This window comes from Tachyglossus aculeatus, chromosome 27 (assembly GCF_015852505.1).
Source record: "Tachyglossus aculeatus isolate mTacAcu1 chromosome 27, mTacAcu1.pri, whole genome shotgun sequence".
NCBI classification, from domain to species: domain Eukaryota; kingdom Metazoa; phylum Chordata; class Mammalia; order Monotremata; family Tachyglossidae; genus Tachyglossus; species Tachyglossus aculeatus.
In genome coordinates, this window is record NC_052092.1 from 4,273,007 (window position 1) to 4,330,878 (window position 57,872).

The 57,872-nt window shown below is 51.8% G+C and overlaps 4 protein-coding genes across 6 annotated transcripts; 3 read left to right on the forward strand and 1 right to left on the reverse strand.

The window, feature by feature from the left end:
- Positions 1-557: 557 nt before the first annotated feature.
- Positions 558-2,011, forward strand: APOLD1 (apolipoprotein L domain containing 1; the record flags this gene model as incomplete). Its single annotated transcript, XM_038767743.1, has 1 exon — positions 558-2,011. A coding segment is annotated over one exon (786 nt), but the record flags the coding sequence as incomplete, so codon positions are not given.
- Positions 2,012-15,222: 13,211 nt separating this feature from the next.
- DDX47 (DEAD-box helicase 47) lies at positions 15,223-23,160 on the forward strand. Of its 2 annotated transcripts, XM_038767864.1 has the most exons (12): positions 15,223-15,334; positions 17,160-17,253; positions 17,698-17,886; positions 17,985-18,056; positions 18,643-18,761; positions 18,948-19,019; positions 20,228-20,344; positions 20,451-20,597; positions 21,166-21,303; positions 21,539-21,609; positions 21,896-22,025; positions 22,421-23,160. In XM_038767864.1, exons 1-12 carry the CDS (start codon positions 15,251-15,253, stop codon positions 22,550-22,552), a joined length of 1,365 nt encoding a protein of 454 aa, XP_038623792.1. In that variant the 5' UTR covers positions 15,223-15,250; the 3' UTR covers positions 22,553-23,160. The 2 variants fall into 2 exon arrangements, with proteins under 2 accessions (XP_038623792.1, XP_038623793.1); XM_038767865.1 differs by lacking the exon at positions 17,698-17,886.
- A 20,717-nt stretch (positions 23,161-43,877) lies between these two features.
- On the forward strand, positions 43,878-47,594 carry GPRC5A (G protein-coupled receptor class C group 5 member A). Its single transcript, XM_038767906.1, has 3 exons — positions 43,878-44,940; positions 46,464-46,522; positions 46,808-47,594. Exons 1-3 carry the CDS (start codon positions 43,995-43,997, stop codon positions 46,898-46,900), a joined length of 1,098 nt encoding a protein of 365 aa, XP_038623834.1. The 5' UTR covers positions 43,878-43,994; the 3' UTR covers positions 46,901-47,594.
- A 6,500-nt stretch (positions 47,595-54,094) lies between these two features.
- On the reverse strand, positions 54,095-57,648 carry LOC119946559 (G-protein coupled receptor family C group 5 member D-like). 2 transcript variants are annotated; one of them, XM_038767950.1, is made up of 2 exons: positions 56,496-57,648; positions 54,095-54,424 (listed from the first exon to the last, which is right to left on the reverse strand). In XM_038767950.1, the coding sequence occupies exons 1-2, from the start codon at positions 57,454-57,456 to the stop codon at positions 54,405-54,407; spliced, it is 981 nt and encodes a 326-aa protein (XP_038623878.1). In that variant the 5' UTR covers positions 57,457-57,648; the 3' UTR covers positions 54,095-54,404. The 2 variants fall into 2 exon arrangements, with proteins under 2 accessions (XP_038623878.1, XP_038623877.1); XM_038767949.1 differs by having other exon boundaries at positions 54,095-54,561.
- Between the last annotated feature and the right edge of the window lie 224 nt (positions 57,649-57,872).

The following is a 57,872-nucleotide window of genomic DNA, read 5'->3' on the forward strand; positions in this document are numbered from 1 at the left end:
GTGCCAGGTACTGTACTAAGCACTGGGAAGGATACAAGCAAATGGGTTGGACAGAGTCTCTGCCCCAGATAGGGCTCACAGTCTCAGTCCCTAATTTCCAGATGAGGTAACTGAGGCCCAAAGAAGTAATAATAATAATAATAATAATGGTATTTGTTAAACGCTTACTATGTGCCAAGCACTGTTCTAAGCACTGGGGGAGATGCAAGGTAATCAGATTGTCCCACGTGGGACTCACAGTCTTAATCCCCATTTTCCAGATGAGGTAATTGAGGCACAGAGAAGTGAAATGACTTGTCCAAAGTCACCCAGCTACCAAGTGGCAAAGGCGGGATTAGAACACACGATCTCTGACTCCCAAGCCCGTGCTCTTTCCACTGAGCCACACTGCTTCTCACCAGAAGTGAAGTGACTTGCCCAAGGTCCCACAGCACAGACGTGTCAGACCTTCTGACTCGCAGGCCTGTGCTCTATCCCTCACGACATTCAGTGCCCGCGCGGAGGAAGCGCTTAAGAAATTCCCTAATTGGTGGCGGTGGTGGTATTTATTTGCTATTATTGGTGAAGATGATGATGACAAGGAGTGTGGTTATTGTGATTGCAGAGGGATGGAGGGACGAGGCGCGGAGACGAGGCGCCGCTCCCAGCTGCTGCTGCTGGCCGGCCGGGGCGGGCTGCGCGCCCAGATCGGCGGGCTCCGGAAGCTGGCCCGCCGGCTGGAGCGGCTCGCCCGGCGCTCGCTGATGGCCCAGCTGGCCGGGACGTCGCTGAGCGCGGCCGGGGCCTTGGCGGCCATCGTGGGCCTGGGCCTGGGCCTGGGCCCCGCCACGCTGGGCGCCTCCCTCGTGGCCGCCGGACTGTGCGTGGCCACGGCCGGGGGCGCCGTCGCCGTGACCTCAGACTTCGCGCTGCTGCGGCGGCGCCGCCGGGCCCTGCGGCACGTGTGCGAGATCGCCGCCCGCTGCCAGGACCAGCTGAGGGAGGTGCTGGGCGGACTGGTGGCCCTGGCCGGAGGGGACCCCGCTACGCGGCCGCCCGGACGGCTCGCCCTGGACCGCACCGTCTACGTGCTCGTCCTGCTCGGCTCCCAGGGCCCTCTGGTCCCCAGGCCCGCCAAGGGGGCCGCCAACATCAGCCAGGCCGTGCTCCGGGCCAAGGTCCAGAAGATGGCCGATGCCCTCGAGGCCTGCGCCGGGGCCCTGGACGCCTTCAACCAGTACCTGGAGGACAGGACTCGCCACGGGAAGTGGCCCTTCACCCACCAAGACGGACCCACCCCACAGGAATGGGAAGAACGCCAGGCACCCTGGTGTCTCCATGGTGACGGCGAGTCACCATGGTGACCCCCTGGCTGGGTACTGCCCGGGAGACTGCATCCTACAGGCCACCAGAGGGTAGCGGGACCCACGTTACTCCCTATTTATATGTGATTCCTATTTTTGTATTGTCGTTGAGGTTATCTTTTGGGAAAAATCAGGGAAATGTTTTTAATAGGCACACAGGGAGGGGTTTGGGGGACGGACCCCCGAGAAATAGCAAGCTTCACTCTTCCCGTTAGATCTTTCGGGGGAGGATGGCGCTTAGTAGTGACTCGCCCAAGCACTTAATCCGATGCTTGTGCGTTATAAACTCTCGATCGATACGATTGATTGATTGGGAAGTGGCTGTAGGAAGGCTGGATTGAGTTGCTGGCGGGGGGTTGAGGGGTGTGGCAGAGGTTCCCCATCCTAAACGGGAGGATTCGTCCCGGAATAGGTACTAGGATCTGGGGGGGATGCTGCAACCAAGCCCCTCGGTCACCAAATAAAGCATCTTCCAGCCGGAAGGCTCGACCCCAGGGAGGAGGGAGTCGGAGGAACCAAAGCCCGGGAAGCTCCTTACACCCTAAAACGTCTTTCAGGTACTCGGGACAACGGTTCAAACTCAATCTGCAGGGAGAATGGTGTCTCCAAACCGTAAGCTCGTTAAATGAATGAATAAATAAATGATGATGGTATTCGTTAAACATTTACCATGTGCCAGGCACTGTATTAACTGCTGGGGTGGATGCATGCAAATGGAGTCAGACACGGTCCCTGTCCCACGTGAGTCTCCATCCCCATTTTACAGAGGCACAGAGAAGCGACTTGTCCACGGTCAGATGGCACACTTAGTCGTTGCTGGCAGGGAATGTGTCTACCGAATCTGTTGTACGCTCCCAAGCACTGCACGCAGAAAGCGCTCAGTACTTATCATTCGTTGATCAATGCGTGTCAGCGGGTGGACGAGGGAGGTTGCTGGCCTCTTACAAGGGGAAGAAAACATTCTTTCTTCGTTTGTATTTACCGAGCACTCGCAGTGTGCAGAGCAAAATACTGGACACTTGAGAGCAGAAGATAAAAGTCACAGTCCCCGCCCTCAAATAGCTTAAGGGGTAATGGGGAATAGCACATATTGTACAATATGCTTAGAGTGGAATTGTATAATACAGTGTACAAAGTATACATGAAGTGGGACAGTGTACAGAACAAATTGTGAGGTTGCGTTGAAGGATGGCTGTTCTTTTGCAACCCTCCACACGCCCCAGCTTTCTTCCTGGGGGCGGGGGCTACCACCTGAAGATGAGTTCATCATCTTCTGGAATCACAGCTTTGAAAACAGATTTTCCCAGAATCCTCCACCGATGGCTGATAACCTGGGGCATCGGCGCTGGAAAGAAGAGGACATCGAGGCCATGGACTTGTAACTGATCTGCAAAAACCCTTGTTACCTCCCCCTCCCCCCACACCAATCAATCAATCAATCATCATCATCATCAATCGTATTTATTGAGTGCTTACTGTGTGCAGAGCACTGTATTAAGCGCTTGGGAAGTACAAGTTGGCCCGCACCATCCCAACTTTATTTCAGTCTTCAGGGAAAAGCAGGAAAGATGGAAGTCATGGGTTAGAGGGAGAGTAAAAGCCAAACAAAGGGAGAATTCAGGGGCTGTTTCGTCATTTCAACAAATAAAGATTCTTTTTAAATGCCAAAACAGTTGAGGGCCTAGGGGGTACTTTGGGCTACTTTTGTGGCCAGTCTCCAGTTTGTTTTCTTTCGGACGGTGGGAAAATCAGGGGTTCCTGGGGCTCACGGTCTAAAATACTTAATCCCCTTATTTGACAGATGAGGAAACCGAGGTTCAATCAATCAATCAATCAGCCGTATTTATTGAGCGCTTACTGTGTGCAGAGCACTGTACTAAGCGCTTGGGAAGTACAAGTTGGCAACACATAGAGACGGTCCCTACCCAACAGCGGGCTCACAGTCTAGAAGGGGGTGACAGAGAACAAAACAAAACATATTAACAAAATAAAATAAATAGAATAGATATGTACAAGTAAAATAAATAGAGTATTAAATATGTACAAACATATATACATATATACAGGTGCTGTGGGGAAGGGAAGGAGGTAAGGTGGGAGGGATGGAGGGGGGAGGAGGGGCTCAGTCTGGGAAGGCCTCCTGGAGGAGGTGAGCTCTCAGTAGGGCCTCGAAGGGAGGAAGAGAGCTAGCTTGGCGGATGTGGGGAGGGGGGGCATTCCAGGCCAGGGGGTGTATGGGGGATGTGTAGCGGGCCAAAAGCGAGTAAAATTGAGGAGCTGGATGGTCCCCAATACTGCAGGTGCGAGATCCAATTTTTCGTCATCAAACCGAGTAACTAAGCAGAAGCCATCATGAGGCCAAAATGAAAGGGTTCTGCTGAAGCGGTAGCAAGCCGAGACTAGATGGCTCCATCTTCACGCCTCCTAAAGATGATTTCTTCCTTTGTCATTGGCAGGCATTGACTGAAAACGTTTGTCTGTGGGGTGTGATGAAACCAATCCAATAATCTGTTTTGAACGCCCAACTCCTCCTCTAAACTCCTTGTGGACAGGGGTCCCATCTACCTACTCTGTTGGAGTGTACCCTCCTGAGCGTTTTGCGTGGAGCTCTCCACAAAGCAAGCGAGCGCTCAGTACATACCAGAAATCAATTGATAACCTTTGATAGATAAGCAGTATGGCATGGGGATAGGGCACGGGCCTGGGAGTCACAAGGTTTGCTGCCATTTGTCTGCTGCATAGGGACAAAGCACGGGCCTGGGAGTCAGAAGGTTCGCTGCCATTTGTCTGCTGCATGACCCCAGGTGAGTCACTCAACTCCTCTGTGCCTCAGTTCCCTCATCTGCAAAATGGGGATGGAGACTGTGAGCCCCACGTGGGATAGGGAGAGGGTCCAACCCAATTTGCTGGTTTCCACCCCAGCTCTTAGAATGGTGCCTGGCACGTGGTAAGTGCCTAGCAAACAAACAATAATAATAGTAATAATAATATAATAATAATAATAATAGCATTTATTAAGTACTTACTATGTGCAAAGAGAATTACTATGTTTTATTTTGTTCTCTGTCTCCCCCTTCTAGACTGCTGAGCCCGCTGTTGGGTAGGGACTGTCTCCAAATGTTGCCAACTTGTACTTCCCAAGTGCTTAGTACAGTGCTCTGCACACAGTAAGCGCTCAATAAATACGATTGAATGAATGAATGAATGCATGAATGAATGAATGAATGAATGAATGAATAAATGAATGAAAATCCTCAGCCGAGGGGACATGCCCAGCATGCCAGGGAGTTGCAAATAACTTCACCTAGGCCCTGTTTTATTCAGTCAGTCAATCATACTTATTGAGCACTTACCGTGTGCACAGCACTGTACTAAGCATTTGGAAGAGGACATTGCAACAATAAACAGACACATTCCCTACCCACAGCAAGCTTAAAGTCTGGCGGTGGGCTGGGTAGCAAGCCGAGACTAGATGGCTCCATCTTCACGCCTCCTAAAGATGATTTCTTACTTTGTCATTGGCAGACACTGACTTCAAACGTTTGTCTGTGGGGTGTGATGAAACCAATCCAATAATCTGTTTTAACGCCCAACTCCTCCTCTAAACTCCTTGTGGACAGGGGTCCCATCTACCGACTCTGTTGGAGTGTACCCTCCCGAGCGTTTTGCGCAGGGCTCACCACAAAGCAAGCGAGTGCTCAGTACATACCAGAGATCAATCGATAACTGTCGATAGATAAGCAGTATGGCATGGGGATAGGGCACGGGCCTGGGAGTCACAAGGTTTGCTGCCATTTGTCTGCTGCATAGGGTTAGGGCACGGGCCTGGGAGTCACAAGGTTTGCTGCCATTTGTCTGCTGCATGACCCCGGGCGAGTCACTCAACTCCTCTGTGCCTCAGTTCCCTCATCTGCAAAATGGGAATGGAGACTGTGAGCCCCATGTGGGATAGGGAGAGGATCCAGCCCAGTTTGCTGGTTTCCACCCCAGCTCTTAGAATGGTGCCTGGCATGTGGTAAGTGCCTAGCAAACAAATAATAATAATAATAATGATAGCATTTATTAAGCACTTACTATGTGCAAAGAGAATTACTATGTTTTATTTTGTTCTCTGTCTCCCCCTTCTAGACTGTGAGCCAACTGTTGGGTAGGGACCGTCTCTAGATGTTGCCAACTTGTACTTCCCAAGTGCTTAGTACAGTGCTCTGCACACAGTAAGTGCTCAATAAATACGATTAAATGAATGAATGAATGAATGAATGAATGAATGAATGAAAATCCTCAGCCGAGGGCACATGCCCAGCATGCCAGGGAGTTGCAAGTAACTTCACCTAGGCCCTGTTCTATTCTGTCAGTCAATCATATTTATTGAGCACTTACTGTGTGCACAGCACTGTACTAAGCACTTGGAAGAGGACATTGCAACAATAAACAGACATATTCCCTACCCACAGCAAGCTTAAAGTCTGGCGGTGGGCTGGGTAGCAAGCCGAGACTAGATGGCTCCATCTTCACGCCTCCTAAAGATGATTTCTTACTTTGTCATTGGCAGACACTGACTTGAAACGTTTGTCTGTGGGGTGTGATGAAACCAATCCAATAATCTGTTTTGAACGCCCAACTCCTCCTCTAAACTCCTTGTTGGCAGGGGTCCCATCTACCGACTCTGTTGGAGTGTACCCTCCTGAGCGTTTTGCGTGGAGCTCTCCACAAAGCAAGCGAGCGCTCAGTACATACCAGAAATCAATCGATAACCTTTGATAGATAAGCAGTATGGCATGGGGATAGGGCACGGGCCTGGGAGTCACAAGGTTTGCTGCCATTTGTCTGCTGCATAGGGACAAAGCACGGGCCTGGGAGTCAGAAGGTTTGCTGCCATTTGTCTGCTGCATGACCCCAGGTGAGTCACTCAACTCCTCTGTGCCTCAGTTCCCTCATCTGCAAAATGGGGATGGAGACTGTGAGCCCCACGTGGGATAGGGACAGGGTCCAACCCAATTTGCTGGTTTCCACCCCAGCTCTTAGAATGCTGCCTGGCACGTGGTAAGTGCCTAGCAAACTAATAATAATAATAACAATAATAATAATGATAGCATTTATTAAGCGCTTACTATGTGCAAAGAGAATTACTATGTTTTATTTTGTTCTCTGTCTCCCACTTCTAGACTGTGAGCTCACTGTTCGGTAGGGACCGTCTCTAGATGTTGCCAATTTGTACTTCCCAAGTGCTTAGTACAGTGCTCTGCACACAGTAAGCGCTCAATAAATATGATTGAATGAATGAATGAATGAATGAATGAATGAATGAATGAAAGAATGAATGAAAATCCTCAGCCGAGGGGACATGCCCAGCATGCCAGGGAGTTGCAAATAACTTCACCTAGGCCCTGTTTTATTCAGTCAGTCAATCATATTTATGGAGTACTTACTGTGTGCACAGCACTGTACTAAGCACTTGGAAGAGGACATTGCAACAATAAACAGACACGTTCCCTACCCACAGCAAGCTTAAAGTCTGGCGGTGGGCTGGGTAGCAAGCCGAGACTAGATGGCTCCATCTTCACGCCTCCTAAAGATGATTTCTTACTTTGTCATTGGCAGACACTGACTTAAAACGTTTGTCTGTGGGATGTGATGAAACCAATCCAATTATCTGATTTTAACGCCCAACTCCTCCTCTAAAGTCCTTGTGGGCAGGGGTCCTATCTACCAACTCTGTTGGAGTGTACCCTCCCGAGCGTTTTGCGTGGAGCTCTCCACAAAGCAAGCGAGCACTCAGTACATACCAGAGATCAATCGATAACTGTCGATAGATAAGCAGTATGGCATGGGGATAGGGCACGGGCCTGGGAGTCAGAAGGTTTGCTGCCATTTGTCTGCTGCATAGGGTTAGGGCACGGGCCTGGGAGTCAGAAGGTTTGCTGCCATTTGTCTGCTGCATGACCCCAGGTGAGTCACTCAACTCCTCTGTGCCTCAGCTCCCTCATCTGCAAAATGGGGATGGAGACTGTGAGCCCCACGTAGGATAGGGACAGGGTCCAACCCAATTTGCTGGTTTCCACCCCAGCTCTTAGAATGCTGCCTGGCACGTGGTAAGTGCCTAGAAAACTAATAATAATAATAATAATAGCATTTATTAATCACTTACTATGTGCAAAGAGAATTACTATGTTTTATTTTGTTCTCTGTCTCCCCCTTCTAGACTGTGAGCCCGCTGTTGGGTAGGGACCGTCTCTAGATGTTGCCAACTTGTACTTCCCAATCGCTTAGTACAGGGCTCTGCACACAGTAAGCGCTCAATAAATGCGATTGAATGACTGACTGACTGACTGAATGAATGAATGAATGTATGCATGAATGAATGAATGAATGAAAATCCTCAGCCGAGGGGACATGCCCTGCATGCCAGGGAGTTGTAAATAACTTCACCTAGACCTTGTTTTATTCTGTCAGTCAATTGTATTTATTGAGCACTTACTGTGTGCACAGCACTGTACTAAGCACTTGGAAGAGGACATTGCAACAATAAACAGACACATTCCCTACCCACAGCAAGCTTAAAGTCTGGCGGTGGGCTGGGTAGCAAGTCGAGACTAGATGGCTCCATCTTCACACCTCCTAAAGATGATTTCTTACTTTGTTATTGGCAGACACTGACTTAAAACGTTTGTCTGTGGGGTGTGATGAAACCAGTCCAATAATCTGTTTATAAAGCCCAACTCCTCCTCTAAACTCCTTGTGGGCAGGGGTCCCATCTACCGACTCTGTTGGAGTGTACCCCCCCCCCGGAGCGTTTTGCGTGGGGCTCTCCACAAAGCAAGCGAGCGCTCAGTACATACCAGAAATCAATTGATAACCTTTGATAGATAAGCAGTATGGCATGGGGATAGGGCACGGGCCTGGGAGTCACAAGGTTTGCTGCCATTTGTCTGCTGCATAGGGTTAGGGCACGGGCCTGGGAGTCAGAAGGTTTGCTGTATTTGTCTGCTAAATGACCCCGGGCGAGTCACTCAACTCCTCTGTGCCTCAGTTCCCTCATCTGCAAAATGGGGATGGAGACTGTGAGCCCCACGTGGGATAGGGAGAGGGTCCAACCCAATTTGCTGGTTTCCACCCCAGCTCTTAGAATGGTGCCTGGCACATGGTAAGTGCCTAGCAAACAAATAATAATAATAATAATAATAATAATAGCATTTATTAAGCGCTTACTATGTGCAAAGAGAATTACTATGTTTTATTTTGTTCTCTGTCTCCCCCTTCTAGACTGTTGAGCCCGCTGTTGCTTAGGAACTGTCTCTAGATGTTGCCAACTTGTACTTCCCAAGTGCTTAGTACAGTGCTCTGCACACAGTAAGCGCTCAATAAATACGATTGAATGAATGAATGAATGAATGAATGAATGAAAATCCTCAGCCAAGGGAACATGCCCAGCATGCCAGGGAGTTGCAAATAACTTCACCAAGGCCCTGTTTTATTCTGTCAGTCAATCGTATTTATTGAGCACTTACTGTGTGCACAGCACTGTACTAAGCACTTGGAAGAGGACATTGCAACAATAAACAGACATATTCCCTACCCACAGCAAGCTTAAAGTCTGGCGGTGGGCTGGGTAGCAAGCCGAGACTAGATGGCTCCATCTTCACGCCTCCTAAAGATGATTTCTTACTTTGTCATTGGCAGACACTGACTTGAAACGTTTGTCTGTGGGGTGTGATGAAACCAATCCAATAATCTGTTTTGAACGCCCAACTCCTCCTCTAAACTCCTTGTGGGCAGGGGTCCCATCTACCGACTCTGTTGGAGTGTACCCCCCCGGCCCCCCCAGCGTTTTGCGTGGAGCTCTCCACAAAGCAAGCGAGTGCTCAGTACATACCAGAGATCAATCGATAACCGTCGATAGATAAGCAGTATGGCATGGGGATAGGGCACGGGCCTGGGAGTCAGAAGGTTTGCTGCCATTTGTCTGCTGCATAGGGTTAGGGCACGGGCATGGGAGTCACAAGGTTTGCTGCCATTTGTCTGCTGCGTGACCTTGGGCCAGTCACTTAACTCCTCTGTGCCTCAGTTCAGAAACGTGAAGCAACTTACCCTAGGTCATAAAGCGGGCATGTGGTGGAACCGGGACTAGAACCCAGGCCCCCGACTCTCCCTGCAAAAAGAAGCCCTGATGATAGTACCTATAATATTAATACTGTTTCTAGACTGTGAGCCGACTGTTGGGTAGGGATCGTCTCTATATGTCGCCAATTTGGACTTCCCAAGCGCTTAGTACAGTGCTCTGCACACAGTAAGCACTCAATAAATATGACTGAATGAATGAATAATGTTAATAATGTATTAGACTTGTACAGCACTTGATTTTACTTCGTTTCCAACGCGCTTTCACCCCAGCTATCCCCACAACATCCTGGGGTTGGGGGGAACAGTAGGGCGGGGCAAATATCCCTATTTTATAGATATAGAGACAGTCCCAGAGAGATTCAATGTCTCCCTGAGATCACACAGCAGGCCAAGGTCGCGGCAGCCCCTTGGGAAAGGGGGTGAACGAACCGCTCGGAGCCGGGAACCGGGAGGGACAAGGGGTCTTGGGATCGGTTTTTTTTCCCCACAGAGTGACCGGGGTCGTTCACTTTCAGCCCACAGTCTCCCAGCCTGGGCTATTTTTTCAGCCTCCCCTCATATTTACGTGGACTTCCTCTTCACTTTCCCGTTGATCAGGGAGGGCGGGATGTGACGCATCGGAAAATGAATGACCTCCGACGGAGAGGCGAAGCTCAATGTCACCTCTGGCCCCAGGGACACCCAGGCCTTGCCTGCCTGCACGTTTCAAAGCAGCAGCGTCAGAGAGGGGTGGGGGGCCCCCTCAAATCCCACTGCCATCCAGCCAGTCGGACCCTCAAGCCAGCGGTGGGGTGGGGCCTTCCCACACGATCCTTCGTCGGATAATAACTGAGGTATTTGTTAAGTGCTTACGGCGTGCCAGGCACTGAACTAAGTTGTGTGGCCTTCGTTTTCTGTGCCTCAGTCTCCTCCACTGTCAACTGGGGATTCAACACCTGTTTTGGGAGTTTTTTTATGGTATCTGTTTAGTGCTCACTATGTGCCAGCGCTGTACTAAGCACTGGGATACATGGAAGCAAATCAGATTGATCACAATCCATGCCCCACATAGGGCTCACGGTTTTAATCTCCATTTTACAGATCAGAGAAACGAAATGACTTGCCCAAGGTCACAGAGCAGACAAGTGGTGGAGCGGGAATTAGGGTGTAAGATTGTGAGTCCCACATGGGACAACCTGATCACCTTGTATCCTCCCCAGCGCTTAGAACAGTGCTTTGCACATAGTAAGTGCTTAGCAAATACCAAAATTATTATTATTATTATTATTAGAACCCAGGTACTTTTGACACCCAGCCTCGGGCTCTTTCCACTGATCCAAGCTGCTTCTTCTACTCCCACTGTGATTCTCAAGCGGAACAGCGATTGTGTCTGACCTAATTAATATGTATCTACCCCAGTGCTTAGAACAGTGTATGACACACAGTATGCATTTAACATACCATTTAAAAAAAAGGAAGGGAAGGCTTATTCTATTTATTTTGTTAATGATGTGCATCTAGCTTTATTTCCATTTGTTCTGACGACTTGACACCTGTCCACTTGTTTTGTTTTGTTGTCTGTCTCCCCCTTCTAGACTTTGAAACCGTTCATTCATTCACTCATTCATTCAATCGTATTTATTGAGCGCTTACTGTGTGCAGAGCACTGGACTAAGCACTTGGGAAGTACAAGTTGGCAACATATAGAGCCCAACAGCGGGCTCACAGTCTAGAAGGGGAAGACAGACAACAAAATAACAAAATAAAATAAATAGAATAAATATGTACAAATGAAATAAATAAATAGAGTAATAAATACGTACAAACATAGATACATATATACAGGTGCTGTGGGGAGGGGAAGGAGGTAAGGCGGGGGGGGGGATGGGAAGGGGGAGGTTGGGTAGGGACCCTCTCTCGATGTTGCCAACTTGTACTTCCCAAGCGCTTAGTACAGTGCTCTGCCCACAGTAAGCGCTCAATAAATACGATTGAATGAATGAATGAAAGTCAAGTACCCAGAAACCAAAATGTTGTTGAGGAGGGTAGTTCTGAGATCAAGGGCTTTGAACTTTCTTGGAAACCCTCCTGGAGAATCTTGGGCACTTAGGCTTGGGTGAGGCAAATTCTTTCAATAATTGTGTGTCAGCAGCAGGCGAGGAAGGCAAAAACTCAACAAAAGAACAAGGCTTCCCTCCCCAGAGACGAAGTGGGGGTGGGAAGGGACACAGCCCCCCTACCCCCCTTTCCACTTCCCCATTCAGCTGCTAAGGCCTGGTTAAGGTAGAACCATTTTAAGGAGGCACTGGACTCCGGGCAGAGAGGAGAGGTCATCCAGTTAGTTACCTTCTGCCCCAGAAGATGAAGGTTCTTAATTTCCTGTCTTCCTCTTACTCATCAGCTCTCTACTCCCACTACACCCCAGCTCGCACTCTCCTCCCCTGCTAACCTGTAGCTATCCTTAGCTGTTAGCCCGGGGCTCACAAGGAGAAGCAGCATGGCCTAATGGATAGAGCATGGGCCTGGGAATCAGAAGGACCTGGGTTCTAATTTGTTAAATACTTCCTTTGTGCCAAGCACTGTTTTAAGCACTGGGGTAAATTCAAGGTGATGAGGTTGGCCCACATGGGGCTCACAGTCTTCATCCCCATTTTACAGATGAGGGACCTGAGGCCCAGAGAAGGGAAGTGACTTGCCCGAAGTAACACAGCTGACAAGTGGCGGAAGGGAGATTAGAACCCACGACCTTGGGCTCCCAAGCCCAGGCTCTTTCCACTGAGCCACGCTGCTTCTCTCCGGGTGACAACTATAGGTCTGCATCCCAAATCACCATGGTGATGCATCACATGGAGGGGATTGGTAGTCCAGAAAGAGAGAGAGAGATTACATTGTATCTACCCCAGCGTTAAGAACAGTGCTTGGCATATAGTAAGCGCTTAACAAATACCATCATTATTCATTTATTTTGTTGAGAGAGAGATTACCTTGTATCTACTCCAGTGCCCAGAAGAGTGCTTGGCACATTATTATTATTGAAGCATAATAATAATAATAATAATCATTAGGGATGCATCGTGGCTCAGTGGAAAGAGCTCGGGCTTGGGAGTCAGAGGTCATGAATCCCGGCTCCACCACTTGTCGGCTGTGTGACTTTGAGCAAGTCACTTAACTTCTCTGTGCCTCAGTTCCCTCATCTGTAAAACGAGGATTAAGATTGTGAGCCCCATGTGGGACAACCTGATCACCTTGTATCCCCCCAGCGCTTAGAACAGTGCTTTGCACATAGTAAGTGCTTAATAAATACCATTATTATTATTATCATATAGTAAGCACTCAACAAATATAATTGTTTATTTTATTGAGAGAGAGAGATTACCTCGTATCTACCCCAGTGCTTAGAACAGTGCTTGGCTTTTAGTAAGTGCTTAACAAATACCATCATTATTTATTTATTTTATTGAGAGAGAGAGATTACCTTGTATCTACCCCATCACTTAGAAGAGTGCTTGGCACATAGTAAGTGCTTAACAAATGCCATTATTCCCAACTTGTACTTCCCAGGCGCTTAGTACAGTGCTCTGCACACACTAAGCACTCAATAAATATGATTGAATGAATGCATTATCATTATTATTATCATTATATAGTAAGCACTTAACAAATGCCATAATTGTCTATTTTATTGAGAGAGAAAGAGATTACCTTGTATCTACCCTGGCGCTTAGAACAGTGCTTGGCATATAATAAGTGCTTTACCAATACCATCATTATTTATTTATTTGAGAGAGAGAGAGTGAGAGAGAGAGAGAGAGAGAGAGATTACCTGGTATCTCCCCCAGCGCTTAGAAGAGTTCTTGGCACATAGTAAGCGCTTAGCCACTGCCATTATTATTATTATTATTATTATTATATAGTAAGCGGTTAACAAAATACCATAATTGTTTATTTTATTGAGAGAGAGAGATTACCTTATATATACCCCAGCACTTAGAACAGTGCTTGGCATATAGAAAGTGCTTAACAAATGCCATTATTATTATTGTTATTATATAGTAAACACTTGAGAAGCAGCGTGGCTCAATGGAAAGAGCATGGGCTTTGGAGTCAGAGGTCATGGGTTCAAATTCTGACTCTGCCAACTGTCAGCTGTGTGACTTTGAGTAAGTCACTTCACTTCTCTGTGCCTCAGTTACCTCATCTGTAAAATGGGAATTGAAAGAAACTGTGAGCCCCCTGTGGGACAGACTGATAACCTTGTAACCTCCCCAGCGCTTAGAACAATGCTTTGCACTTAGTAAGCGCTTAACAGATGCCATTATCATTATTATTATTATTAACAAATGCCATAATTGTTTGTTTATTTTATTGAGAGATTACCTTGTATCTACCCCAGCGCTCAGAACAGTGCTTGGCATATAATAATAATAATAATATTGATGGCATTTGTTAAGCGCTTACTATGTGCAAAGCACTGTTCTAAGCGCTGGGCGGGGATACAAGGTGATCAGGTTGTCCCACGGGGGGCTCACAGTCTTAATCCCCATTTTACAGATGAGGTTACTGAGGCTCAGAGAATAATAATAATAATGGTATTTGTTAAGTGCTTACTATGTGCAAAGCACTGTTCTAAGCACGGGGGGATACAAGGTGTTATCGACAAGTAGGGTGCAAAATAGGTTAACCGGTGTAAATCGGCCGCAGGGTTCTTGTAACCAAGGTGGTGAGGCAGATAGGAAAAATGACTCGGAGACACGAGTTCAGATAGAGCAGTAACGAAGGAAAGTGGCTACCTGCCCGTTCACCTCCCGGGAGAGGTACGAGTGACAAGCAGCCCCATCCCAGCCGCTTCTTCCTCTTTTATTGGGTTTCAAATCCGAGCTACACAAAGGATTCCCGAGAGTAGTGCCGGAAGTGAGGCCTTGGCATTCCTAGATCCCAAGTTAAAGTACAACTGCTTGTTTGTCATGGTTTGGTTAGTGTTAAAATCCCTGTCTACAAGCTGTTATCAGGAGATAACGGTCAACACAGGATGGGGACATTCCAGACAGAGAAGAGCCACTTTGGTCAATGTTACTTTACAAACACTGGAGTCCTTTCGGTCTGCACAAAATAAAGGGTTACTGTTGCTACGCACAAGATGGAGTCAGTCATGCCAAGTTCGCTGGTGGACAACACTGCCCAAGGTCACACAGCAGGCATGTGGCGGAGCTGGGATTCGAACCCAAAGCCCGGCTCTTTCCCCTGAGCCACGCTGCAGCATGCAGTAAGCGCTTAACAAATACCATCATTATTTATTTATTTTATCTGTGAGCCCACTGTTGGGTGGGGACCGTCTCTATATGTTGCCAACTTGTACTTCCCAAGCGCTTAGTATAGTGCTGTGCACCCAGTAAGCGCTCAATAAATACGATTGATTGATTGATTGATTGCTTCCCTTCCCCACAGCACCTGTATATATGTATATATGTTTGTACATATTTTTTTAACTCTATTTATTTATTTATTTTATTTGTACATATCTATTCTATTTATTTTATTTTGTTAGTATGTTTGGTTTTGTTCTCCGTCTCCCCCTTTTAGACTGTGAGCCCACTGTTGGGTAGGGACCGTCTCTAGATGTTGCCAATTTGTACTTCCCAAGCGCTTAGTACAGTGCTCTGCACATAGTAAGCGCTCAATAAATACGATTGGTGATGATGATGATTGAGAGAATGGGGGTGGACTACAAATCCCAAGCTCCTTTGCGGCGGCGGGCGGAGAAAACTACATTTCCCAGAATCCCTGGCGGCTCCGGCGGGGCGAGCAAGATGGCGGAGGGCGAGGCCTGCGTTGGTCCAGTGGAGCCTCCCAAGGATGGGGAGGAGGAGGCGGCCAAGACGTTCAAAGATCTGGTGAGAAAATCGTCCCCGCCGCCGCCTCCAGGATGCCTTCCTGGACCCCACTCCGGGGCCAATGGCTCCTCACAATCAACCCGCCCGATTTATTCAGGCTACAGGAGCACTGTGGCCTAGTAGCCAGAGCCCGGGCTTGGGGGTCAAAGGTCGTGGGTTCTACTCCTGCCTCCGCCACTTGCCAGCTGGGTGACCCTGGGCAAGCCACTTCACTCCTCTGGGCCTCAGTGACCTCAGCTGGAAAATGGGGATGAAGACTGGGAGCCCCACGTGGGACTGATTCCCTGGTATCCATCCCAGCGCTTGGAACAGTGCTTGGCACATAGTAAGCGCTTAACAGATACCAGCAGCAACAGCAAGTCACTTCACTTTTCTGGGCCTCAGTGACCTCATCTGGAAAATGGGGATTAGCATTGTGAGCCCCATGTGGGACAACTTGATTACCTTGTATCTATCCAGCGCTTAGAACACTGCTTGGCACATAGTAAGCGCTTAACAAATACCAACATTATTATTATTATTATTACCAGCAGCATGGCTCAGTGGAAAGAGCCCGGGCTTTGGAGTCAGAGGTCGTGGGTTCAAATTACTGCTCTGCCACTTGTCAGCCGGGTGACTTTGGGTAAATCACTTCAATCAGTCAATCGTATTTGTTGAGCGCTTACTGTGTGCAGAGCACAGTACTAAGCGCTTGGGAAGTACAAGTTGGCAACATCTAGAGACGGTCCCTACCCAACAGTGGGCTCACAGTCACTTCCCTGGGCCTCAGTTACCTCATCTGTAAAATGGGGATTAAGACTGTGAGCCCCCCATGGGACAACCTGATCACCTTGTAACCTCCCCAGCGCTTAGAACGGTGCTTTGCACGTAGTAAGCGCTTAACAAATACTATCATTACCCCAGCGCATAGAACAGTGCTTGGTACATAGTAAGCGCCCACCAAATACCACTATTATTATTGATCGATTACTATGTGCAGAGCACTGTATTATGCGCCTGGGAAAGGACAGTAAAACAGTAATAACGATAATAATGGTATTTGTTAAGCGCTGACTATGTGCCAAACGCTGTACTGAGCACTGGGTTAGACGCACGATAATCAGGAAGCACATGTTTGTTGTAGTGTTTGTTCCATGCTTACTATATACCAGGCACTGTACTAAACGCTGGGGTAGATACAAGATAATCAGGGCCCACATGTTTGTTGTGATGCTTGTTATTATTAATAATAATAATTGTTGTGTTTGTTATGTGCTTACTATGTGCTAAGCACTGTTCTGAGCATTGAGATGGGTACAAGTAAATCAGGTTGGACACAGTTAAGCACTTATGGTGTGCCAAGCAACTGTACTAAGCGCCTAGGGATGATACAGCATAATCAGATTGTACACAGTCCCTTGCCCCACAAGAGGTTCACCGTCCAAGAAGGGGGGAGAGCAGGTATCGAATCCCCAATTTACAGATGAGGAAATAGGCTCAGAGAAGTGGAGTGACTTGTCCAAGGTCACACAGCAGACAAGTGGCAGAGTGCCATTTCACTTCTCTATGCCTCAGTTCGCCCGCCTGAAGACTGAGGCCCGTATGGGACAGGTTCTGTGTCCAACCCGATTATCTGGCTTATACCCCTACGTTTAGTACAGTGTCTGACACATAGTAAGCGCTTAATACCATAAAAAAAAATACAGGCAGTTGGTAGGGTGCCGGGGAAGGGAAGGGGTTTGTTGTCACTGTTGAGAGGATGTCCAGTGCTTAGAACAGTGCTTTGCACATAGTAAGCGCTTAATAAATGCCATTATTATTATGTGTGTGCCCTCTGACCTCACAGGGCGTGACAGACGTGCTGTGTGAAGCCTGCGACCTGTTAGGATGGAAGAAGCCAACCAAGATCCAGATCGAAGCCATTCCAGTAGCCCTTCAAGGTGAGTGTCCCCAGTGCTCTGCACACAGTAGATTGGAAGCTCCTCGAAGGCAGGGACCATGTCTAATAACTACTGGACTCTCCCAAGCACTCAGTCCAGGGCTCTGCACACCGCAGACCGTCATCTCCTTCAGGCCGGGAAATGGGTCTATTAATTCTGTTGGACTTTCTCAGGCGCTCGGTCCCAGTGCTTGGCACACAGTGAGCACTCAATACTGTTGATTGGTCGATCGCTGCCTCCCCATAGCCTGGCTGGATGGGTTTGGGGCAGGGCGGTTAACCCCAAGGCCCGGACTCCAATTTATCAGTCATATTTATGAAGCGCTTATTGTGTGCAGAGCACTGTACTGAACGCTTGGGAGAGTACAATCTAGCAGAGTCAGTAGGCACATTCCCTGCCCACAACGAGCTTACACCGAGCTTCGCGTCCGCTGCTGTCCTGCAGGCCGGGACATCATCGGCCTAGCGGAGACGGGCTCGGGCAAAACGGGGGCGTTCGCCCTGCCCATCCTGAACGCGCTCCTGGAGACCCCCCAGCGCTGCTTCGCCCTGGTTCTTACGCCCACCCGGGAGCTGGCGTTCCAGATTTCCGAGCAGTTCGAGGCCCTGGGATCGTCCATCGGTGTACAGAGCGGTCAGTTGGGGTGAGGGGATGGTTGGGGAGCTGGGGTGGAGTCCTCCTATGTGTACTGATTTGCATCCGGTCCCTGGTTCTCCGCCCCCCTCCTCCAGCGGTCATCGTGGGCGGCATCGACTCCATGTCTCAGTCTCTGGCCTTGGCTAAGAAGCCTCACGTCATCATCGGTAAGTCACACCCCAGCCCAGGTGGCGACGTCCATCCATCCGCCCGCAAAAGCCGGGGAGCCCTGTCCCCCCGAAATCCTTCCCGGGCTGGAATCGACTCTCCCGTTTGTGAGGCTGGGATGGGCCGGGCCCCTACCCTTTTGGAGGTTTCCAGTTTCCTCTCATCTAATGCCATCTGTCTCACCCTTCCCACTCGCTCCATTTTCATTATGGGTGTTTTGTCCTGGCCTTTCCGTAATAATAATAATGGTGGTATCGAGTTAAGCGCTTACTATATGCTAAGCATTGACATCGGTCCAAGGTAATCAGGTCAGACACATCCCCTTCCCACCCGGGGCTCATTTCATTGCTCCTCGTGTCTGTTGCTAGTCCCCCTTGTATTCTTAAATGTCAAGTCCCCTGAGGGCCAGGGACCCCGTCTGGTTGTTTTCATTGCCAGGGCTTAGCACAGTGCTTGGCACCCAGTAAGTGCTTAATCAGTGGGATGTATTGAACACTTACATGGTGTGAAGCACTATGCTAATGAACTGTATTACTACTGCTGTGTCTACTCTTTCTGTTTCTCCCCACTTCCCTGACCGGGCAGCCACTCCGGGCCGTCTGATCGACCACTTAGAGAACACCAAGGGTTTCAACCTGCGAGCCCTCAAGTACCTGGTCATGGATGAGGCTGACCGTATCCTCAACATGGACTTCGAGACTGAGGTGAGGGGCCCGGACCCCATCGTTCGTCCTCCCGGACGATGTCCGTCCTCCCGTCCATCCTGCCCGGATGGTGGGCAGAGGGAGGGGCCTTTGAGACCCTCTGCCCTGGCGGGGGCCGCCGGACCCGGCTCCTTGTCCACCATCCACCACGCCCTCCGCTCACCCGACCACCCCTCCGTCCCTCAGGTGGACAAGATTCTCAAAGTGATACCTCGAGACCGGAAGACCTTCCTCTTCTCCGCCACCATGACCAAAAAGGTGAGGCGGGTACACTGGAGCCACAGCATTAACAAGAAAAATGATAACGTTGGCATCTGTTAAATGCTTGTATGGTAACTGTGGTATTTGTTAAGCGCTTACTATGTGCCAAGCACAGTTCTAAGCTCTAGGGTAATTTGCCAATAATGTAATGTGCCAATTTGTACATCCCAAGCGCTTAGTACAGTGCTCTGCACACAGTAAGCGCTCAATAAATACGATTGATGATGATGATAGGGTAGATACAAGCTAATCAGGTTGGACAGAGTCACCGTCCCACCTGGCACTCACAGTCTTGGTCCCCATTTTCCAGAGGAGGGAACTGAGGCTCCGGGAGATGAAGTGAGTTGCCCAAGGCCACACGGCAGACAAGTGGCAGAGCCGGGACTCACGTCCTCCGATTCCCAGGCCCGTATTTACAGAGCACTTACTGTGTGCAGAGCACTGTACTAAGCATTTGGGAGAGTACATTATAACAGACATATTCCCTGGCCACAACAATCTTACGGTGTAGAGGGGGAGGTAGACATTAATATAAATAAATAAATTACATATATGACCATAAATGCTGAGGGGCTGGTCACTTAAAATGGTGCTCGGCACATAGCGCTTAACAAATTACATTATTAATAATAATGATGGCATTTTTTAAGCGCTTACTATGTGCAGAGCACTTTTCTAAGCGCTGGGGAGGGATACAAGGTGATCAAGTTGTCCCACGTGGGCTCACAGTCTTAATCCCCATTTTACAGATGAGGTAACTGAGGCTCAGAGAAGTGACTTACCCAAGGTCACACAGCAGACGTGGCGGAGCCGGGATTCAAACCCATGACCTCTGACTCCAAAGCCCGTGCTCTTCCCACTGAGTCACGCTGCTTCTCTATTATTATTATTATTCTCTGTGCCTCAGTTACCTCATCTGTAAATGAGGTTTGAGACCGTGAACCCCAAGTGGGACAGGGCCTGGGTCCAAACTGATTATTTTGTTACTACCCAAGTGCTTAGTTCAGTGTCTGGCATATAGTAAGCATTCAATAAATTCCATTTAAAAAGCCAGGGGGGGAGGAAACTGAGGCCCGGGGGCTAAGTGACCTGCCCGAGTTCCCACAGCGGGCCGGTGGCCAAGCTGGGTCACCTGACTCCCAGCCCCAAGCTCTTCTTTCCTGGCCACACGTGCCGAGCGTGTTCCCGCCCGTCTCCCGCTTCAGGTGCAAAAGCTGCAAAGAGCCGCTCTCAAGGACCCCGTGAAGTGCGCGGTGTCTTCCAAGTACCAGACGGTGGAGAAGCTGCAGCAGTACTACCTGTTCATCCCCTCCAAGTTCAAGGTGACGCCCGGCCCCCTCCTTGTGTCCCGCCCCGGACCCCCAGGGTGGTCCCCGGCCCCGCTCTCACGGACGCCCCCATCCCCCCCACCCCCGGCTCTCCCCGCAGGACAGCTACCTGGTCTACCTACTGAACGAACTGGCCGGAAACTCCTTCATGATCTTCTGCAGCACCTGCAACAACACGCAGCGCACGGCGCTGCTCCTGCGCAATCTGGGCTTCACGGCCATCCCCCTGCACGGCCAGATGAGCCAGGTGAGGGCTCGGTCCGCCTGAGCCTAGGAAGGGTGGCAGCAGCTTGACCGGACGGGGCCTTTCCGTGCCTCGGGCCGCCCTCCGTTGAGCCGTGCGGATTTCTGGGTTCTGCTCCCCAATGTCCCTGGAGGTCTTTTCTGCCCGTGGCAAACGTCAGTCCATCCTTCCGGAGTATTTGCTGGGTGTCTCCTGGGGGCAGAGCACTGGACAGGATTCGTGGGAGGAGACAGTATTCTTGGTAGGTGCAATGCCTGCCCTCAAATTCCAGTGTACTGTGTGCAGAGCACTAGGCTGAGCGACTGGGACAGGATGAGAGAGTAGGCCCCATCCCTGCCTTTAAGGAGCTTCCAGTCTAACAGGGCCCTTTTCCGGCTCCGGCTGGGCTGGATCAGATTCAGCAGTTGCTCTTCCCTCCCTGGGGCTGGCGAAAGGCTGGTGGGCACCTCTCAGCCTTCTCCTCCTCTCTTGTGGTCACTGGGTCATTCTTGTCCCAGCCCCCAGTCACGAACCACCCACCTCCTGGGCCCCATCGAACTTGGCCTTCTGTCTTTTTCTCGCTAACCCGCAGAACAAGCGTCTGGGGTCTCTGAACAAGTTCAAAGCCAAAGCCCGCTCCATCCTACTGGCGACTGACGTGGCCAGCCGCGGCCTGGACATCCCCCACGTGGACGTGGTGGTCAACTTCGACATCCCCACCCACTCCAAGGTGCGTTCTGCGGACGGGTCCGGGGGCAGTCTCGTCTGGCAGAAAGATGGGGCGGGGTCCCCCAGTTGGGGTGGGCAGCCTCGAGGCAGCAGACTGAGTTAGCCACCAACGGGGTCCCCCTCAACGGCAAAAGACATGGGGTCTCTACGGGACACGTGTGCCCAGCCGCGGGGTCCGGCTGGGTGGCAAAAATCTTCAGCGACTGACAGGAAGGTGGGTGGCTTGTCCCTTTCAGGACTACATCCACCGTGTGGGGCGGACGGCCCGGGCCGGACGCTCAGGCAGATCCATCACTTTTGTCACGCAGTAAGTCACCCTCTTCTCCCTCCAGTCCTGCCTCCCTCCTCCTCCTCCCCATCCAGTCTCCCTGGGCCCGGCCTCCCTCCTCCTTATCTCGGACGGGGGTCTGGCCAGGAATCTCTCCATGCCCCACTAGGCTGTAAACTCACCCTGGGCAGGGAACGTATCCGCCAAATCTGTGGAATTGTCCCCTCCCAAGCACTTAGTCCAGTGCTCTGCACACAGCACTCAGTAAATCCCACCGTGGGTGATGCCAGTGACGCCCGACAGCTGCCCGTCTTCCCCCGCCCAGGTACGACGTGGAACTGTTCCAGCGAATCGAGCACCTGATTGGGAAGAAGCTTCCCGCCTTTCCGACCCAGGAGGAGGAGGTCATGATGCTGACGGAGCGGGTGGCCGAGGCCCAGAGATTCGCTCGCATGGTATGGCCGCCAGTTGTTTGGCTCCCAATGGGAGTGGGGAGCGTCCCGTCTTGTGGGGGGAGGAACCCAAGCATTAATAGGAAACCAAGCATTAATATGTACTGAGTGCCCTCTGTGTGCAGAGCCCTGGACTTAGTCCTTGGGAGAGGACAGTAGAGCAGACATGATCCCTGCCCGTCAGGGGCTCAGTCTAGTGGGCTTCCACCCAACCACCAAAAAAAGTGCTCAGTCCCCCTTGGGTTCCCCCGTTGAGGGGAAGAGAGCAAGGGAGCGACGTCAGCTCCCATGGGCTCGACCAGAGGGCAGAGCCGGGGAAGCGGGGTCTTCGCCCACGGTCCATCAGGTCCGGGAGACCCCGCTGACCCCCCTCGTGATGGGTCCCCATTTCCCGGCAGGAGCTCCGGGAGCACGGGGAGAAGAAGAAACGGTCTCGCGACGACGCGGCAGATAACGACGACACCGAAGGTGCCATGGGCGTCCGAAACAAAGTGGCCGGGGGGAAGGCCAAGAAGAGGAAACCCCGTTAACGCCGCCCATCCGGGTGAGTGGAGGGGGCAGCGCTGAACTCTTCCTTCCGGGTCCCCCCCGGCGGCCTCCCCCCGGACACGGAACCTGATCAGGTCTCTTCCCGGGATGCTGCACAGACAGTCCTTGATCTGACGTCGACTTCTTACTTGGGAAGGTGGACAGGGTGTGGGGGCCACGGGGGTGGGGAAACACACGTCGGCTTACGTGGAACTCCGGGGCGACCCTGCCCTCTCTACTCATCGTGCTGCCGGGAGAAGAGTAAAGGACAACTGAGTTTATTTTTCAAAAAGCCGAGGCTATCGGAGCTGTGTGGGATGAGGGTCGGGGGCACACCTACTGCCAGCCGTGTCCTTGCGGGCTAGGGATGGGCAAGGAGGAAGCGGTCTCCCTGGGCCCTTGGCTTCCATCCCTGCTAGGGCTGGCAACACAGCAGGCGGGCTGACTGCCCTCTCCAAGTGACTCCCGATAGCCCAGGCCTCCCCAGGTCACAGCGGGCACAGAGGGACAATGCCCAGCCTGTCTTCGGGTAAGGTTTCACTTTACAGCCTTGTCGTGGTGTCAGTCAATTGCCTCAGTTAACTCATCCACTAAATGGGGATTCAAAACCAGTGGGATCTGATATTCTTGCATCTACCCTAGTAAGCGCTAAACAAATACCACAATTATTATCAGTATTACAGTATAATAACTGGTAGAAATGTTCCCTGCCCTCAAGGAGGTTACAGTCTAGAGGAGGAGTTTACAGTCTGGTGGACGAGGTAAAGGTCATTTCAACCCTGCCAGGTCAATGAAAAGTATGGATCGAGAACCTACTGTACGCAGAGCAGTGGACTGAGCACTTGGGTGGGATAGTACAGTAGCGGACATGGCCCTGCCTTCAGAGGGTTTACAGTCTACCATGTGATGAGCACTGGGCTGAGGGCTTTGGACAGTAGTTTAAACATTGCTGGGGAAACAGTAAAATCAATTACAGGACTAGAAAGGAGCCGACTTGAAAGATCTGACACAAAGGTGTGGGTGGGCAGGGAGGGGTGTTTGTGTTTCCTGGGCCTGGGAAGCCAAGCACCCTTTTTTTTTTTTACTGTGTGCGTTAAGCGCTTACTAAGTGTCGAACGCTTCTAAACGCTGGGGCAGATAGGAGTTAATAGGTTGGATATGTTCCCCGACCTGCCTGGGGCTCCCAGGCAAAGTAGGAGGGAGAAGAGGAGAACCGAGGCACTGAGAAGTGAAATGATCTGCCCTTGGTCACACAGCAAGCATTTGGCTGAGCCGGGATTAGAACTCAAACCCTCTGACTCCCAGGCATGTGTTGTTTCCACCAGGCCATGCTGCTTTTAAATCCAGCTCCGCCAGTTGTCTGCTGTGTGACCTTGGGCGAGGCACTTCCAGTTCTCTGGGCCTCCGTTCCCTCATCTGTAAAATGGGGATTCAACCCCGGTTCTCCCTCCTTAGCCAGTGAAGCCCCATGTGGGATGTGGACTGTGTCCAACCTGATTAATTTGTATCTACCCCAGCGCTTAATTACAGTGCTTGACCCATAGAAAGCACTTAACAAATACCTCCATTTAAAAAAAAAAATTATAATAATTATTCTAGGTTCTCATAAGGTAAGGTCTTAATCAATCAATCAATCAATCAATCGTATTTATTGAGCGCTTACTATGTGCAGAGCACTGTACTAAGCGCTTGGGAAGTACAAATTGGCATCACATAGAGACAGTCCCTACCCGATAGTGGGCTCACAGTCTAAAAGGGGGAGACAGAGAACAGAACCAAACATACCAACAAAATAAAATAAGTAGGATAGAAATGTACAAGTAAAATAAATAAATAAATAAATAAACAGAGTAATAAATATGTACAACCATATATACATATATACAGGTGCTGTGGGGAGGGGAAGGCGGGTAAGGCGGGGGGATGGAGAGGGGGACGAGGGGGAGAGGAAAGAAGGGGCTCAATCTGGGAAGGCCTCCTGGAGGAGGTGAGCTCTCAGCAGGGCCTTGAAGGGAGGAAGAGAGCTAGCTTGGCGGATGGGCAGAGGGAGGGCATTCCAGGCCCGGGGGATGACGTGGGCCGGGGGGTCGATGGCGGGACAGGTGAGAGCGAGGTACAGTGAGGAGATTAGTGGTGGAGGAGCGGAGGGTGCGGGCTGGGCAGTAGAAGGAGAGAAGGGAGGTGAGGTAGGAGGGGGCGAGGTGATGGAGAGCCTTGAAGCCCAGGGTGAGGAGTTTCTGCCTGATGCGCAGATTGATCGGTAGCCATTGGAGGTTTTTGAGGAGGGGAGTGATATGTCCAGAGCGTTTCTGGACAAAGATAATCCGGGCAGCAGCATGAAGTATGGATTGAAGTGGAGAGAGACACGAGGATGGGAGATCAGAGAGAAGGCTAGTGCAGTAGTCCAGACGGGATAGGATGAGAGCTTGAATTAGCAGGGTAGCGGTTTGGATGGAGAGGAAAGGGCGGATCTTGGCAATGTTGCGGAGCTGAGACCGGCAGGTTTTGGTGACGGCTTGGATGTGAGGGGTGAATGAGAGAGCGGAGTCGAGGATGACACCAAGGTTGCGGGCTTGTGAGACGGGAAGGATGGTAGTGCCGTCAACAGAGATGGGAAAGTCAGGGAGAGGACAAGGTTTGGGAGGGAAGACAAGGAGCTCAGTCTTCGACATGTTGAGCTTTAGGTGGCGGGCGGACATCCAGATGGAGATGTCCTGAAGGCAGGAGGAGATGCGAGCCTGGAGGGAGGGGGAGAGAGCAGGGGCAGAGATGGAGATCTGGGTGTCATCAGCGTAGAGGTGATAGTTGAAGCCGTGGGAGCGAATGAGGTCACCAAGGGAGTGAGTGTAGATTGAGAACAGAAGGGGACCAAGCACTGAACCTTGGGGAACTCCCACAGTAAGAGGATGGGAGGGGGAGGAGGAGCCTGCAAAAGAGACTGAGAAAGAACGACCGGAGAGATAAGAGGAGAACCAGGAGAGGACGGAGTCTGTGAAGTCTTAAGTAAAATTCCTCTCTTCTCCCCTGAACCATGAGAGAAAGATTTAAGTGGGCTGGGAAAGACAGATTCAATTGCAGGCATGCGTGCAAAGCTGGTGCTTGGGGCGTTTTCCCTGCATCCCGCCCCGCCCTGATGGGAGGGTTTTCTCCACCCCCTCGGGACACTCGACCTTTCAAATAATAATAATTACGGTATTTGTTCAGCCCTTACCATGGGCCAGGCACTGTACTAAGCACTGGGGGTAGAAGCGAAATAATCAGGTGGACACAGTTCCTGTCCCATAAAGGGCTCACAGTCTTAATCCCCATTTTACAGATGAGGTAACAGGCACAGAGAAGTTAAGTGACTTGTCCAAGGTCACACAGCAGACAAATGGCAGGGCCGGGATTAGAACCCAGGTCCAAAGACTCACAGGTCTGTCTTCTTTCGATTAGGCCACTCTGCTTCAGTCCCCGGCTGAACGTGGATTCGGGGGCAGGAAGGGAAGGGGAAATGACAGACAGGACTACCATGTGGCACGGTGATGGTCGCCCTTATTGCGGCATTTGTGAAGTGCTTACAATGTGTCAAACACTCTGGTAGAAACAGGTTAATCAGGTTAGACGTAGTCCCTGTCCCATGTGGGTCTCACGGTCTCAATAGGAGGGAGAACAGGTATTTAATGCTGTTTTGCAGTTGAAGAAACTGAGGCACAGAGAAGCAAAGTGGCTTTCCCAAAGTCAAGAAGCAAAGAGCAGAGCTAGGATTAGAACCCAGGTCCTCTGAATCCCAGACCCAGATTCTTTCCACCCCAGTCCCGCCGTGAGGGTCCGGGCCGTCTTCCTGTTTCTTCCTTTTTGTCCTGTTGCCGTTTCCAGGGAGTGGGCCCAACCCAAGCTGGGGAGGTGATGGGTTAATCTTCGGCCCAAGCAAGCTGGCAGTCGCTTTGGGAATTGGGTTTGGATGATGTTCCCAAGCCTGCCTCACCAGGGAGACCGAGGAGGGACATCTCAAGGGCCATTTCGCTCTAGGGCCTGAGGAATGCCGGGAGACGGGGTCGGGCGTCGGTAAGAGGGCAGCCAAGCACCTGAGGGGAATGACAATAACTGTGGTATTTGTTAAGTGCTTACTATGTGCCAGGCACTGTACTGAGCACACTGGGGTGGATACCAGCAAATGGGATTGGACACAGTCCCAGTCCCACACAGGGCTCACAGTCTTAATCCCCGTTTTACAGATGAGGGAACTGAGGCACAGAGAAGTGAAATGACTTGCCCATGACCAATCAATCAATCATATTTATTGAGCGCTTACTGTGTGCAGAGCACTGTACTAAGCGCTTGGGAAGTACAAGTTGGCAACATATAGAGACGGTCCCCACCCAACAGTGGGCTCACCCCACAGCAGACAAGTGGTGGAGCGGGGATTAGAACCCATGACCTTTTGATTCCCAGGCCTGTGCTCGTAGCAGCAACAGCAGCGTTGAGTGAACTACCCACTTGGGGCAGAGCACTGTACTAAGCACTGGGGCAGTTAGAACACATTCCCCGACCACGGGCTCTTACCATCATCATCAATCGTATTTATTGAGCGCTTACTATGCAGAGCACTGTACTAAGCGCTTGGGAAGTACAAATTGGTAACACATAGAGACAGTCCCTTCCCAACCGCTTAGACTGAAGCCTCACTTGGGACGGGCACCGTTTCTGACCTGCTGGTATTGGGTCCTTCTCAGTCAGTCAGTTGTATTTACTGAGCACTTACTGCGTGCTAAGTGTTTGGGAGAGTACAGTATAACAGACCCAGTCCCTGCCCACAACAAGCTTACAGTCTAGAGGGGGAGGCACATTAATATAAACAGATGACGGATATGGATATAAGTGCTAGGGGGCTGGGTGGGACGGGTGAATGAAAGGAGCAGGTCAGGGTGACGCAGAAGGGAGTGGAGGAAAGGAATAGGCGGCTTAGTCAGGGAAGGCCTCTTGGAAAGAGATGTACCTTCAATTAGGCTTTGAAGAGAGAGAGTCATAGTGGGCAAGAGGTTGGAGACGTGATAGGCGAGATGAAGTTACAATGAGGTGAGCATTAGAGGAGTAATGCACCCCCAGCGCTCAACACAGTACGTGTTACGTAGAGGGCACTTAGAAGCAGCCTGGCATATTGGCTAGAGCACGGGCCTGGGAGTAGGAAAGTCATGGATTCTAATCCCGGCTCCGCCACTTGTCTGCTCTGTGGCCGGGGGAAAGTCACTTCTGTAGGCCTCATCATCATCATCATCATCAATCGTATTTATTGAGCGCTTACTGTGTGCAGAGCACTGTACTAAAGCGCTTGGGAAGTACAAGTTGGCAACATATGGAGACAGTCCCTACCCAAGAGTGGGCTCACAGTCTAAAAGGGGGAGACAGAGAACAAAACCAAACATACTAATAAAATAAATAGAATAGATATGTACAAGTAAAATAAATAAAGAGTAATAAATATGTATAAACATATCCATATATACAGGTGCTGTGGGGAAGGGAAGGAGGTAAGATGGGGGGGTAGAGAGGGGGACCTGTTACCTCATCTGGAAAATCAATCAATCAATCGTATTTACTGAGCGCTTACTGTGTGCAGAGCACTGTACTAAGCGCTTGTAAAATGGGGATTAAGACCGCGAGCCCCATACGGGACGGGGACTGAGTCCAACCCGATCTGCTCCTATCTACCCTAGCGCTTAGTATGGTGCCCGCCACATAGTAGGGGCTTAACAAATGCCACAATCATTATTTGTGATAGAGAAGCAGCGTGGCTCAGTGGAAAGAGCACAGGCTTGGGAGTCAGAGGTCATGGGTTCTAATCCCGGCCCTACCGCTTGTCAGCTATGTGACTTTGGGCAAGTCACTTCTCTATGCCTCAGTTACCTCATCTGTAAAATGGGGATTAAGACTGTGAGCCCCCGGTGGGACAACCTGATCCCCAGCGCTTAGAACAGTGCTTGGCACATACTAAGTGCTTAATAAATGCCATCATCATTATTATTATCAGCGCTTAGAACAGTGCTTTGCCCATAGTAATCGCTTAACAAATACTATTATTATTATTATTATTCTCTGGTCCTCAGTTCTCTCACCTGTAAAATGGGGATTAAGACTGAGCCCCGTATTGTACAGGGACTGTATCTAACCTGATTTTCTTGTATTCACCCCAGCACTTAGTTCAGTGCCTGGCACACAGTAAGCGCTTAATAAATACCACAGTTATTATTATTAATAAAAAATAGCCCCATATCGTCACCATTAAACGCCCCAGAGGGACCTGGGAATCACGTAACAGGGAACCACCGAAAGGGTTTCAGTGCCTTCGCCGAGGCGGGCGGCTCTGGAGGACGGCGGTGAGTCATCCTCTCGGAGGCAGGATTGCCGGCGACCCCAGCCCGGAGCCTCCAGGGCCCCGCAGACCCACCTGCTTGCCGCCTTTGCCACGCCTGCCCCAGCTATGTTCTCAGAGGAGGCTAAAAATAACCCAAGAAACCTGCCTGGCCGGGGCGGCACGGCCAGAGGGTGGATGGGGAGGACGGGCAGTGGCGACTGGTTGACCCCAGGGCTGGGCCTTGCCTCCTCGGGGCTGTGCCTGCGGGGCACCAAGAGCCCCCTGGCACCAGGGGACCGCCCTCGGATCTAACCCGCCAGTGGGCTCCGGATGTCCCGGACACCCGGTACCGTTGGCGAGTCTGGTTGAAGCAGCGTGGCGTAGCGGTTAGAGCCCGGGCCTGGGACTCAGAAAGACCTGGGTTCTAATTCCAGCTCCGCCACTTGTCTGCTAGGTGACCTTGGGGAAGTCACTGCTGTAGGCCTCAGTTACCTCCTCTGGAAAATGGGGATTAAGACCGCAAGTCTATGTGGGATGGGGACTGAATCCAACCCGATCTGCCCGCCGCGTAGTAGGCACTTAACAAAAGCCACAATCATTATCACTAGAGATATGATTTTCATAACTTTGAAGGTGGGGAGGGCCGCGTCTGTCGGATACAAAGCGGGAGGGAGCCCCATCGGCTCTGGATTGTGATCAGGACCCCGCCACCCGTCCTCGCCACCGTCCCATCTGAGGGTTGGCCTTGGGGGGCGGACCCCCTGTTGGCCTTTCCCACCTGGCTTCCCCCGGGCCCAGCTCGCCCGTCCCTCCTTCCCCATCCCTCCTGGTGCTGCTTGTACAGTCATTCTTTGTGTCCCCATGGCTTGGCAGCCTGCCCAAGCCACCGTCTCCACCACCACCCCCAACCCCACCCTAGAAGAGCGAGCCCAGGGCAGGAGACTGGCACCGGGGCAGGGGGAGGAGGCAAGGCTCTGGGGGCTACCGCCTCTGGCTCCTGTCCTGGACATTCCTCCTGGGGAGAGGCCGTGGTGAGCTCTGATTCCACCCCAGACTCCGGAGATTGTTTCTTCCCGGACTGGCTGGCCCCTCTGCCAACAGAAAACCGAGAGTTTTGTTGTGCTTTCTGGGTGGGAAAGGGCAGCAGGAGGGCAGGTGCCTTCTTATCATTCCGATTTCTCTAGCTTTCTATTTCCAACCTAGTGCTCTCGCTCCATTTCATCCTTTTTCCTTATGGATCCCTGATTTCATTCGGTAGCCTTTGTTTTCCTCAAGACTCCCTGATTTCCATCAGTGTCGTTCCTTTTCCTCAAGGCTCCCTGATTTTAATCAGTAGCATCTTTTTTCCGCAAGGCTGTCTGATTTGTCATCCATTTTCCTCAAGTCTCCCTGATTTCAGTCCGTTACATCCGTTTTCCTTAGGGGTCTCCGATTTCAATCAGTTTGTTCATTCATTCAATCGTATTTATTGAGCGCTTACTGTGTGCAGAGCACTGTACTAAGCGCTTGGGAAGTACAAGTTGGCAACATATAGAGATGGTCCCTACCCAGCAGTGGGCTCCTCCTTCTCAGGGCTTCCTGATTTTGGTCAGTATTATCCGTTTTCTTCAACTCTATCAGATTTCAATCAGTGTCATCCATTTTCCTCAAGACTCCTTGATTTTAATCAGTGTTTCTTCGGGGTTCCCTGATTTCAATCCATTACATCCATTTTCCTCAAGGCTCCCCGATTTCAATCAGTTATATCCACTTACCTCAGGGCTCCCTGATTTTAATCAGAATCATCCATTTTCCTCAAGTACCCCTGATAAAGAAGGAGTGTGGCTTAGTGGATAGAGCATGGGCTGGAAGTCAGAAGGACCTGGGTTCTAATCGCGGTTCCACAACATGTCTGCTGTGTGACCTTGGGTAAGTCACTTCCTTGGGCCTCAGTTCCCTCATCTGTAAAATGGGGATTAAGACTGTGCCATGTAGGAGGGACTGACTAACTCATATCTTCCCCAGTTTTGGGCTCATAGTGTTTAACAAGTACCATAATAATAATAATAATAATTTATTATTAAAATAAAATATATTATTAATATAAAATAATAATTTTTCCAGTCAGTTCAATACTTACTCTGTGCCAAGCACTGTACTAAGTAATGGCATAAAATAAGACTAATAATGATGATAGTACTTGTTAAAGGGCTCACTAACGGAGAGGCAGATGGACAGAGAGAGAAATAGAGGTGGAAAAAGAGCAGACAAGAGGTGGAGACATAAAGAAAGACAGAAACAGGCATAGAGGGAAGCCAAGAGATGAAAAGACAGAGGGAGAGAGAAATAGAGGCAGAGAGGTGGAGAGATGAAACAAGAGGCAGAGACATTAAGAGAGATAGAAACATCTGTAAAACGGGGATTAAGACTGTGAGCCCCCCTCATCACTTTGTAACCTCACCAGCGCTTAGAACAGTGCTTTGCACATAGTAAGCACTTAATAAATGCCATTATTACTATTATTAAGCGCAGGGGTATTTTCAGCATAATCAGGGCAGGTGCAACTCCTGAGCACATGGGGATCACAGACTAAAGGGGAGGGGGAACAAGTGTTTCATCCCCACTTTACAGTTGAGGAAACTGAGGTACAGGGAAGTTGAGCAACTGGCCCGGATCACACAGCAGGCATGTGACAGAGCCTTAATTGCCAAGGGTAGAGGCAGGGGTGCTGGCTCCTTAATAGGCGCCCACTGCCGAGGCTGACTTTAGTCCTGGCACCCCCCCCAGGCCATTTCCCCACCCCAGTGCCCCCCACCACGGTTCCCCCACCCTCCCCAACACTCCCCTCATCCCCTCTCTGATGTCCCCAGCATGGCGTAGTAGATGGGGCCTGGGAGAAGGTCATGGGTTCTAAACCCGGCTCAGCCACTTGCCTGCCGTGTGACCTTGAGCGAGTCACTTCACTCCTCTGGGCCTCAGTTCCCTCATCCGCAAAATGGGGCTTGAGACTGTGAGCCCCACGCGGGACAGGGACTGCGCCCAACCCGATTTCCCAACTCCGCCCATTCATTCATTCTAACGTATTCATTGAGCGCTTACCGTTTGCAGAGCACTATAGTAAGCGCTTGGGAGAGTAGAGAAGCAGCGTGGCTCAGTGGAAAGAGCATGGGCTTGGGAGTCAGAGGTCATGGGTTCGAATCCATACTCTGCCACATAGCTGTGTGACCTTGAGCAAGCCACTTAACTTCTCAGTGCCTCAGTTCCCTCATCTGTAAAATGGGAATTAAGACTGTGAGCCCCACGTGGGACAACCTCATCACCTTGTATCCCCCCAGTGATTAGAACAATGCTTTGCACATAGTAAGTGCTTAACAAATACCATTATTATTATTATTATTATTACAGTAAAGCAATAAACAGACCCATCCCCTGCCCACAACGAGCTTACAGTCTAGAGGGACTCCAGTGCTTAATTCAATGCCCGGCACACAGGAAGCACTTAAAAATGACCACAATTGGTGATCCCTCCCTCTCACCCAACACTCTATCCCTCCCTGGAACACCCATCTTCCCCTTCTGATTAATCTTCCAACCCCTGCCTTGCTACTCATCCCCCCCTGGCATGGACACCCCCACTCCCTGCCAAGGGTCCAAGGGGCCTCCCCTTCTCCAACATGGGCTTTTGGGGCCACACCCAAGCCTACCCCTGGCATGTTGTGACTCAGAGACGAGGCACTGGCTATAATCCCTTCTTCCTCCCTTTCCCCTCCCTTCCCCGAACTCCAGGAGGACACCGGCCGAGTCCGGCATCCACAGGGTGTAGCTGCCCAGCCCGGGCCTGGGAGAACCCAGCTGGGCAACACTGGGCTCCCGAGACAGGCAGGGATCCCGGTCAGCCCAACCGTCAATCAATCCATCGATCAATCGTATTTATTTATTTTAATGGTATTTGTTATGCGCTTACTACATGCCAGGCCCTGTACTAAGCCTCCCTCTGGACTACAAGCTCGTCGTGGGCAGGGAATGGGTCTGTATAGTCTCCCAAGCACTTGGTACAGTGCTCTGTGCACAGTAAGCGCTCAATAAATACGATTGAATAAATAAATGAACTGAATGCTAGGGTAGATACACGTTACTCAGGTTGGACACAGTCCCTGTCCCACATGGGGCGTCTAGTCTTCACCCCCATTTTACAGATGAGGGAACAGAGAAGCAAAGAGACTTGCCTAAGATCACACAGCAGACAAGTGAAAGGGCCGGGACTAGAACCCAGGTTCTTCTGACTCCCAAGCCCAGGTTCTGTCCTGGGGTGGCAGGACTCTGCCCAGGGGTACCAGGGCTATATCTTGAGATGCCAGAACTCTATGCAGAGACCTGTGCTAGGTCCGTATGCCCAGAGTTGCCAGGCTATAGTCTGTGGTGGCAGGACTTTGCCCAGAGATGCCGGGCTTAGTTCAAAAACGCCAGAATCGCCTAATCAATCGATCATTCAGTGGTATTTATTTAGTGCTTACACTTTGTGTAGAGCACTGTACTAAAACCTTGGGAGAATATAGTCTAAAAGAGTTGGTAGATGTGATCTCTGTCCTCAGGAAATTTATAATCTAAGTGCCAAGATTATCTGTCTAGAGGTGCTGGGTTTATTGCTTGAGTAACCAGGATTCTCTGCACTGGAGTGTTGGGGTTTCGGGGGACCAGAGCAGGCCCCACTGCAGTGGCCATCCCTCTGCCTCAGACCCACTCAGGCGGCCGGACCACAAACCTCCCCGTGGGCTGACCGACCAGGATGCTGTCCAGCTTGGGAGATGGACGTTCACCCCAGAACTCAGTGCAGTGCCTGGCACATAGTAAGTGCTCAACAAATACCATTAAAAACAAAAAACAAAAGCTCAGTCTAGAGGGGTAGACAGACATTCGTATAAATAAATAAACGCCTCTTATGGAGATGTGCTGTGGGGCTGAGGGAGGGCCCCCCCCATCGACCCTCTTTATCTGGGTGATATCTGGGATTCCAGCACTCACCCTCAACCTGCCGGGCAGCCCTCGCCCCCCACATCCCAGGGAGGGGAACCTGCTGTCTCTGGAACAGTCCTGCTGTGTCTCTGAGCTGCTCAGGTGGCGGGTGGGTCCTCTCATTCCCCCCCCACACCAGCTCCAGGGGTGCCCCTACCCCCCGGTGCTTCAAATTTGGGGACCACCACTTCTCTGTGACCCTTCATACTAGTCATAATCGTGATATTTGGAGAGCTCTTACCATGTGCCCAGCACTGGGCATCTCTGGGGGAGATACAGTGCAGTCCTGTCGGGCACAGCCCCTGCCCCCCAGGGGTTCATGGTTTAAGGGGAGCTGTAGGTACCCACCCCATCCCTTCTTAATGCCCTACCTCGTAAGAAAGCCACATTTCCCCACCAAACCCGTCACCCCCAAAGATGGTTTACAAAATGGGTGGCTGGGAGGAGAGTGTGGATGACTCAGTGGGAACCCTCACCCTCCCTTCCTGCACAACTCACCCCCAGTGGTGGTCGAAAGCCACGCTTGCCTCAATGGAGGGGGCCGGGGGTGGGGGGGGTCTCTGTTTCTATGACTACCATGGGCCAGTATATGAAGGACTCTCCCTCCCACCCCCGTATCTCTCTGTCTCTTTGCCTCCCCCTCTCTGTTTGTCTCTCCCTCTGTTTGTCTCTGCCTCTGGCTGTCTCTGTTTCTCCCTCTCTGTCTCTGTCTATTCCTCTTCTCTGTCTGCCTCTCCCTCTCCCTCTCCCTCTCTTCCTCTTCCTCTCTGTCTCTCCCTCTCTCTGTCTGTCTCCCTCTCCTTCTGTCTTTCCCTCTCTGTCTCCCTCTGCCTCTCCCTTTCTGTCTCTCTCCCTCTGTCTGTCTCCCTCTGCCTCTCCCTGTCTCTCTCTCTCTCTGTCTCTCCCATTCTCTCTCTCTGTCTCTTTCTGCCTCTCCCTCTCTGTCTCCCTCTGCCTCTCTCTGTCTCTGTCTCTCCCATTCTGTCTCTGTCTCTCCCTCTCTGTTTCTGTCTCTGCCTCTCCCTCTCTGTCTCTTTCTCTCTGTCTCTTTCTGCCTCTCCCTCTCTGTGTGCCTCTCCCTCTGTCTCTGTTTCTCTCTGTCTCTTTCTGCCTCTCCCTCTCTGTCTGTCTCTCTCTCTCTCTGTCTCTCCCTCCCTGTCTCTGTCTCGGAGGCTGACGCCCTCGGGTGCGGTCTCCCCAAGGCCTGCGTCATGGGGGAACCGGAGTCCGGCTGCTGACAACTAACCGGCCCTGCCCCAGTCCTCCTTCCGAGCCCCGGGAAAACAGGAGAGGGGGGTGGGGATGGATCCTTGGGAGCCCCCAGACTCCCCAGGCCCACCCCCAGGGTCGGACCCCGCCTGGGCCTCGGACACGTGGCTCAGTGAAAAGAGCCCGGGCTTGGGAGCCAGCGGTCATGGGTTCTAATCCCGGCTCCGCCACTTGTCAGCTGTATGACTTTGGGCAAGTCACTTCACTTCTCTGGGCCTCAGTTATCTCATCTGTAAAATGGGAATTAAGACTGTGAGCCCCACGTGGGACAATCTGATCACCTTGTATCCCTCCCAGCGCTTAGAACAGTGTTTTGCACATAGTAAGCGCTTAACAAATGCCATCATTATTGTTATTATTATTCCCTGATCCCGGGGGAGGGGGCTTGGGTGGGCCTTTAATAATAATAATGGTGGTATTTGTTAAGCGCTTATTATGTGCGAAGCACTGTTCTAAGCGCTGGGGGGATACAAGGTGATCAGGTTGTCCCCCATGGGGCTCACAGTCTTAATCCCATTTTACAGATGAGGGAACTGAAGCTCAGAGAAGTTCAGTGACGGGCCCAAGGTCCCACAGCAGACATGTGGCCGGGGGAGATGATAGGCACCTCTGGAGGTGGGGGGGGGGGGGGGGTCCGACCTCCACCCCCACCCCAGCTCACCCTTTACCCTTCCCTCCAACCTCTCCTTCAAAGCCCACCAAAAAGTCACCTCCTCCGGGAGGCTTTCCTGGATTGCTCCAAGTACCGGCCCCCACTGGTACTTCTCGGCCCAGAGAAGTGAAGTGACTTGCCCAAAGTCACACAGCTGACAATTGGCAGAGTCGGCATTCGAACCCACGACCTCTGACTCCAAAGCCCGGGCTGTTTCCACGGAGCCACGCAGCTGATATGCGGCGGGGTCGGGATTAGAACCCACGACCTCCGACTCCCAAGCCCGTCTTCTTTCCATTCATTCATTCATTCATTCAATGGTATTTATTGAGCGCTTACTGTGTGCGCTGTACTAAGCGCTCGGGAAGTCCAAGTTGGCAACATAGAGAGACGGTCCCTACCCAACAGCGGGCTCGCAGTCTAGAAGGGGGAGACAGAGAACAAAACAAAACATATTAACAAAATAAAATAAATAGAATAAATATGTACAATATGTACAGAGACATTGTTCTCTGTCTCCCCCTTTTAGACTTTGAGTCCATTGTTGGGTAGGGACTGTCTGTAGATGTTGCCAACTTGTACTTCCCAAGCGCTTAGTACAGTGCTCTGCACAAAGTAAGCACTCAATAAATACGATTGATTGATTGATTGATTGAGTCCACTGTTGGGTAGGGACTGTCTCTATATGTTGCCAATTTGTACTTCCCAAGCGCTTAGTACAGTGCTCTGCACATAGTAAGCGCTCAATAAATACGATTGATGATGATGATGATGATTGATGTACAAGCCTCCCTGCTTCTCTACCGCTTAAGCAAGCGCTATTGATTTTATTTTGTTAATATGTTTTGTTTTGTTATGTACAAGCCTCGCTGCTTCTCTACCGCTGAATCAATCAATCGTATTTATTGAGTGCTTACTATGTGCAGAGCACTGTACTAAGCGCTTGGGAAGTACAAATTGGCAACATATAGAGACAGTCCCTACCCAACAGTGGGCTCACAGTCTAAAAGGGGGAGACAGAGAACAAAACCAAACATACTAACAAAATAAAATAAATAGAATAGATATGTACAAATAAATTAAATAAATAAATAAATATAGTAAAAACAATATGTACAAACATATATACATATATACAGGTGCTGTGGGGAAGGGAGGGAGGTAAGATGGGGGGATGGAGAGGGGGACGAGGGGGAGAGGAAGGAAGGGGCTCAGTCTGGGAAGGCCTCCTGGAGGAGGTGAGCTCTCAGCAGGGCCTTGAAGGGAAGCTTAAGCGAGCGCTATGGATTTTATTTTGTTAATATGTTTTGTTTTGTTCTCTGTCTCCCCCTTCTAGACTGTGAGCCCGCTGTTGGGTAGGGACCGTCTCTCTATGTTGCCAACTTGGACTTCCCGAGCGCTCAGTACAGTGCTCTGCAGACAGTAAGCGCTCAATAAATACGATTGATTGATTGCAGGGCACTGTACTAAGCGCCCCTGGGCCTGGCGGCGTCCGTCCTTTCTCCGCAGGCCCCGCCCCCGGCCCAGGCCCGCCCCCCGCCCGCCTTTATAGCGGCTCCGGCGGGGAGAGTCGCTTTGGTTGTCCGCGGGACCTGCTGGCCTCCCCTGACCGGCCTCCATCCCCACGACCCTCAGGTAAGCAGCCCGGGGGTCCCCGGGGGTCCCCAGGGGACGGGAGGGACCAAATCATCAAGGCCCCAGCCCCTGGGCACCGAGTAATAGTAATAATGATGGCATTTGTTAAGCACTTACTATGTGCAAACCACTGTAATGAGCGGCCTCGGTCATCTCCAGTGCTCTGCACATAGTAAGCGCTCAATAAATACGATTGATGATGATGATCTCCCCACCACATGGTCGGATGGATAGAAGCCCCTCCAGATAATAATAATAATAATGATGGTGATGCCACTTATCAGCCGTTTGACTTTGGGCAAGTCACTTCACTTCTCTGTGCCTCAGTTGCCTCATCTAGACTGGGGAGTTGCCTTCTAGACTGCGAGCCCGCTGTTGGGTAGGGACCGTCTCTATATGTTGCCAACTTGGACTTCCCAAGCGCTCAGTACAGTGCTCTGCGCACAGTAAGCGCTCAGTATGGCTCAGCGGAAAGAGCCCGGGCTTTGGAGTCAGAGGGCATGGGTTCGAATCCCGCCCCTGCCACATGACTGCTGTGTGACCTTAGGCAAGTCACTTAACTTCTCTGAGCCTCAGTTGCCTCATCTAGACTGTGGAGTTGCCTTCTAGACTGTGAGCCCGCAGTTGGGTAGGGACCGTCTCTATATGTTGCCAACTTGTACTTCCCAAGCGCTTAGTACAGTGCTTTGCACACAGTAAGCGCTCAATATGGCCCAGTGGAAAGAGCCCGGGCTTTGGAGTCAGAGGGCATGGGTTCGAATTCCGACTCTGCCACATGACTGCTGTGTGACCTTAGGCAAGTCACTTAGTCTCTGAGCCTAAGTTACCTCATCTGTAAAATGGGGAGTAAAACTGTGAGCCCCACGTGGGACAACTTGATCACCTTGTACCACCCCACCCAGTGCTTAGAACAGTGCTTTGCACATAGTAAGCGCTTAACAAATGCCATTATGATTATTATTATTTATTAATAAATACGATAGAGTGAATGAATCTGTAAAATGGGGATTAAAACTGTAAGCCCCACGTGGGACAACCTGATTACCTTGTATCAGCCCCCGTGCTTAGAACAGTGCCTTGCACATAGTAAGCGCTTAACAAATACCATAATTATTATTATTAAGAGGGGAAAAGTGTCTCTTCAGTAGTGGGGATGGTTTGCACTGAGTTATCCACATTCTTTCAACCGCCCAGCCCCTCAGTGACTAATATTCCTTATACTAGTCTCTTTTCGGAAGAGAATCTGTATATATGTTTGTACATATTTATTACTCTATTTATTTTACTTGTACATATTCTTTTTATTTTATTTTTGTTAATATGTTTTGTTTTGTTCTCTGTCTCCCCCTTCTAGACTGTGAGCCCACTGTTGGGTAGGGACTGTCTCTATATGTTGCCAACTTGTACTTCCCAAGCGCTTAGTACAGTGCTCTGCACACAGTAAGCGCTCAATAAATACGATTGAATGAATGAAAGAATGGTATTTGTTAAGCACTTGCTATGTGCGAAGGACTGTTCTGAGCGCTGGGGAGGATACAAGGTGATCAGGTTGTCCCCCATGGGGCTCCCAGTCTTTATCCCCATTTGACAGATGAGGTCACTGAGGCCCAGAGAAGTGAAGTGACTCGCCCAAAGTCACACAGCTGACAAAAGGCGGAGTCAGGATTAGAACCCATGTCCTCTGATTCCCAAGTCCTTGCTCTTTCCACTGAGCCAGGCTGCTTCCCTATCCCCGTTGTGGGGCGGCCTAAACAGCGTGGCTTAGTGAGAAGCAGCTTGACTCTTAAGGAGAGCCCGGGCTTGGGAGTCAGAGGGTGTGGGTTCCAATTCCGCCACTTGTCAGCAGAGAGACTTTGGGTAAGTCACTTCACTTCTCTGCGCCTCAGTGATCTCATCGGGAAAGTGGGGATTAAGACTGTGAGCCCCACGTGGGACAACCTGATCACCTTGGATCTACCCCAGTGTATGGAATGGTGCTCCGCACATGGTAAGCGCTTAATAAATACCATCGTTATTAGTTCCCCAATTATATTCGCCCCCACCCTGCTGCACACCTGGGCAAGTCTCTTCACTTCTCCGTGCCTCAGTTCCCTCATCTGGAAAATGGGGATGAAGACTGTGAGTCCCTTGAAGGACAAGGACTGTGTCCAACTGGATTAGTTTGTCTCTGCCCTGGCGTTCGGTACAGTGCTTGGCACATAGTAAGCGCTTAACAAATACCAGCGTGGCTCAGTGGAAAGAGCACGGGCTTGGGAGTCAAATCCCCACTCTGCCAATTGTCAGCTGTGTGACTTCGGGCAAGTCACTTTTCTGTGCCTCAGTTCCCTCCTCTGTAAAATGGGGATGAAGACTGGGAGCCCCATGTGGGACAACCTGATCACCTTGTATCCTCCCCAGCGCTTAGAACGGTGCTTTGAACATAGTAAGTGCTTAACAAATACCATTATTATTATTATCAGAGAAGCAGCGTGGCTCAATGGAAAGAGCCCGGGCTTTGGAGTCAGAGGTCATGGGTTCAAATCTCGGCTCCGCCAATCGTCAGCTGTGTGACTTTGGGCAAGTCACGTAACTTCTCTGTGCCTCAGTTACCTCATCTGTAAAATGGGGATTAAGACTGTGAGCCCCCCGTGGGACAACCTGATCACCTTGTAACCTCCCCAGCGCTTAGAACAGTGCTTTGCACATAGTAAGCGCTTAATAAATGCCATAAAAAACACAAAAACAAATACCATTTATTATTGTTATTATTCCATTTCCTCTCAACCCTGGAGGGTCTATACAGACAGCCCCGGCCCCATACATAGTTGGGGCTCTGAGGAAAACCCCCCTCCCAGCTGAGTTGTATGGGCACCTGGGAGTGTTTGGTGGGGGGAAGAAGGATTAGCCCCCTCCCACTGCCTTAATAATAATGATGATATTTGTTAAGCGCTTACTATGTGCCAAGCACTGTTCTAAGCGCCTTTCAGGAGTACAGGAGCCCCCTCCTCTCCCCATATCCTGCCAGCCAGGGGGTCCTGACAACCCCACTCCCTCCCTGTCAGTGCTGCTGTAACTGCTCTGAAAACACCCCCACTGTTTTTTTTTTTTTATTATTGATTAAGCACTTACTATGTGTTCAGCTCCGTGCTATTGCTGGGGGGACGGAGATAGATTCTAATCAGATCGGACAGAAGCAGCGTGGCTCAGTGGAAAGAGCCCGGGCTTTGGAGTCAGAGGTCATGGGTTCAAATCCCAGCTCTGCCACTTGTCGGCTGTGTGACTTTGGGCAAGTCACTTCACTTCTCTGTGCCTCAGTTAATTCATCTGTAAAATGGGGATTAATAATAATAATAATAACGATGGCATTTATTAAGCGCTTCCTATGTGCAAAGCACTGTTCTAAGCGCTGGATTAAGACTGTGAGCCCCATGTGGGACAACCTGATCACCTTGTAACCTCCCCAGCACTTAGAACAGTGCCTTCTAGATTGTGAGCCCACTGTTGGGTAGGGACTATCTCTATACGTTGCCAACTTGTACTTCCCAAGCGCTTAGTATAGTGCTCTGCACACAGTAAGCGCTCAATAAATACGATTGATTGATTGATTGCTTTGCACATAGTAAGTGCTTAATAAATGCCATTATTATTATTATTATCGGATGCAGCACCTGTCCTATATGAGGAGGCCCCCTAGACTGTAAACTGTCTGTGGACAGGGAACGTATCTGCCAACTCTGTTGTATTGGGTTCTCCCAAGCGCTTAGTACGGTGCTCTGCATGTAGTAAGTGCTCAATAAATACCATCGATTGATTGATTGAGGCTCACAGTCTATGCCCGAGGGAGAGCAGGGATCTTAACCCCGTTTTTCAGATGAGGAGACGGAGGCCCAGAGAGGCTCGGCGACATGTCCAAGGTAACACAGCAGACCGGGGCAGAGCTGGGATGAGGACCCTGGTCTCCGGGGGTGATGGCAAACCGGCCGATCCCGGCAACCCCCCCCCCCCCAGGTGGGGAGCAGGTGCAGAGAACCACTGGCTTAGAAATCCAGAAGCCGGGCCACGGGAGACCAGTGCAGGGGACCACCCTCCGGCAACCCCAACCCACTGCGTCCAAAGCGTTCCCCCTCCCCTGCCCATGCTCCACTAACTGCCGTGCGCACTTCCATCTCCCACGACTTGACTAGACGCTTACTAATATCTTGGCCTTTGGAGGTTCCCGGAGCGGAGCCCCTCATACCGGTGATCTCATCCGGCCTCACCCTCGGGAGAAAGGGAGAGGCGGGGATCATAAGCTCCATTTTACAGAGAGGAAATTGAGGCCCAGAGAGGCCGACTGACTCGCCAGAGGTCACACAGCCAGCCGGGGGGCAGAGCCGGGGACCACATTCCCAGAGGGCAACCCGGGGGTGATGACTGGCCTCTCTCTCCAGGCCTCCGTCGAGCTGTCGCCCCAGACAAAACTGTGTGAGCGAAATCCGAAATCTCCAGCCGACCGGCATTTCCGGCCTCCTAATTGTCGCGTCGGGATAAGCGGGTCCGGATTTGGGCAGTCCGGGATGAGTCGGCCCGGAGGCTGCTGGGTGGAGGGGATGGAGGGGACAGATGTGTGCCTCCCTCTGAGCCACCCGCTGCCCGACTTCTTCTCGAGAGCCAAAATGCCAACCGCGCCCTGGCCTCGCCCCCGGATTCCAGCCTGGAGTCTGCCCCTCCTCTCCTCGGCCTCTTGGACTTCCCAGCCTCCCCTGCTCGAGGGTCCAACCCCGATGTCGGACACCGGAGAGGGGGCGAGGAATCTGTCATCTGGGCCTGGCCCAGCTCTCGTCCCTCTGGGGCCGCCTGCCTCCGCCCGCATTAGACTGCGAGTAGGGGTCTTCCCTCAGACCGGAGGGGACCCCCTATGTCCCCTCCCCGGTTCGTTTCTGGCACCGGGACCCTCTCTGTCTGACGTTTTTATCTCCTCCACTTGTCTGCTGTGTGACCTGGGGCAAGTCACTTCACTTCTCTGTGCCTCAGTTACCGCATCTGTAAAACGGGGGTTAAGACTGTGAACCCATGTGGGACAGGGACTGTGTCCATTCTGATTAGGTTGTATCTGTCCCAGCGTTCAGTACAGTGCCACACACATAGTCAGTGCTTAACAAATACCATAAAACAAAACCAACAAACAAGATTTGGCCGTCGCCAAAGCCAGTGCTCCGTGAGTGACGTTGCTTGGGGTCTGTCCGTCCGTCCACCTGGGGGGCCGTAAGAATCCGGACCCTGGATCCGGCCGAATAAGGGCGATCCTGAATCTCGGGTTCTGCCCACACAATCCTGTGCCCCCAGCCCTCCTGCCACACCCCTCGTCCCCATGGGGTTCGCCCAGTAGCAAGGCTGAGCGTAATAATAATAAAAATAATAACAGTGCTATTTGCCAGGCGCTGTACTAAGCGCTGGGGTGGACACAAGCTAATCGGGTTGGACACAGTCCCTGTCCCACGTGGAGCTCACAGTCTCAATCCCCATTTTACAGATGAGGGAACTGAGGCACAGAGAAGTGAAGTGATTTCCCCAAGGTCACACAGAAGCAGACAAGTGGCGGAGCGGGGATTAGAACCCATGACTTTCTGACTCCCAGGGCCACGCCCTATCCACTAGGCCACACAGCTGTCCACAGATTAACCCTGTTTCTGGAATTACCCCGGAACGGGAGGGCGGGGGTGAGGGTGGGCTCTGGAGGCAGAAAGACACGACTCTGTCTCAGCTCAGACCCGCTCGTCTCACCTCGTCCGGGCCATGTCTGGCCTGAGACCCGGGGGTGGATGAGGCTGGAGTCCAGCTGGGAGGGTGACCCACATGAAGCGGGATGTGCACGCCAGTGGTTCTGTAGTAATAATAATAATAATGGCATTTATTAAGTGCTTACTATGTGCAAAGCACTGTTTTAAGCGCTGGGGAGGTTACAAGGTGATCAGGTTGTCCCACGGGGGGCTCACAGCCTTCCTCCCCATTTTACAGATGAGGTTACTGAGGCCGAGAGAAGTGAAGTGACTTTCCCAAAGTCACCCAGCTGACAATTGGTGGAGGAGGGATTTGAACCCATGACCTCTGACTCCAAAGCCCGGGCTCTTTCCACTGAGCCACACTGCTTCTCTAGTAGCGGCGATGGCCGGTACCTAACCATCCGCACTCTCCCCACCGTCCCGCCAGTGATATTCAGAGGAGCAGCATGACTCAGTGGAAAGAGCCCGGGAGTCAGAGGTCATGGGTTCAAATCCTGACTCCGCCAATTGTCAGCTTTGGGCAAGTCACTTACCTTCTCTGTGCCTCAGTTACCTAATCTGTAAAATGGGGATGAAGGCTGTGAGCCCCACCGTGGGACAACCTGATCACCTTGTAACCTCCCCAGCGCTTCAAACAGTGCTTTGCACATAGTAAGCGCTTAATAAATGCCATCATTATTATCATTATTATTCCATTCCCAGGAAGCCACCGGGTGGTGCCCGCTCCCACCCCCGACCGGGGCAGGCTCTGCCATCTTCCCTCCCGCACTGACCAAGCCGTGGTCTCCCTCCCCATCACCCAGGCCGTGCCCGCAGCCGCCATGACGACGCCATCTCCCCCTCCCCCTCCCGGCTGTAACGGCAGCAGCTGGATGAACCCGGACTACTATTTCCTCTGCGACACGGAGGCCGCCTGGGGCATCGTCCTGGAGACCCTGGCAGCCGCCGGGGTGGTGGCCACGCTGGCCCTCCTCCTGACCCTCCTCCTCCTCGTCTGCAAGACCCAGGACTCGAACCGGCGGAGCGCGCTGCCCGTCCAGCTGCTCTTCCTCCTGGGGGTGCTGGGCCTGTTCGGGCTGACCTTCGCCTTCATCATCCGCTACAACCAGCACACGGGGCCCACCCGCTTCTTCCTGTTCGGGGTGCTCTTCGCCCTCTGCTTCTCCTGCCTGCTGGCCCACGCCCTCAACCTGGCCCTCCTGTCCCGCGGGCGCTGCCCGCTGTCGTGGCCCCAGCTCCTGGGCCTCGCCGTGGGCTTCAGCCTGGTGCAGACCATCATCGCCATCGAATACGTCACCCTCGGGCTGACCAAACACAGAGACACCTTCTCGGCCATGTTGCCCAACGAACGGGCCGTGGACTTCGTCCTGCTGCTGATCTACGTCCTCTTCCTCATGGCCTCGGCCTTCCTGGTGTCCGCGGCCTCCTTCTGCGGCCCCTACGCGGGCTGGAAGCGGCACGGGGCCCACATCTACGTCACCGTCCTCTTCTCCATCGCCCTCTGGGCCGCCTGGATCACCCTCCTGACGCGGGTCAACCGCGACCTGAACCATCAACCGCAGTGGGACGACCCGGTGCTGGCCGTGGCGCTGGTGGCCAACGCCTGGGCCTTCCTGCTGCTGTACGCGGTGCCCGAGGCCTGCCTCCTCACCAAGCAGCGGTGCCCGCGGGACTATCCCGGGGAGGACGGGCCCTGCCGGCCACAGCTAATGAAGCAGAGCGTGGGGCTGGAGAACCCGGCCTTCTCCCGGGAGGCCGGAGCCCGAGGTAAGGACGCCTCCCCTCCGACTCGCTCGCTCCCGCTCTCCGTGCTCTAGCACGGCCTGACGGGGGGGAAACCAGAGCTGCCCTCCAGGGTCAAGGGTCACGGAGGCCAGCCGGGCAACCCTACGGGATCATCGGCTTTCTTCACCTTCCCGTTTCCTCAACTCCTGTTTCCTCCCCCTTTTTTTTTAATTTAAATGTTTTTTTCCATGGTATCTGTAAAACGTTGCCACGGGCCAGACACTGTACTAAGCGCTGGGGCCGATATAAGACAATCGGGTTGTTGTATCCCATCCGTGGAACGGGAAGCAGCATGGCTTAGAGGATAGAGCTGGGTCCTGGAAGTCAGAAGGATCTGTTCTAATCCTGGCTCTGCCACTTCACTTCTCTGGGCCTCAGTTACCTCATCAATCGATCAATCAGATGTATCTGTTCATTCATTCAATCGTATTTATTGAGCGCTTACTGTGTGCAGAGCACTGTACTAAGCGCTTGATCTGTTGAGCGCTTACTCTGTGCGGAGCACTGTACTAAGCGCTAGGAAGAGTACAACGGAGTTCTAGACTGTGAGCTCGTTGTGGGCAAAGACTGTCTCTATTACTGTATTGTACTTTCCCAAGCACTTCGTACAGCGCTGTGCACACAGTAAGCGCTTAATAAATGTGATTGAATTAAATGTATGTGTTCATGTGCAGGCAGACGTATGTGTAGATGTGTGTGGGGTGTGTTTATGTGTGTGTGTGTGTGTGTGTGTATGTGTGTGTGTTTGCACACACATGCATGCTTGCGTACCTACCCTCTGGTTCCATCTTGGCATATGCCGCTCGGTTTCTGAGCTCAGGAAAGTCAGCCAGCCCCCCGGGACTGCGTGTCCTCGGTCCAGGCATTGTGGCTCCGTCCTGGTTGGGCAGGCTGACCCCTGACCTCTGGCGATTTATTTATTTTACTATTTATTTTACTACTTATTTTATTTATTTATTTATTTATTTTACCTGTTTATTTTACTTATTTACTTATTTATTTATTTTACTTATTTATTTTACTTATTTACTTATTTATTTTACTATTTTATCTATCTATTTACTTATTTATTTATTTATTTATTTTACTTATTTTTTTATTATTTTACTTATTTATTTTACTATTTATTTTATTTATTTATTTATTTTACTTTATTATTTTACTTATTTATTTATCTTACTATTTATTTTATTTATTTATTTATTTTACTTTATTTATTTTGCTTATTTATTTATTTATTTATTTTACTTGTGCATATCTATTCTATTTATTTTATTTTGTTAATATATTTTGTTTTGTTCTCTGTCTCCCCCTTCTAGACTGTGAGCCCACTGTTGGGTAGGGACCGTCTCTATATGTTGCCAACTTGTACTTCCCAAGCGCTTAGTACAGTGCTCTGCACACAGTAAGCGCTCAATAAATACGATTGATTGATTGATTGATTGGCGATGAGGACGGGGAACACTGACACACCGCCTCCTCTTCCTCCTCCTGTCGGGGTTCAGGTATGGACGACCCAGGGGAGACCCTGTACACCCAATACTCCGCACACTTCCAGCTGCAGGTAGAGCCCGCGATGGCGTGAGGGAGGAGGGGGCATTGGCATTTGCAGATGGTGGAGGGTGGGGATGGGACGGACAATGGCAGGGACAGATTTTGGACGAAGGGTGGATGCGGGGCAGAGGGGCAGGTGATCCTGGGGGAGGAGAGGAGGACTTGGGGGGGACACCGGCCTTTGGGAAAGTTGACGGGGCCCGGCCGGGTTGGACCGACAAGGTGGACCCCAGACCGATGTGTTGGCATGGTGTCAAGTCCCCCCTCACCCTCTCCTCCCCCGTTCCCTTTTCAGAACCAGGACTCTGCGAAGGACTTCTCCATCCCCCGGCCCAAGCCCCGGACGGGCCCCTACGACGACTATGCCGGCAGGAAAGACGGCCTCTGAGGGCTCCTGTGGCCGCAGAGACCAGCTCAGAGGGGCCCGTCCGGCCGGGGGCAACCGGACGCTCATCGCCGGGGCCGGAGGACACCCAGACCCCGCGCTGGGCCTGCCCGCTCACCCCGCGGACCCGGGAGGGGGAAGCCGAGGTGACCGGGCCGCTGCCTCGGGCCGGCGGGTGACTCCCGGGGCCTTGCCCTGGCCAGAAATCTTGGCAGACTCAGGGTTAACCCAGACACACATACACACATGTGTGTGCATGCACACATACGTGTCCCTCACCCAGAGTGGGGCCGGTCGGGGGTGGTTGGTGCCCTCCCCCGCCTGCTCAAACCCTGGACTCCTCTCCGGTCCCGAGTGAGGGAGGACCAGGGCAGGGTTGGGGCAGCCCCGGCCGGGCTCTGACCGCTTGCCACCCTCCCCCTGCCTGCCCCCTCGGCTATGGGGAGGCCTCTTTCTCCCCACCCGTGTCCACTCCAAGTTTCTCTCTGACCCCACTCGTGATCCTCTCGTGGACCCCACTCTCGCCCAAACCACGGGGGGAGAAATCCCGTCCATGGCCTTCCCTACCCACAGATGACTCCGCATTCCCTGCAGCACTGGCAGAGAGTGGGTGACATTGGAGGGACGATCCTCAGCCTGTAATAAGTTATTTGTCCTTCCTTCGAAGGAGCAAACAATAAAGATACGATAGCGACCACGCCGTCTCTCTGCCCTCTGCTTCCTGCCCCTGAACTGCCCTCTTCTTGGGTATTCCATAACCCAGATGTGGGAGATTTCTGTCGGGTACCCCATGTTCTCACAGAGACAGGGAGGGAACTGTTTGAGCGCCTACTCCCATAGAGAAGCAGCGTGGCTCAGTGGAAAGAGCCCGGGCCTTGGAGTCAGAGGTCATGGGTTCAAATCCCGGCTCCGCCACTTGTCAGCTGTGTGACTTTGGGCAGGTCACCACTTCTCTGGGCCTCAGTGACCTCATCTGGAAAATGGAGATTAATAATAATAATAATGATGGTGTGTATTAAGTGCTTACTATGTGCAAAGCACTGTTCTAAGCACTGGGGAGGTTACAAGGTGATCAGGTTGTCCTATGTAGGGCTCACAGTCTTAATCCCCATTTTACAGATGAGGTCACTGAGGCACAGAGAATCAATCATATTTATTGAGCGCTTACTGTGTGCAGAGCACTGTACTAAGCACTTGGGAAGTACAAGTTGGCAACATATAGAGTCCCTACCCAACAGTGGGCTCACAGTGTAAAAGGGGGAGACAGAGAACAAAACCAAACATACTAACAAAATAAAATAAATAGAATAGATATGTACAAGTAACATAGAGTAATAAATATGTACATACATATATACAGGTGCTGTGGGGAAGGCAAGGAGGTAAGATGGGGGGGATGGAGAGGGGGGTGAGGGGGAGAGGAAGAAAGGGGCTCAGTCTGGGAAGGCCTCCTGGAGGAGGTGAGCTCTCAAGTAGGGCCTTGAAGGGAGGAAGAGAGCTAGTTTGGCAGATGGGCAGAGGGATTGGGGGCATTCCAGGCCCGGGGGATGATGTGGGCCGGGGGTCGATGGCAGGACAGGCGAGAACGAGGCCCGGTGAGGAGATTAGCAGTGGCAGAGGAGCGGAGGGTGTGGGCTGGGCTGGAGAAGGAGAGAAGGGAGGTGAGGTAAGAGGAGGCGAGGAGATGGACAGCCTTGAAGCCCAGGGTGAGGAGTTTCTGCCTGATGCACAGATTGATTGGTAGCCACTGGAGATTTTTGAGGAGGGGAGTAACATGCCCAGAGCGTTTCTGGACAAAGACAATCCGGGCAGTGGCATGAAGTATGGATTGAAGTGGGGAGAGACACGAGGATGGGAGATGAGAGAGAAGTGAAGTGACTTGTCCAAAGTCACACAGCTGACAAGTGGCGGAGCGGGGATTTGAACCTATGACCTCTGACTCCAAAGCCCGGGCTCTTTCCTTCACTGTGTGAGCCCCACGTGGGACAACTTGATGACCTTGTAACCCCCGCCCCCCCAGCGCTTAGAACAGTGCCTGGCACATAGTAAGCGCTTTTCCAGCTCTTAGAACGTACTTTGTACATAGTAAGCGCTTAATAAATGCCATTATTATTATTATTAATATTAATAAACCAAAAAAGGCATCCCTCAGACACGGCCGGGGCGGGGTTGCAGGTGCGCGGTCTGTCCACCAGGTGGAGCAGCTAGAGACAGTCCTGTGCCGGGTGTGTGGAGTGGCACCGAGTGCCCACCAGGTGGCGCAAATGTAGACAATCCGCTCCACGAGGTGTTGATTTCCTGACGTAGCGGCACGCACTGTCCACCAGGTGGCGCAGACGCCGCGGCGATGGTAATTCAGTAATAATGATGGCATTTGTTAAGCGCTTACTACTACTAATAATAATAATGATGGCATTTATTAAGCGCTTACTATGTGCAAAGCACTGTTCTAAGCGCTGGGGAGGTGACAAGGTGATCAGGTTGTCCCCCGGCGGGCTCACAGTTTTCATCCCCATTTGACAGATGAGGGAACTGAGGCAGAGAAAAGTGAAGTGACTTGCCCAAAGTCACACAGCTGACAGTTGGCGGAGCTGGGATTTGAACCCATGACCTCTGACTCCCAAGCCCGGGCTCTTTCCACTGAGCCACGCTGCTTCTCTAATAATAATAATAATAATATTTGTTAAGAGCTTACTACGTGCCAAGCACTGCTCTATACACTGGGGTAGATAGAAGGTAATAATAATAATAATGATATTTTAAAGCACTTACTATGTGCCAAACACTGTTCTCAACGCTGGGGGTAGATAGAAGGTAATAATAATAATGATATTTGTTAAGCACTTACTATGTGCCAAGCACTGTTCTAAACTCTGGGTTAGATAGAAGATAATAATAATAATTATTATTATATTTGTTAAGCACTTACTATGTGCCAAGCACTGTTCCAACCGCTGGGGTAGGTAGAAGGTAATAGTAATAATAATTATGATATTTAAGCGCTTACTATGTGCCAAGCACTGTTCTAAATGCAGGTGTAGATAGAAGGTAATAATAATAATAGTAATGATATTTGTTAAGCACTTACTATGTGCCAAGCACTGTTCTAAGCTCTGGGGTAGATACAAGGTAATGAGGTTGTCCCCCCTGGGGCTCCCAGTCTTAATCCCCATTTTATAGACGAGATAACTGAGGCACAGAGAAGTTAAGTGACTTGCCCAAAGTCTCACAGCTGACAAGTGGCGGAGGTGGGATTAGAACTCACGACCCCTGACTCCCAAGCCCGGAATTTTTCCACCGAGCCATGCTGCTTCACAGTGATAATATAACAATTGTGGTCTTTTGTTAAGCACTTACTATGTGCCAGGCACTGTATTGAGCGCTGGGATGGATACAAGCAAATTGGGTTCGACAGTCCCTGTCCCACATGGGACTCACAGTCTTAATCCCTGTTTTACGGTTGAGGTAACTGAGGCACAGAGAAGTTTAGAGACTTGTCCAAGGTCTCACCATTTGTCTGCGGTGACACCATGGTCCCAACTTGTACTTCCCAAGCGCTTAGCACAGTGCTCTGCACACAGTAAGCGCTCAATAAATACGATTGAATGAATGAATGGAGGAGTGGGGATTAGAACCCAGGTGCTAGTGACTCCCAATGATGTGCGGTATCCATTAGGCCAAGCTGGGTGGGGATCCCCTCTGCAGTTTCAACTCAGAATCCTCCCCTTGTCATTCAGAAGCAGGAGAAGGTCACCCAGCAGACAAGTAGCAAAGGCAGGATTAGAACCCAGGTCCTTCTGACTCCCAGGATCTACCCACTATGCCACGCTGCTTTTCCCTGTGGGCAGCGATTGCATCTACCAACTCTGCTGTATTGTCCTCTCCTAAGCGCTTAGTTCAGTGCTCTGTACACTCAGTAAATAGCACTGATTGATTGGGAGGGTATAGTGGAGCTCAGAAAGGAGGCGAGGGGCCTCTCTAGGGGTGTCCTCTTGGTGTGTTCAGGGAATCTTGACCCACGGGGTGAGAGAGGCCGCCGGCTGCAGCTTTCAGAGGGCGGGAGGTTGAGTCACGGTGTCGGTGGTGGGTTGGACCGTGGGGCTGCCCATTGCTGGTCTCCCCGGTGGTTACTCACCCCAACGAGAACAGGTCGGGGGAGAGGCCCGGGAGAGGCAGGGCAGGGCGTGACTTGGGCTGAGTCACTGGAGGGGGGCCAAATCATCATCATCATCATCATCATCATCACTGGTATTTACTGAGCGCTTACTGTGCGCAGAGCACTGGGTTTAAGCGCTTGGGAGAGGACAGCACACCCAAATTGGATCATCAACTGGATCGTTATGCTGCCAACTTGTACTTCCCAAGCGCTTAGCACAGTGCTCTGCACACCGTAAGCGCTCAATAAATACGACTGATTGACTGATCAGACTTTCTACGCTGAAGAGATCTGCGGGGGGGCTGGACGTGAGGAGAAGCCAAGGGTGGGGAAAGTCAGGAGACGGAAAAGCTGAGCTTCCACAGCCTGAAGTTGCCAACTTGTACTTCCCAAGCGCTTAGTACAGTGCTCTGCACGCAGTAAGCGCTCAATAAATACGACTGATTGATTGATTGATTATAGTTATCACCCCCTCCCCACCTACTTTAGACTAGAAGAGAAGCAGCATGGCCTAGTGGATAAAGCAGGGGCCTGGGTGTCACACTTGTCTGCTGTGTGACCTTGGACAAGTCACATCACTTCTCTGGCCTTCTCTGAAAAATGGGGATTAAGACTGTGAGCCCCATGTGGGACAGGGACTGTGTCTGACCTGACAAGCTTGTATCTATCCTAGTGCTTAGTACAGTGCCTGGCACCTAGTAAGTGCTTAACACTAACACTGTAGCCCCTCAAGCCACTCTTTTTCATATATATATATATATATTTAAATGATTAAATAGAAACAGAGAGAGGCAGCGCAGCCTAATCTGGGAGTCCGAGGACCTGAGTTCTAATACCTGCTCTGCCATCTGCTTGCTGTGTAACCTTGGGCAAGTCGCTTAACTTCTCTGTGGCTCAGTTCCCGCATCTGTAAAATGGTGAGTCAATATCTGTTCTCCCTCCCCCTTAGTGAGTCCATCTGAAGGGCAGGGACTGAGTCTTGGAGTATTGGATTTGCTTCAGTGCTTAGCACAGTTCTTGGTCCATATTAAGCACTTTGCAAATATTATTAGTATTAAAAGTACTTATTATTAATAGTCATCTTTCCTGGGCTATCTTCCCCATCTCCCTTTTCGCATAGTTTGTGAACATCTGTCTGGAGAGACCTGTGTTCCATTCTATGTTGACTCCCAAAAGCCCCAGGTGCAAGAAATTTTTTTAGAATCCACCTCCCCAGGCTGAATGTTATCACCCGATTTAGGGCAGCTAGAGAGAAAAGACCCCTTGGGCTGGGGGAGCTGAGTTTTAGTGTGTGGGGGGGGGGGGGTGGGGGGAGTATTTGTGTGTGTTTTTTACCCCGTAAGGTGAAGGGAGGACAAAGAGGGACGTTAAGTGTGTGTTAAATAGGGAAAGACTGGTGAAAAGCTGCAGTTTATGCCCAGATTTTCAAAGTTTCTCCTACCTGAAAATCCTTCCCCCTTCAAAACAGCTCATCCTCCATTCTCCCCATCTTCAAATCCCTACCAAAATCACACTCCTTCCAAAAGCCTTTTCTGACAAGCCCCTCATTTCCCCATCTTATTTGCCCTTAGGTCTGAATCTCCTAAGCACTTAGATACCCCATGCCAGCACAGATCCTTAAACTCTGCACTTTGTCTTTTTTGTAATTTCTTTGAATGTCTGTCTCCCCTGTTGTTGTCAAACGCCTCGGAGTCATTTTCACCCCGTGGCTACTGCATGGGCACATCTTCTCCAGAATGTCCCGTCTTCATCTGTAGTTGTTCTGGTATATAGTCCGTAGAGTTTTCTTGGTTTTTAAAAAAATGCAGATGTGGTTTACCATTGCCTTCTTCCATGCCTTTGTCTTTGATTAACATTTTGATCACCTGGTCATCTACATCTTTTAGACTGTGAGCCCACTGTTGGGTAGGGACTGTCTCTATATGTTGCCAACTTGTACTTCCCATGCGCTTAGTACAGTGCTCTGCACACAGTAAGCGCTCAATAAATACGATTGATTGATTGATCTTCCTTTGACTCTTTCCCATGCCACTGATGTCCCAGACAGGTGAATCAACTTTGATGCTTCAGCTTTGACCTTTCCATTTTGGGTAACCCTGATGAGAGACAATCTCTCAGTGGCATAGCTCTAAGCTTCATCAGTGTAGGCTAATTCTCCTGCCACTTTTAAGTGTTGATTCCCCTACTAGATTGTAAATCCCTCAGGGGTGGGGCTTGTGTCCATTAATTCTCCTGTATCCTCCCAAGTGCTTATCGCATTGTTCTGTTTGTAGTAAATGTTCAAGTAAGTGAGAAAACGAAAAGCAATCTTGCCTAGTGGATAGAACACGGGCTTGGGAGTCAGAAAGACCTGATGCTGATCCCAGCTCTGCACAGACTTCTCTGTGCCTCGGTTCCCTCATCTATAAATTGGGTTTGACGCAGTCCTTGTTCCACAGGGGGCTCATGGTCCCCATTTTACAGATGAGGGAACTTAGGCACAGAGACGTGATTTGCCCAAGTGCTCTATAAACATTCATGGCAGCAGGCATACGCAGCTCCCCAGGAATCTGCTTTGATTTAACTTGACCTAAGTGGCTCTACACCTAGTGAGTGCTTAATGAATACCATCGTTTGGATACTTGTAAAAATCTGGTCTCCATCAATCAGACCCGCCCCGCCTCTCAAGCTTGGGAGGTGGCGCGGATCACCAGTTTTACAGGTGAGGAGGTTGAGGGGCTGGTCTGAGGTCACCCAGCAGCGCGGGGCGGAGCCGAGGTAGACCCCAGGTCTCCTGATTCCCGGTCCGATAGGAGGCCACGGACAAGGCCACAGTGGGTAGGAGGGATTGCCTCATGGAGGTCACGGTGCCCAGGCGTGGGCAGCAAACCACGGGTCAATGGCCCCCCACTTTCTGGCAGAGTTGGGCCCTCCTGAACTGGCTCTGTGGGACAGAGGCTCTGATCCAAGCCCCAGTTAGCCATGATCCCAGCCTGCTCAGTGGCAGAGATTGCTCAGGTGCAAGAAAGAGAGGCAGCCAAGCAGGGGTGGATGATGGGAGTGTAATGTAACAGGAGTCAGTGGCAAATGACTGCCATCCTTACTTTTGCAACTTGGGGTAGGAAGGGTACAGGGAGAAAGCAGGAAGTGGGGGGCCAGGGGCCAGTTGAGGAGGAAAAGGAGGAGCCTGTGGGGCAGGTGGAGTGACGAGATGACCATTTGGAGCTTGGTTTTAGGCCAGAAGGTTTCCCAGCCTCCATCAAGCTCGAGCCCCTCTTCTGGGCCGTCGGGGATGGATGACGGCAGACCACCGACACAGGCTACTCCCGGATCCCGGTGTCTGGGGGGAGCCGGGCGCGAGGGATCCAACAGTCATATCCGGACTCCACGGTCTGGAGAGAGGAGATGGCACCGTCAGGGGATGAGCAGAGGGATTGGGGATGGGGTCATCCGTGGTGGCCTGCTGGAGCCCAGGGGAGGGGAGGGGATCCATCTTCTCTACAGATTCAGGATGGTCCAGGCAGGGTCACTGGGGGAGAGGCAGGGATGGAGAGGGGAGAGTCAGAGAGGTTGGATGGTCCGTGCTGGGCCATTGGGGGACAGGCAGGGATGGAGAGAGGAGAATCGGGAGGGGTTGGATGGTCTCTGCTAGGTCACGGGAGGTGGTAAGGACAGAGTCAGGGTGTTGGATGCTCTGCGCTGGGTCATCAGGGAAGAGGCAGGGGGGTCGGATGGTCTATCCCTATCCACGGGTGGATATCGAGAAGGGCGAACAGCAAATGGTCCTTTCAAGCACCCTGTTGCCACTGTTGGGGACCAACCCTGGGTCCGGTGGATTGTGGGGAGTAGCTTAACCCTTAAGAATCTGACTACCACCACTGGAAGGCTTCCAGGGTTCCCTCAGCCCCCTCGTCCTGTTCTCCTCCCCCAGGAGTTCCCTGAGAAAGCTGCTGATGGCTGGGTGGGGGCTGGACAGGATTGAATTGAATTGATTCTGGGCCAGGTGGGGGCTCTGGGTGGCTCAGACCCCAATATGAGCCATATCTGGGCAGAGCCGGTGCTGGCCTTGGGGAGACTAGGTGAGAAACAGCTTAGAGGAGGGGGGAGTCTTCCTTCCCGGCTTGAGCAGGGGTGAAAGACCCCTCCCTTAGGTCCCCCAAACTGGCCATCCCTGTCCTTGCCAGAGTCCGGTCTCCCCCTGTTGTCCTGGGCCACCTCTTAGGCTTGGGTCAAGCGGCGGGCTGGAGCCAGAGGAGGCGGACTCCAGACGGACCCCAGCCCACCCGCTGGGCAGCCCTCATTCACCTGCAGCCGCAGGGGGGTCCCGTAGTGGGTGAGGGTCACATCCTCCTCGGCCCCCTCGTTGTCCCGGGCTGGAAGCAAGAGCCAGAGGGACCCGGGGTGAGTTCCGGGAGCCGTCCGACCCCATCCCAAGCTGGGATCCTTACCTTCCGCCCCTGGGGCAACTAGCACCCCCGTTTTTCACCCCTATCTGGGCAGCTATTTTGTCAGGGGGCTTCCAGGCAACGGGGGGCGGGGGGGGGGGGAACCTTTCCAACAGAGAATTGGGCATTAGGCCAGACCCCATCCCCTGGGTGCCAGGCTGCCTGCCAGATTTCTCACCACCCCAATCCCTCTCCGCTGGGTCGTACTGGCTGGCACAGCTGAAGTAGTCTTTGGGCCTGGGGTGGGAGACTGGGTGGCGAGCAGATTCCTTGCTCTGTGCCCGCTGCCTGAGTCTGGCTGTGTTCTCCCCACCGAGGCCTGGAGTGAGTTACTCCTGTTTCTCACTGACTCACTCACACATTCAGATTCTATCCCTGGCAACGTCTGGGTCACGACCTCCACACAGCAGCTTGGGGTAAGGCGGCACGTGCAGGCCGATGAGACTGACATCAGCTAGGCACACCATGGGGAACGGACAAGTCGACCCGGATTCGGGGAGAGCGGAGGTGCCGGTTGAAAGGGGGTTCCGGCCCCCTCCCGAAGGGCCCTCAGATTTGCCGTTTCCTTTCCCGGTCCCTTTCCGAGAGGGTCTGCTTGGGCTCTTTCTAGCCTGGGAGCCCCATGGAGGTCAGAACCTGGGTCCCATCTGGCTGTATGGACCTCAGCATTTGGCACAGAGTAAGCCTGCATTAAATAGCATTATTAGCCACTGACTAAGGTTTGTGTCACCTCTTTCCTGCAAATTCACTTGAAACCGGCCCCCATTCCCTGCCATCGACTAATGGCCTCCACTTATTTCCTTTCTCCCAGGGTCCTCTCCCTTCTGAGTGCCCTCCCCTCCTCCTTCCAACCCTCCCCTCCTCATTATGCCCCTTCTCCTCCTTCTCCTTCGAAACCTCCCCTCTACCCTACACCCCCTCCCCACTTCCTTCCAAACCTCCCCTCCCCCGTCCTCTGAACCCACCTCTCCCTCTGAGACCTCCCAGCCCGTGACCAGGCGGGGACCCAGTGACTGACCTTGCGTGAGCTCCTGCGTGCAGACCTCAGTCTTGAGCCCAAAGGGTGGGCCAGGGCAAGGGCGGCCCCCGGCTGGGGCCCGGCAGGAGGAGCAGAGGAAGCAGATCTCGGGCACCATGTAGGTCAGCAGGAAGACCCAGGCGTTGACCACCAGGGCGATGGCTATGACCGGGTTGTCCCAGGGGCGGCCGGGGGTCCTGAGCAGCAGGGAGATCCACGAGGCCCAGATGGCAATAGAAAAGATGATGGTGACACAGATGTGGAGGCCCTGACGCTTCCAGCCGGAGCAGGGCCCGCAGAAGGCGGCGGCCACGGACGCCAGGAGGACTAGGGCCATGAGGAAGAGGACGTAGACCAGGAGCAGGACGAAGTCCAGGCAGAGAGCCTCCGGGGCCATCTCAGCCAGGACCACTCCTCTGGTCAGGGTGAGGGTGACGTACTCGGTGGCGATGATGATTTGCACCAGGCTGAAGCCCACGGCTATGCCCAGGAGCTGCAGCCACGAGAACGGGCAGCAGCCGCGGGCCAGGCGGGCCAGGTGGAGGGTGTGGGCCAGCAGGCAGGAGAAGCAGATGGCGAAGAGCACCCCGAAGAGGAAAAAGCGAGTGGGTCCTGTGCAGCGGTCGAGGCAGAGGAGGAAGGCGAAGGTCAGCCCGAACAGGCCCAGCAACCCCAGCAGGAAGAGAACCTGAGTGGCCAGCACGCTCCGCCGCCCGCAGTCGCGGACTCTCCGCATGAGGACCAGCAGGACCGCCAGCAGGATGACCGTGACCACTATCCCTATCACGGCCAGCACCTGCAGGCCCACCCCCCAGGAGGTCTGGCGGGGGCAGAACACGGTGTAGTCGACCTGGGTCTCGACTTGGGTCTGGACGCAGTCCAGGGACATGGCGGCTTCCCGGGAACACCCACAGAACCTCGGCTCTTTCCTGAGGTCCTGAGGAGCCAGAGGGTTAAACATCCCGGCTTCGACCCCTCCTCCCCGAGACTCAAGAGTCACAAGGTTTGCTGGTCTCGACGCCTCGCGCTGAGGGCTCGGATGAGGGTGAGACGACCGGGCCGGCCCCGGTCCCTGTCCCACGCCGTCCGGGAGGGAGATGGACGATCCTGTCTGCGCTTGGTAGGTGAGGAAACTGAGGCACAGAGAAGTTAAGTTGACCGGCCATTTAGCTCAGTTGAGCGCTTGTCTGACCCTACTTGTCTGATCGATGGACAGACCATCAGGGACGCATCCGATCCCATCTGATCGCTGAAGCTGAGCAGGGTCAGGCCCGGTTAATGCTTGGATGGAAGACCGCTTGGGAATACCAGCTGCTAGAGGCTTCCCCATAGACTGTAAGCTCATTGCAGACCTACCAACTAAGTGGTACTGTACTC

What these genes read in the sequence shown, in the direction of transcription:
- DDX47 (XM_038767864.1), top strand. Translation starts at nt 15,251, where the DNA reads ATGGCGGAGGGCGAGGCCTGCGTTGGTCCAGTGGAGCCTCCCAAGGAT. An exon ending in GTCCATCGGTGTACAGAGCG is followed by an intron (nt 17,887 to 17,984) that starts GTCAGTTGGGGT and finishes CCCCTCCTCCAG; the next exon opens with CGGTCATCGTGGGCGGCATC. An exon ending in TGCACGGCCAGATGAGCCAG is followed by an intron (nt 20,598 to 21,165) that starts GTGAGGGCTCGG and finishes GCTAACCCGCAG; the next exon opens with AACAAGCGTCTGGGGTCTCT.
- GPRC5A (XM_038767906.1), top strand. Translation starts at nt 43,995, where the DNA reads ATGACGACGCCATCTCCCCCTCCCCCTCCCGGCTGTAACGGCAGCAGC. An exon ending in CCGGGAGGCCGGAGCCCGAG is followed by an intron (nt 44,941 to 46,463) that starts GTAAGGACGCCT and finishes GTCGGGGTTCAG; the next exon opens with GTATGGACGACCCAGGGGAG. An exon ending in CCGCACACTTCCAGCTGCAG is followed by an intron (nt 46,523 to 46,807) that starts GTAGAGCCCGCG and finishes TTCCCTTTTCAG; the next exon opens with AACCAGGACTCTGCGAAGGA.
- LOC119946559 (XM_038767949.1), bottom strand. Translation starts at nt 57,456, where the DNA reads ATGTTTAACCCTCTGGCTCCTCAGGACCTCAGGAAAGAGCCGAGGTTC. An exon ending in CACGCAGGAGCTCACGCAAG is followed by an intron (nt 54,562 to 56,495) that starts GTCAGTCACTGG and finishes CCTCTCCCCCAG; the next exon opens with TGACCCTGCCTGGACCATCC.